General features: G+C 40.6%; 2 protein-coding genes across 2 annotated transcripts; both read right to left on the bottom strand.

Moving 5' to 3' along the window:
* Positions 1-2,935: 2,935 nt before the first annotated feature.
* Positions 2,936-8,673, bottom strand: SLC25A19 (solute carrier family 25 member 19). The gene is made up of 6 exons (XM_065735555.1): positions 8,547-8,673; positions 7,914-8,069; positions 6,944-7,114; positions 5,779-5,962; positions 5,075-5,205; positions 2,936-3,870 (listed from the first exon to the last, which is right to left on the bottom strand). The coding sequence occupies exons 1-6, from the start codon at positions 8,670-8,672 to the stop codon at positions 3,670-3,672; spliced, it is 969 nt and encodes a 322-aa protein (XP_065591627.1). The 5' UTR covers position 8,673; the 3' UTR covers positions 2,936-3,669.
* A 1,491-nt stretch (positions 8,674-10,164) lies between these two features.
* On the bottom strand, positions 10,165-47,995 carry GRB2 (growth factor receptor bound protein 2). The gene is made up of 5 exons (XM_065735566.1): positions 47,859-47,995; positions 19,638-19,735; positions 15,369-15,491; positions 13,029-13,197; positions 10,165-12,394 (listed from the first exon to the last, which is right to left on the bottom strand). Exons 1-5 carry the CDS (start codon positions 47,934-47,936, stop codon positions 12,209-12,211), a joined length of 654 nt encoding a protein of 217 aa, XP_065591638.1. The 5' UTR covers positions 47,937-47,995; the 3' UTR covers positions 10,165-12,208.
* Between the last annotated feature and the right edge of the window lie 5,047 nt (positions 47,996-53,042).

The following is a 53,042-nucleotide window of genomic DNA, read 5'->3' on the forward strand; positions in this document are numbered from 1 at the left end:
TCCCAAGCCCCTGCTACAGCGCTGCTTGCTGCTGAGTACAAAAAAAGTGTAGGAAAATTCATGGAAAAACGACATTAAACCACCTCACGTTTTTCACGGCCATGCTGACGCAGCGTAACGCAGACTGCGTGTTTTTCTCTCAACTTCTAAATGCTGGACAGGGGAAGACCGCTCCGCACTTGAAGCTACTTCAGCTTTTAGCAGACAGCAGTGCAGCCAGAACGCTGAAAGTAGAAAACCCACAGGAAATACAGAATGAGCAGTTTGAACACATTTTCCGCAGCGCTGTGTGAACACAAAGCCTGAAATCGTTCACCATGGATTTGTGTCTGAAGATAAACAGCTGCGGCTGTGACTGTTCTGTGCAGTTCCCAACAACGACACCCAGCGCAGCCCCGCGTTGCAGTGGGGATGGGAAGCTGTACCTGCTGATGGCTCCCAGGAACCAGCTCCTGCTCCCGACCCTGCTGGGCTGCAGCAGCCCTGCAGGGTCCAACTGCATGCACTCACTGGAAGGGAAGGAATGAGAACGCAGCCAGACACGGGCACAACGGATACACAAGTACTGAATGTTCCACCTTTATAAAGCTAGCCACATGCTTTATGCATTTTGTGCTCAGATGCTTTCAGATCACAGCAGCTGCAAAAGATCCACGCAGACAACAGAGAGAATTACTGTTCTGCATCACAGCAACAGCTTAAACACAAATTAAAAACGGTCAAGTCCAGAACCAACTGTAAAACATTCATTTATTTTTGAAGATGATGCTATGCAGCTCCAGATGAGCATCCACACAACTGTCTGGGAACACCAAAGAGCAGGTCACTGCTACAGGAAACAGTGCATTCATCACAGAATTTGTGCGTAAGGGTTCCCCCATCTCAGGCAGGTATGGTGGATCCCCATTACCACAGTGTGATTCATGTAACCTTCTGTCTGCCTACATGCTTTTGGACATTGTCACAATAAAAGGCACTGGAAGAAAACTAGTGCAATTGCTGAGCAGCTTGAGAGGTGAATTTCAGGCAACACAAATCCCTATGACAGGGTTACATCAGTGAATCCCAGCCGTCCCAACAGCTGGGCTCTGGCAGTCTCACAGCAAGTCACTCACTGTGGGATTCACTTGAAACTTTACTGAACCTAGTGCAAAGCTTCTAAGAGAAAATCTGTTCTGGCATACAGAAGAACTCTGCTCTTCTAGTTCTAGGGAATTTTGTTTCAAATGGTGTGTGTGGTTTTTGCTAGGGCAGTGTCAGAAGGAAGACTTGCTGTCATGTTCTTTGTGTTACACCACTCTCACTCCCTAAAGCAGTGTTGCTGTTACAGTGGCTCCCCAGCAGCAACTCTCAGTCTGCCAAGTGCACGCCCCATATTTCTCACTGAAAGATGCTGTTAACCAAAGCAACAGTTAGATGCAACTACCAATATTCTAGGAGTTGAGGTTGTCACCTCTTTCTCCTCCTTTCACTGAATGATCAGCTGCCTTTATGAGCCTGTAATGCTTATGCCTAACAGCCTAAAGTGATCTATAAACCAGGTTGCGTGCCAAAGCTCTGCCTGCGGAGAGCCTCCTGCAGAGCCAGGCTGGAGTGGTGTAACTCTGAAATCTGTTGGAAAAACTCTGAAATCTGTTGGAAGCAAGTTCATGCACTATGGAGAACACTATCCAAGGGAGAAGAGGTTGCTCTATATTCTCCATTGCTGCCCCTTTCACGGAGCAGGCAAGCTGTATGCATCCTGAAGCTGTTTGCCTGCATGGCCTCATGCCCCACTGCACACTCAAGAGACATAACCTCAGCAGAGCCTATAGTTTCATGCTCTTTATTCTTTGCCCCTGTGACAATCATCCTCCATTCCAGAGCTTAAATTTCTCACTACTGAATTCCTACCCAGTTTACCTTCGTTGTGTGTAGTTGAACATCACTCTTTCACAGAAAACAAGAGTCTAATAATGTTTAAACAGGATAGATGGGTCCAGATTTCCTACGGGGCTATGGAGGTCTAGTTCAGCATGGAAAATCTTCTGCTGTAGTCAGCCCTATCCTTGCTAGCCATGACAGCATTCCTTTCTACCAGCAGCCAAAAAACAGTAACAACCCCAACCTGTTAATGCCTGTTTTGAAATGAAGTATTTTTCTGCCTCAGAAGGATGTCATGAGGATCAGTTCATTACTGGTTATGAGGTACTCCAAGTCACTACTGGCTATGACATCTTCCAAGAATAAAGGATAAACAGTAAACAAAAGCAAAGTATTTTTAAGCACATTTTGAGGAGACTTCAGAAGAGTCTGTGTAACACATGAAAATGCCAGTAGGACTGAGGCACTCTGAGAAAACTTGTCAACATTTTCCTGCCCATTTCCTTAGTGTCTGCATTTAAAACTCCCTCTTAGAGGCTCATATCCTACCTGAAAACACTCATTGAATCTAATTTGATACAGTTCTCAAAATCATCCGCAGTAGGACACTTCGCACTCAGAGATCTCAAACCACAGCCAAGACTCAGCTATTGCCTTGTGCTTGCAAGGAATTTCACTGGCTATCTCAGCCACCAGTGGAACAGCAGCTTTTTAAAAAGAGTCTCTCATAATGACTCGGTAAGTAATTGCACTGATAAGCAATCAAAATCGCTCGGAGAAGCTCGCATCAACAGAATGGAATTGGTCATGCTGGGATTTGACCAGACCATTTGGGATTAACATCCTGAGTACTGTAAAAATGCCACAGGAAACTGTTTTTAAAAAAAGACTTCAGTAGTTTCCACAGGACTTTCCTTCATTGTTCCAACATAGTCTAAATTAAATCTACTCAGCATTCGCTGACTCACTGCACTGCAGCAGGGAAACAAAAAACGTGGTAAGAGTTGGGTTTGTGCGCGGAAACCTCACAGAGTAGGATTCTTCACCTGCTCTGATTTTATTTGTAAAAAAGCACAACCAAGGCAATGCAAAATCCTGAGAGATAAGACATGCCAGAAGAGAAGCTGGCTCTTAAGATTCAGTCAAGCTGACCAGAGTTAAAGGAAGAACAAGCTTGAGTTTGCATGATCCAGTAAAAGATGCTGTGTTTATGACTTGCACAGTGAGCGAGCCATAACCAAGAACAACTGGCATCAAAGAAAATGAAAACCGAATGTCTGTGTGTGCTGAATTGGTTTTTGCTGTCTTTTCAACTGTAGTACAGAGCTACCAGTGCAACACAGAGAAAAGAATATGCTGTGAACCACAGGCCATAAGGAAGAAAATAAAGTTGTGCAAACGCAGTGATAAGAAGAGGCATTATGTTGGTGAGGCAGCACTAGCTACCCAGGACCCCTCTCTGTGATCCAGGGCAAGCACAGGCATTCACCCAGTTTACCCAGTGTCTTCTTAGAGCAGTCTCTGCTAGGTAGTTAGCTGTATGCTTGGTTCCTCTCCTCACTAAGCACATATTGATATTAGGGGAGACAGAACAAAGAAGTGCTCACTACAGCTTCCAGTAAAGCAGTTCAGTGCCATTTAGCAGAATTGCAGTCACCTTCATCTCCTGCTTGGACCCAGGGCACATTTCCTATGGGCTATTGGAGTTCTGGGAGCTCTGACATTTCCAATATGACAAAGACAGAGCAAAGCCTTCAGCTTCCCTCCTGCAGGGGAGCAACAGGTAGCTGAAACACGTGCTCCCTTTCAGCCTTTCTTCCTCTTAGGGCTGTCAACATTCTTCAGGGCACACAGCAGGCTGCAGAACAGCTCGTATGTAAAGAAGATGAGACCAGTAGAGACAGCAGCCTTCAGCAAGCTGGGTGAAAGGCCCTTAAAGAATCCACCCAGGCCCTCCTCTTGCATGATCTGCCTTATGCAGTCCAGCAGACCCCTGTATATCCGCACCTGGGAAAGATTGGCAACAAGGTTAAAGAAATCCAAGACACCCTACCTGGAAAAGAACACAGAAAGTCCCAGAATATACCACAGAAACATAATCTAGACATGCAGCCCAGAGATGCTTTTCTTCTTTTATCAGTAACTGAAAGTTTCAGGGAGTCAGTTTGTTAAGAGTGTCAGTAAAGGGAAAGTATATATTTTACATCAACAATGGCAAATTTTGCATCAACAATAGATTGTTCTAACTAAAAGTCCATAAAATCTTTATGCTACAATGGCATGTGTTAACTTCTGTTGTGAGTTTGCGAAGCACTTATTTCAGATCGTGCTGCTATTGGTTTCCATCTCCTTCACTTTCTAAGAAGGGACAACTTCTCAGTTCTCTGATAGAAGGAAAACACAGCTACAGCACTTAGACATTTATAAATTAGCTATCTGCATGCCATCATGTCATACTGTGAAGGAAGGTTCAACATCATAACACATCAATGCTAGGAACAGACACTGTACCTCACTGGAAGAAAAGATGCATCCAGTGTAATAAGTTAAGATTTCAAGAGGTTTTTTTTGTCTTTCAGATTCAGAGAATTTGAAGGAAAAAAGAAAACAGCTACTTTTCAGGCAAAAACAGAGAGAGCTCCTTGAAAGATCTGTATTTGCCTTTAAGTGTATTTCCAGGTACAATGAATGGTGTTTAGGAACACCAGAAGTATTTAATTTGCTTTGAATTTCAGACATTCTGGTACATAAGATGTATGCTGAATATTCTGTTCCCATTCCTTGCAGCAAAACATTAATTTCAGAAAATGATCCTGAGAGACAGGTGATCCCCGCATAGAGCTAGCATAATCCTCTGCCAGCTATTTGGTTCTGAATCATGAAAACAGGCACCAAGGAGAAGAATAAAAGAAACGGAAACCTCTTTGTCTGCCTAACTCATCCTCCAAGACAGCCTAGCTGATGAAGATGGATGACAAGGCAGAGCAGAGGTATACTGGACCATGTCATAAACAATCCAATTTATTCAAGCAGTTATTCCCATTATTAAGTGAGAACAATGCTTAGCTTGCAGAAGCTTCCTAGAAGTTTCCAATTGATATGCAAAGACAACAAGTACTTCTAACGAATGCACTCTAGTGATGACTGGGCTCTGGACTCTCTTGATGTGAATCCAGATCTATGAAAAACAAAGAATTCAAACATTTCCTACCTGCCCAAAGGCTGCTCGGGCACGCTCAAAGCCACCCACTTGCAGTCGTTTTTTGATCAGGTCAAGAGGGTAAGTGAGGGTTTTACTGATGATTCCAGCACAACTGCCACAAACAAGGTTTTTAACATTACCTGAGAAGCACAAAGAGGAAAAGATAGCAGAGAGGTAGAAAAGAAGATTAGCAGTGATTTCAGATTGAAAAGTTTCTAAAAGTAAATCAAAAGCAGTTTTTAAAAGAAGGAAGGCCAGAAAGACTCTATGAAGTTATGCTTTTCTGCACAGTTTGGACTACGGAACCTCAATCTGTATTCTTCCACAATGGGCTCACATTGGAGCTAGAGTATAACAGCTCACCTTGACTGATTACACTAATTTATTATGACTTTGACCTGCCAAGTGGCAATGCACAAAAGAAACGGTCACCAGCTCAAGGAAAAGCACCTTGGGCTGTTGACACTTCACTTTCCCATCTAGCTATACTTCCTTCACAACTAATCCAAAACATGAAATGCTTGAAATCTTCATTCCACTTATGTTTGGAGTATCCCTGCAGGGTTACGAATGAGAGATGGAGAATTTAGATGCTTTTAATAGGTTGCATAGAAAAAGTTGATAGGAATTAAAAATGAGCTTATGTCAGTTTCCCAAAATATTCACCATCACTTTCTTTTAACATCACATATTTAACTGTCCTAAGTGCCTACCTCCTTCTTTTCCTTCATCTGGAATCAACCGTTCTGAAAATTGTTGCAGGATGTTGTAGAAGGAGAACTGGAAACCAGCATATGGGAAGACAGCAATGATTGTAGGGGTCAGACCTCTATAGAAAGTCCGAAGCCCTTCTGTCTGGTACATGGTCACCACAGCATGGTGAAGGTTGTGATAGACCTAGGCAACACAGAAGACAATGACTTGCTAGTGAAAGAGGCTTAGAAACAGCAAAACCAAAGGTCAGGATACTTCTTGGTAAAGAGGATAAGAATTTCCCTCTGCCTAAAATACAACTGACCGATATTCAGCATGGAGCAACGAACAAAGTAATTCTGTACATCTTCATGCAGTATTCTCAGCTAAACCCTTATGACTCTTAAAAGTAAGCTGACAATTTAAACCTATGCCTGATCCACAAGAGACTAATTGAATGAACAGATTGTTAGGTCTGCACTAGAGCCTGGGCTAGCATTGCATCCTACATCCAAGCTGTGCTTCTGAGGGAAACAAATGAGGCACAGAACTGAGCTGTGGATTGAGACCACTTGAAGCATTGATGTAATTATTTAATTTGCTATTTAACAGCACTGCTTGCTCCTGCAACATAATTTAGTTAATACATATCGTGATTCTACTGCAAGCAAAAAGTGAAAACCAGAAATGGTTCTGACACAAACTCACATGTGTCTTGTTGCTACAAACCTAATGAGCACAGAGATCAATTCTTGCATAAGTAAGATTAAGAAACGTAGGTAAAAGGGTTCAAGTATCATCCTCATCGTCATCTAAACTTCACTCCATGTAGGTTGACAGTTTCAAACACGTAATGTACAGCAGACTAAGGGCTATTGTCTCACTTGCCAATTGACAAAATGAAAATGGAGTTAACCTTGTAAGGACAACTTTACCCTTCTGGATCACCTGTCAGAAGTCAAACAAAACCAGGACCAGCAAAATATAATTAAGAAAGCTATGTCAACAGTATGGAGGATACCCAGGCCACAGCGCAAACACTGCCCAGTAACAGCACCTGCTCCTTTATGCTAACCCACTGTTAGCACAGACTGTTACATATTTTTCAAGCTTCCTGTATTCACACAAATGAAATATTGCTACTGTTATGGCTTGTAATTCCAAACATAAAATCCTTAACCATACCTTAGGCTCACCCTGAGCAGCAAAACGGGTACGCAGTGTGTCAACAGGCTGAACTGCAACCGTGGCTGTGCAAGCTGCCAGTCCACCACAGGCGAAGTGCACAAAGGAATTGCGGGCGTTGTATGAGGTGACATTGTGCACCAGTTTGGTCAAGCTTTCAAATGCCATGAACTTACAGAAACAAACATGCACAGGTTAAGGAGTCATTTCTTATCACTGACACAGATTTCCTGCTCTTCTTTCATTTTATTAAGAGCTCCACCCACAGCTTATAACCAACTCTTCTTTCTATCCTCCAAAAGTTAGTCAGTTTGCAACCTGCTGGAGCATGTGCCCAAAGAATGCCTTATAAAAATCACTGAGCAGCCTGAAGAATGCTAGGGGTAGCCTGATCTCTGATATTTCTGGTACATCTTGCATTTAGTACTGCAAAAAACATATCTTTATGCTCTCTGGATATACTGAACATTATTTACGACATTATATACATGCTGTCCGTTACTTTTCCAACTAGCGATCATAAAATATGTTGACAATACTTATAAACTAAACATAGCAATGCTGTACAAAATGTTGCCATCACCCTCGCTGACTTCATTTCCCTTAGAGCTTTCTAGGAAAACATGAATCAAAGAAAAAAAATAGACATGCTTGGCTTATATAAATAGTTAAGACAAGCATCAGGAACAAGTAGGACTTGTCTGTGACACCAGGGATCTGATAGGGAACTGAGTTTGTTTTTGCTATGCTCCATGCTGGCCAAGCAGAATTCAACTGCATTCAGGAAGCTCAGAAATATTAACTTAGCAACAGGACACGAACATTATCTAACTATAATGACTATTTCAGACCAGAGCTACTTTGAATCAGTCCCATGTTAACGTGGACCTTTCTGCATTCGCTTATTCTGTCAGCCTGAAGACAAAAACTGTGTCTACACAAACACTGGTCCTATCTATTGTCATCTTACCTGTACAGCTCCATAGCCAACCGAAAGGAACTGTGCAGGAATGTGACCCTTCCAGAAGGCCAGCGTGCCCTCTTCCTGGAAGATGCGCCGTATAGCTTGCAAGATGCTGTGATATTTAGCCCCTGGAGTTTTGGAAGAGAGCTGCTCAATCTGAAGCTGAAGGAAAACAGAAAATATTTTCAATTCCACATCATGTTTCAATGAGGTTCAAGTATCCCATGCAGAAATTCACAAGTCCAGTGGCCAACCAAAGCTGACTGAAGGCATTCTGCATTCCCTCAGAATCACACGTACAATTGTCTGGGATATTGTTTATAGAGGACTCTGAAGAATAAGGATACGCATGCCATGTCGAAGTAACCAGAAAGGATGATAGAGAAATTCAAGTGTTAGAGATTGTTTAGAAAATGAGGGAAGGAGAATAAACTATGAAAAACAGAAGATGCCATTCAAGCATACAAGTAACACAAACAGAAGCAGTGGCCTCAGGTCACTCCTTCTGCCTTGAACTGTGTCCACATCGGTGAAACCTGCCAGCAGATTTATCATGCACTGGATGCCCAGGTGACCTGTTCACCTGGGACAGAGGGAGCTCTGCTCTGTGACAGTTGTGCCCCCGAGCGAGTCAGGTACCTGAAAGCGGATCTTGATGACATCCAAAGGGCTGATCAGGACCCGAGTGACGAAGCCCGATGCTGATCCTGCTGCAGCTGCTTCCACCGTGGAGACACACTTGGCCTCTGGGTCATAGCCGACCATGCCTGCCTGCTATTACTGCAGCGTCAGTATGAGCTCCGCTTTCCCAAACCGGGGCTCTGTGGCCCCAGGTCCCCTACTCCTACACCAAAACCATACCTCACACCGAGGGCCAAGAGCCCCACATCCTCACCGCCACCACCCCCTCTCCGCCGGCCGGGGGCCGCAGGAGATCTCCCTCGTCCCAAAACAGCCTCTCCACGCCCCACGGGCTCTGTAACACACACCGGAGCAGCGCTCGGGTCCCGGCCGCCTCCAGCCGCGGGCCGCGCTGCCGCCGTACTGCGCCTGCGCGCCGCAGGCCACGCTGGGAGTTGTAGTCCCGCAGCGCCCCCAGCGCCGCCGGAAGGAGCGGCGCCCCCGCACCGCGCTCCGCTCCGGTTCCAGAGCGGCGGGAACGGAGAGCGGGCAACGAGAGCACAGCGGCAGCGCGGGGGCTGAGGATGGAGGCAGCTGGGATTTAGGGTTTCTGCACTCTGACAGCACTTCTGGCATCTGGGACAGCCGAGCTGGAAAATACCTCTTCCGTAGTCTTACACACAATCACAGTGGCAACAAACATTTTTCTTTCCTCATTAAAGCAGAAGAAAGCTTTGCTCAACTTCTCACTGGAGGTCCGGTATGAATAAACACAGTTTTGAACAATGCATCCTGATACAGTGCTGTAAAATAAAAGTGGCAAAGGTACAACCCATGCAGTATATTACTTAAATATCGTCTTCATTGGTTCAAATAGAAAAATATAGACCTAATAATGGAGTACACTGGCATTTCTGAGTCAGTGGTACATCCTGACAGTGTATGCATTTGAGCATTAGTAAGAGGAATTGTTAAAAAAACAATTTTGTGAGTGGACGTTCTCCTTTTGTATTTTAGAATCCAGTGCCTAGATCAGAGGCACTATCTGAGCACAGAGCTGAGAGGAGATGCAGATCCAGAGCAGCAGTTGTTGAAAGGTAACACTGCGCACCTCATTAGAACGATCATTTCCATTCAACAAGAGAAAATTAAAAATGATCTGTAAGGCACTGACCAAGCACAGCTAACCTTCCTGTGGCAGTCTGAGCTGTAGCTGCTATTCTAACAGCTCATCTTTCCCTCTGTCCTTCAGTGAGATGCTCCAGAAATATCTAGTATATCACTCTCCATTACTGCCTCCTTCCTACATTGGTCAGCACCACAGGGACGCTCCTCTGGTTAGGAAAAGAGCTAAAAAAATAAAAAATAAAAAAGAAACATTAAGTGTCAGCCCCCAAATTCTGCTAACAGATGCATTTTTTCCCTATCTGTTTGTGAATCAATGCATTCCCTCCCCTTTCTTTGCTGTTTGCAATAGTGTAAACAGCATGGCTCTTGGCTGACTTAGACTGACAGAGAAATTAATTTAGCTAACCATGCTGAGAACCAATCGTGATGCTACTAAGTCTGAGCAATTACAAATTAGCTTCGTCAGCTGTATTCTGGTCAGATGAAATAACAGACAGATGCTCAAGAGAAGAATTCAATGTATATTTATTATTCACAGTTAATTACTATCTACCAAACGCTGCTGCAGAGTTAAAGGATTAAGTACATAGGCCTTTTTTATTTAAACACTGATTTTTTTTTAATATATATATACACACACAAGACATATGTCTGCAAGGTTGCATGATATACACCAATTCCAAAATAAGGAAACAATCAAATGGTCCAGGTGTAGAATGCCATAGATTCTTTTTCCAATCATTTTACAAAAAGAAGGAAGAAAGTGAGTGACAGCTAGCAAGGAGAGGGGGAGAAAGTAATGCTCTACAGGATAGCTCTCTCTTTCATCTGCTGGAAAATCAAAGTGTAAGGCAGAGTTTGTTTCAGGAATAAAACATTTGTAACATTTAGTACAAAAAAGGCACCCTCCAACAAAAGACTGCCTGTACTTAGGCAGTGCAGGAGGAGCTCTCCACTGCAGTTTTTGGATTTGTTGTTGGAGTGAAAGGATCCAGCCAAATGGCTCTCAAAAGGAAAAATAATGCAACTGAAGATTGGCACAGAGAGCAATACAGTTTGATTTCTTTCTATCCAATTTAATGTCACACTGCTCTGGTGGAAAAGCAATGGCCACAATAAAGGCCATTATGAGAAGGGGTGGGGATTACAGTCATCACACAGCCTGCTGTGAATGGGGAGTCTAACAGTAACACTGACCTGAGGAGGGAGGAGAAACTGGAGAACAGTGATGCCAGCCCCACTTTTCAAGAGCAACACGACTGCAAATACTCCCTATCCAGGCAAAAGAGACAGGCTGATTACATGCATTACATAGAAACATTCACTACAGCATAAAATGTTTTCAAGCACTGTTTCTTGAAGTTTTTCTGCATTATAAATTTTTCCACCAACGGAATGTACATTTTGTAGGACATCTCAGGGCTACTCTTTATCAAATCCCCCCCTTAACCCTCCCTCCCCCAAATATTCTTCCTCATTTTCCCTGGTCATATCTTTCCCCTTTCTCTTAAATCTTTCGAGGCTTCTGGTTTCAGCTTCCCATATCTGAGCAGCCTAAGCTGCCAATGAATGCCTTTTTTTTTTTTTTTCTTTCTCCTGTAACAAGGAAAGTCAAAGAGCAAGTCAAATCTTCAGAACAAAGCTCTCTCTGTAGATTTTTCTCAGATATCCATTGATAAAGCCACCCTCCTTTACACCTTTTAACCAAAAGTATTTATTTACATGTAGGCAGAAAAAAGCCCTCTGAAAAGCTCTGGACTGTCCTTTTAACTTAAAAATAAAAAAGAAACAAGGGAAAGGCACTATGGAAAAAATTACAGAATGTGCTCAACCGTACACATTTAAGAAAAAACAAAAATGCTGTCAGCACAGCAATAACAGACTTCAGTTGTAATTTGGAGTTTCTGAAAGCAGCTCTGTGACTCAAACAAACAAATAGTCACACAATCCTTCTTTCCCTTCCCCAGCTTGTAAGCTGCTGAGCTTCAAAAGTGACAAAGGAGAAGAGACAAAAATTAGAGCAATACCTCATCTTTCCCAGGCAAGAAGAGCTGAATGTTCAAGGCAAGAGCAGAGACTGTTTTTTTTTTTTTTCTTTAAAGGCAGGACTGTGGATTTGGTTCTTCTCTCATGTCCCTTCATGTCAAATGAACCAGTTGTAGAGAGAAAATACCAGCAGAGTTTCTCCCTTTTCCTTTAACTGACTGGCTAGGATTTTAAATGGCATTAAAACTTCATGCCCAGACAGAGGAGGAGGGAGAAAAAAAGTAGTAAATGAAAGGAGGTAAACACAGGAGCAGCTGAGGAAATTTGTTACTTTCATTTTTTCTCACTTTTTTTTTTAATTGATAACTTTTGGTGTGTAAGTTGAATTCTTCCCACCCCCCACCCCCCCAGCCCCTGAAGTTCCACACTGTGAAGGAGGACCACCTCATGGTGAAAGGTGACTCAGGTTTTATCACCGTGTGATTTTAGGTCACTGGCTGCAGTTAGGCTCTGTATGTGTATTTACTGTTTCTCTTGTTTCTTTAAATAATCACTAATATTTATCTCTAGATGTTCCGGTTCACTGGGGTCACATAGTTGCGTGGAAACATGCCCGTCTGTCCGTGGCAGGCTCCCTTCCACCAGTTGGGGTCAGAATTGTCAAGGACTTGGATAAAGTCTCCGCGGCGGAAACCCAGCTCTCCTTCTTCCTGGGGATCAAAATCAAACAAAGCCTGAACGTACGTTGGTTGCTGAAAATAAAGAAAAAAGATGCATGGAATGAGAAAATCTTCAGCACTCAAGACATTTGCTTCCTTAAGCAGGATTTCAACTTATACCAGATCTTAACACTGAACATTTGGGTTGTTTCATTTCCCTGAAAGCCAGCCTTCATCATCTGTAGCACGATGATTTAAAAGGAAAGCATGGTCTACAGAAGGCCTTAGGGAAAGAAAAAAAACAACAAAAAACAAGTGCTACAGTTTAACCCAGCAAGTGGCAAAGCATCACACAGTCATTTGCTTGCTCCTCCACTCCCCAGTGGGATGCAGAAAGAATCAGTAAAAAATGACAAAGTAGAACTCATGGGTTGAGATAAAACTGATTACTAAGATAGAGATAATGAAAAAGAATAACAGTTGATGTCTATATATACACACATATAAATAAATAGTATATATATGTGTGCGTGTGTGTGAATGTATATAAGAAGTGACACACAAGCAATTGCTCATCAGCTGCCACTGACACCTTGAAGCTCCCCAAGCAGAGGAAGAAAGAGATGTTAATTTTTTTCCATCCCCATTCATATACCCTGAGATGCAATCCCAGTTCAAACCACAGTTGCAATAGTTTAAGTATGCTCTGAGGAAACTGCTCTCTTACCTGTGGCACCTGTTCAATATCCCGTAGAAATATTTGCTGGTTCCTGGAGACAGATGTGGATCTGTGATAATCTACCAGCTCGTTCAAAGAATTGAACTTCACCACCCAGAGGAAATACTTGCCAGCCCCATCTCTAAGCACCTTGAAGTGCTGCACATCGTTTCCAAACCTGGGAGGAAGGAGCAAACAATACAGAAAAGAACACACTTAGTCACTGAGCACTCTCCTAGGACTGTCAGACTTTAAAACAAAAAGGTCATTCAGGACGTAGTTGGTGACAATGATAATGCAGGTATCAACTGGTTGCTGTGAAGATGATATCTGGCAATTGCATACTACATAAATCAGTAATCAGAGACAGAATTCAGATACTGAATTCATTTTGAAAAAAATCTGTAAGCTCCACATGGCACTCTTCTTAACATCAGAATTTCAGTTTAAAATCAGTTTTTCAAACCACTCTGAAGCTGCAGAAGCTTGAGGCATTATAGCCAAGGATTTCTGGTGTCACAACACTCCCTCAAGGTTTCATGAAAGATGTCAATTGTTTTAGACTGTATCACTACAATGCTAGCATCAAATACGTGTACATTTTGATTCCTGTATGCAGAGTTGCACCGAATACCTAGACAAAGGCCATGGACCACATGTGCAGCGTGAGGTCACATTACGGTGGTTGCACCATAGCACACACCCATTCCACATGCCCAAATACAAGATTTTGAAGTTGAACACTAGACATGCTTTAGTTTAGCTTTTCAGACACAGGAAACAACTGAAGCCAGTTTAGGTTCGCACTGCTCTTGCTATGGACTTGTACTTTGCATAATCTCCATCCCTCCCTCACACCGTACTACTTCAATACACAAGCACCAGTCCCACGTAGGAAAACTGCTAGGAAAGGAACTATCACAAGTACGGCAGGATTGTCTCTTTTGGCAGCTAGCCTCGACTTTGGAAAAAGGCTGTTCTGCAAAACAGTATTTTTACTTTAGTCTAAAAGAAAAACATTGAAAATAGGCTGGGAGTATATTCCCCGCTTGGCATGAGGAGCTTCTACACCTCATTTTAAAGTGCAGACACTGTCTTGGCTATAAAGATAACATAATCAATGAGTATTCTCCTCTGCTGTCTCCTCTTCAACCTGAGAGATTCTCATCATTTCAAATCCTGCAAATTGCTGTTTAGGGGTGAGAAGAGGAAAGCGTTTTCCAAATTAATCCACCAGAAAAAAGCAAGAGACCTATTACCACCAGGTGGCAATGCTAAGCTAACAAGACAGGCAGAATTACACAGTTAAAACCTTAGGTCTTATGAAGAAATGCAATTTCAGCAATGAAGCTACCATTCATATCTAGTATTCCAGCTCAGATTATTGTACCCAACAGAAATATAAACACCTCTCTAAAACAAGTGGCTTTAATTCAATTTGTTGGCATGACTCAAGGCTGGTGTACAAGATGACAAAATTTGGGTACAGCCTCAAGATGAGCAGAAAATACAGCAGACAACAACTGTGCATGAATAATCAACACAAGATTCTACAGAAAATCCCGTTCATTTCTGGAAGGAAAGGGGAAGATTACAGAAAGTTAAGAAAGACAAAAATCAGCTGCTGAGGACAGAATTCCCTCCTTCATATGTTAACTTACGTCCTATTTTCTTCCAAGTTTCTAATACTTCTACTTATAGTGACTTATATAGAGCTGTGAGATAGACATGGCCCACACGCTAACTACCAAGAATTGCTGCTGATTAAGAGCCAGCACTTTTAGAAAGGTTATACTAGGATGAGAACTGTTCCTACTTCATTGTTACTAGACTGAGTCTCTTTGTGAATGTGGAATACATTTGAGAGATGGAAAAGAACTCTGTTTTCATAGCTCCATGTCCCAGAGCTATGTAACATGAATATCCCCAAAGCAAGCGCCAAGCAGTCATGAAAAATATTTCAAAGAGTACTACCTAAAGACAGAAGACAGAGTAACAATTTGTACTATGGAATAGGAACAAAGGAGGATAGAAGAGGACATGTACACACTGGGCACTTCATAGTTGTAAGGAGGAGGAATGGGATCCACAAACAAATAAACAAATAGTGCCTGAAAACACCTAAATCAGATGGCAACATGCCACCTGGTCAGCCACATGGGGTCATTACAAAAACAGAGCATATTTATACTTCCACTTCAGTAAGGACAAAATCACATATCACTGGAAGAATAGGCATGCTATCTGGACTGTTGCTGCTCCTCAGCACTGAGGATCACTTATCCATGAGTTGAAATGAGCATCAAGTGCGTCCTGATTACCACGCAATTGCTTCTGGGCACTACTTACTTGACTGAGAGAGAGAAGTCCCCAGGAGCACTCTCACTCTCCCTGATAAGGAAGGCACCATCGTGTCTCTGTTTGCCTAACATCTCTTCAGCCTTTGCTCGGGGAATCTTTCCAAAAAACCATCTGTGGAGTAAGCAAGGAAAAGAAAATAACAGAGAAAGTTAAGAAATTGAACTGTCTCATGGAAGAGCCCAATGCAGATATACAGAGGTGAAATGATCCTTAGCAGAAATTTCTGAACAGTACTGACCTCATTGCTAATCTACTACAGGCTACAGAACTATGCAGCTTTTCATTTTTTGTCCTAGCAATGAAGCTACCATGACTTAATGAGCGTAAGCTCACACTAGCCCTATCTCATCTCAGTTAGGGAAGCAGAAATGTGATGAGGGAAATTCTTAAATTAAAGGACATTTTTTCAGAAGGAAAAAAAAGACAGACTGCTCAAAATATAGTGTGTTATTATCAATTTCGCACCATACTCTACCCATATATAATGTTTAACATATGCAACATCACAAAAACCTAACACGCACAGCTGCTTCACAGCAAAGTCCTACTTTGTGTGACTAAGATCACACTGGGAACTAGCTACAGTCTAGGACAAAGTTATAACGTCTGCTACCTGTCTGCATTGGTTACCCAGTAACCAGGCCCAATAGCCTAAGGACAAGCACTAAACACCCAGCTCAGGCTAGAAACTCAACTCCTAACATTACTACCAGGAGATAATGTCTCAGTGTCCATACACAAGCATGCAAAATTGTAATCGACAGAACTGTACGATGCCACTGATTTAGGTATGACAAAGCCCACGCGTTCATCGTTAATCAATACTTCTCTCTAGAATCATAGAATCACCAAGGTTAGAAAAGACCTCCAAGACCACCCAGTCCAACCATCCACAGTCACCAACAGTTCTCTCTAAGCCATGTCCCTCAAGGCATCTAAACATTCCTTGAACATCTTTCCAGGGTTGGTGACTCCACCACCATGCTGGGCAGCCCGTTCCAGCTCCTGACCACTCTCTTCAAAAAGTAGTTTTTATGAACATCCAGTCTTAATCTCTCCTGGTACAACTTGAGGCCATTCCTTCTAGTCCTATCACTAGTTACATGAGAGAAGAGTATGATGCAAAAGCATTTGTTTCACTCTTTTGAGCCAAAAATTATCAGTGGGGAGAAATTACACACACTCCTTTATTACTTAGGCCTCCTAAGGAGAAGTCACTCACATCTTAGTCATTGCAGATGACACCAAGTTGGCAGGAAGTGACAATCTGCCTGGGGATAAGAAAGTCCTGCAGAGTGACTTGGATAGGCTGAGAACTGTGCTGATGCCAATGGGATCGGAAGGCTGATGCCATCCTGGCTTGTATCTGAAGTAGCACAGCCAGCAGGAGTAGAGAAGTGATCGTCCCTTAGTACTCAGCTGTGGTGAGGCTGCACCTTGAGTACTGTGCTCAGTTTTGGACCTCTCACTGCAAGAAAGACAGTGAGGCCCTGGAGTGTGTTCAGAGAAGTGCAACAAAGCTGTGAGGGTGTGGAGCAGAGGGCCTGTGAGGATGAGCTGAGGGAGCTGGGATTGTCTAGTCTGGAGAAGAGGATCAGAGGTGATGTTACCTCCCTCTACAACTATTTGAAGGGAGGCTGTGGTAAAGAGGGGTCACTTCTTTCATGTAACTAGCAATAGGCTGAGAGGGAACTGCCTCAAGTTGCACCAGGGGAGATTCCAACTGGACATTAGAAGATACTCAGAGAGTGGTCAGGTGCTCAAATGGGCTGCCCACAGATGTGGTCAGTGCTATCACACTGAAACCTTAAAAAAATTTGCAGCATTTGCAAATGCAAAGGAAACACTGGGAGTTCACTCACAGGTCTGTTCAGAAACATCACAGACGTAGAGACAAGACTGAGAACAAGTGAGGAAAGTTCCCTCGTGGTCTCTGTTTCATTACAAGATGACTGCTAAGTTGGGCGTGTAAATTAGTTCTAGAAAACATGCTGAAAATACTTGTTTTAGTAGCCTGTTTTCTTGTCTTCTCCTTCACTCAGAACAATCTAATACCTTCCACATAAGCAGTCAGATGAAATGTCTGCAGCATGGAAGTCAAATTAGAACCTGACAGCTGCACAGAAGTCAAAGCCACAGACTGACCACCTCTATGGCACCAAGAGTGAACCTACATCAGGCAACTCAATCATCAGTACCCACTAAGAACCTGTGGTCACAGCATTTTTATCCCAGTTTATGTTTGTGTTTTCCAGACTAATTCAAGATTAAGAGCAAAGAAAAGCTGAGCATTAGGTCGCATGGTGTGGGAAAAGTGGAACCATCTTCACAACCAAACAGCACAGCTTTCAATTCTGAGTAATGGATCACACAGGAGGGATGCACTTACCACAGCGTTTAACCACACAGATGACTGAACTCAGAGGACAGTACTTAATAACAACAGCTCTACTCAAGAAGTCCACTTCCCTCAGTGTAGGTTTTGGTACAGCAAAAGGATGGGCTCCGTTTCAATGACAGTTTTGAAGCTTCTTTCTTAAGAGAGGTTGAAGCTTTCATGAAACCACAGTCTCCCTCTCAAATTAACAATCTCTAAAGCTAAAAAAAAAAAAAAAAGGACTCTGGTACTTTATTATGAGGCTTCAGCTACTTGGTACCAGAGATCATGGTAGAGCCAGCAGAGGAACATTACCTGTCTCTCATTGCACTGCCCCCAAAACCATCCAAGATAAATTATATTATGTGAAGGTCTTTCAGAATTCCAACGTAGTACTTTGTTTCCCAGGATTTTGGTACAGTTGTCAAAGACAAGAAAGCCCTGAATTTTACTTCTGCCAAGTGTTACAGAAAGCAAACATTATCTTAGAATTCTAGATATCCTGCCACAGTTTGTTTACAAAGTGATTTATGTATATTCTCAAATAATTATCACTTGCGTACATACTTCTTGTAAATGAAAGTCTCAGCTTAAGAAAAAACAATACTCATCTCCATATAATAGAAATAAAATCTGGAAGAGCGCAACAGAGCTTCTATTAATCATCTTCTTGAAGCCTCAAAAGTACATGCTGGTTTTCCCCTCAATTTTGCTGAGTCATTATAAAGTAGAAGCCTATAATTTAACTAATGAAAGTAACATATCCAAAATAATAAAATTTTCCGTCAACTGCTTCTAACCCATTTTAGCTTTAGTAGGACTTCATTGCAACTTCAATCACTCACAGAGTAACAGAAAACTGATTTTAAACTCAAAAAAGATGGAGAGAGAGCTTCCCTACTGAATGGCCAAACTTGATAACACTTCCTAACACTCACTCCAGCTAGCTTTGCAATGTTGGTGAAATGTATCCAGTCAGTGCTGCCAAACCAAATGCAGCTATTACTTCTGATGCTGCGCTGCAAGAGGGAGGTGTGTCAACTGGTACAATGCACAGTTCACACCACATTCAGATTCCTTTCCATCAGCAGCTCAACAGTTCTTTCGGCTTCACTTAAAGCAACCGTTTTAGCTTGGCCCGTTTCTTCAATGTAAATTATGATTTTTAAGACTTCAGCAATATCTTTAGAAGCAGTTGATTAAGAATACAGACCTGGATACACCACAAGCCTGATCCAGGCCATTTCATAAACAGCAAGTTCTTGCCCTGTCCCCTTGTAAATAAAAAGGTAGTCCTATCCCCTGAATGGCACAGCTGTGTCTTCACAGGAAGCCTCCCTGCCCAGATTCCTGTAGCTCTTCTCTGAGCATAACACCTATACCTACTTATACATTCCCTCTGTTAATTAATATGAAATCTGGATTAACCCTCTGGAACCCAAGTGACCCAGATGATGACTATGATGTGCCACATTTCCCTTTCAGTCTCACATGCTAGTAGTTAAAAAGAAAACTGGAATATTTATAAAAGGCAAGCACGAACAAACACTGTTTAAGATTAGAAATGAAACTGGAAGATTTTAAGTCTCAGATCCTTGGGCAGGACTAACATTTAAAGGCATTTTCAGCTGCTTTCCTTCTGAATTCTCTTTAAAAGTACTCACACATCTGCTTCCCACAACAGTGATATCAGTCTAAAAAAAGGAACATTCTCTTTCTTATACCTAGTCAGCTGGCTGAAGTTTTCTTTTGTATGCTCTACACGTGGAGCTAGCATCATCCAGATGCCATCAGCAATCTAAATGTCTTCAGAAAAGGTCAAATTATCTACGCTTAAAATCCACCACACTCACAGGCTCTATCACCAAAGCTCTACTTACGGATGTGGTTTCATTTCTATGTAGTTCTTGGGAATGAAGCCATCTTTTCCATTGAGTTCTGCCTTGTACCAATTCTGATCACATTCCTCATTCAAAACCTGAAGGAAACAAAAAATAAGCTTACCACATTTCAAGTTACAGCAAAAATAAGATATACTAGCTTATTCTTTCCACCTGTGTTTTGAAGATTGCTTATGTAAGATGAACCCTTAAAAACATGCTGTCAGCCATCCCGCTCCACTTCATTTTATGAGCTTTCAGAACAAGGCAGATCAGTAATTTAGAACAGCCATGCCTTAGTACACAAATCAGTATTTCAAATCATACTTTCTCTAGAAATTTTGTTGATTTATTTTTCATTACATTTCTGCCAAGTGGTATAGAGCAACAGACAAGGCAGACACACTGACTAAAAATAGCCTCTTGAACAAATGAGTATTAGGTTCTTCAAAGAAAAACATGCTACAGATGAAATTACCTCTCCCCGAAAGGTTTTTATTAGAGTTTGGAAACAAACACATAGATCCTACTCACCTCCCTCCATACTTTCAAAATTAAAACCCACAACAATACTTCCTCAGCATTTTCATGCCTCCTCAGCTTTCTGATGCCATCTTTTTCCTTTCCAACATTAACCAACAAAAAACTAGATCTGAGTTTAAAAAAATCCTTCTAGCCTAAAGTCAAAAAAGCATCACATGATTATCATTGCCTGAAAATGTGGAGATGAAATGTAAAGAGAAAGTCAACACGAAGCAGAGGTGATTGCCGAGCCACTTTCTGCCATCTATCAGCATTCCTGGTTATCTGGAGAGGTCCCACAAGATTGGAGGCTTGCCGATGTGACTCCCATCTTCAAGAAAGGCCGTAAGGAAGACCCGGGGAACTACAGGCCTGTCAGCCTGACCTCGGTATCAGGGAAAGTTATGGAACAGATGATATTGAGGGAGATCACACGACATGTGCAGGGCAATAAAGGGATCAGACCCAGCCAGCACGGGTTCACCAGGGGCAGGTCGTGCTTGTCCAACCTCATCTCCTTCTATGACTGGGTGACCAGACAGGTAGATGAGGGAAAGGCTGTTGATGTAGTCTACCTGGACTTCAGCAAGGCCTTTGACACGGTCTCCCACAGTATTCTCCTAAGGAAACTGGCAGCCCGTGGTGTGGACAGGTTCACTCTTCTCTGGGTGGAGAACTGGCTGGAGGGCCGTGCCCAGAGGGTAGTGGTTAATGGAGTTAAGTCCAGCTGGCGTCCTGTAACGAGTGGTGTCCCCCAAGGGTCAGTTTTGGGGCCCATCTTGTTTAATATCTTTATTGATGACCTAGATGAGGGAATTGAGTGTACCCTCAGTAAGTTTGCAGATGACACAAAGCTGGGAGGATGTGTCAAACTGCCTGAGGGTAGGGAGGCCCTCCAGAGGGATTTGGATAGGCTGAACAGCTGGGCTGAGCAAAATGGGATGAGGTTCAATAAGACCAAGTGCCGGGTCCTGCACTTTGGCCACAATAACCCCATGCAATGCTATAGGCTTGGGGCAGAATGGCTTGAAGAATGCAGAGAGGAAAAGGACCTGGGGGTGTTGGTTGATGCTCGGCTCAACATGAGCCGGCAGTGTGCCCAGGTGGCCAAGAAGGCCAACGGCATCCTGGCCTGTATTAGAAATAGTGTAGCCAGCAGGAGCAGGGAGGTGATCATCCCCCTGTACTCAGCTCTGGTGCGGCCCCACCTCGAGTACTGTGTTCAGTTTTGGGCCCCTCACTACAAGAAGGACATTGAGGCCCTGGAGCGTGTTCAGAGAAGGGCAACAAAACTGGTGAGGGGCCTGGAGCACAAGTCTTATGAGGAGCGGCTGAGGGAGCTGGGATTGTTTAGTCTGGAGAAGAGGAGGCTCAGAGGTGACCTTATTGCACTCTACCACTTCCTGAAGGGGGGTTGTGGTGAGGAGGGGGTAGGCCTCTTCTCCCTGATAAGTAATGACAGGACGAGAGGGAATGGCCACAAGTTGCGCCAGGGAAGATTTAGATTAGACCTCAGGAAGCATTTCTTTTCTGAAAGAGTGGTCAGGCACTGGAATGGCCTGCCTAGGGAGGTGGTTGAGGCACCATCCCTAGCGCTGTTCAAGAAGCGTTTAGATGAGGTGCTAAAGGACTTAATTTAGTAGTTGGGTAGAGATAGTGATAGGAGGATGGTTGGACTAGATGATCTTATAGGTCCTTTCCAACCTTATGAACTTATGAACGAACACAGCTCCAGAGATCAGAGTACACAGACAGTGAAGACATGCAACAAGAATATTTTCATAAGCAATTTCTCCTGTTTCTTTTCTTGAAAGGGTAACAAGAAAAAAAGGAAAGGTAAACAAAAATTTGCCTTAAAATACTTATAGGTGATGCAAGTGTTTCAGAAAATTAAACTCCATATCAATTTCTGCTGTTCCTTAAAAAAACCTGAACAAGAACATGACACTAACACTCTAACCTACCTCATTACTGATTGCTTGATCTAAAACAAACAAACTAATCACCTACTGAAATGAAATCCAGTGAAGCACAAAGAGAACAGAACTTTAAATGCTACAGTGAATTACAGTGGATAGTAGTTATTCATCTGACTGTTTCTTAACTCTCAGCCCAACAGGACGTATGCCCTCAAGTGCCAGCAATTGAATGAGGTGAGGAGGACAGCAGCAGTGTCACATCCACACAACTACAGAAGAGCGAACGATACGCACCTTTATGATCCAGTTCAGAATTTTCAGTTGAAGAAGAGAATTAAAAGATTTTTTTTCTATACTTAACCATGTTTTTGTGCAGTTACTACTTCAAGTTTCCATCTATTTACAAGCATTACAGCTCAGTCATTTAGCAAGAATAATCTGATCACAGGTCACTAGCAGTTCAAGTATGGCTATGTTACAAGCTCTGCCATAAAAGCCTGCAGGTGGAGAACTAATGCTTATCAGCTGATGTTTGCTAACCTGTCTATCAGCAAGAAATCTCTGCACATCTCAACCGCAAGACAGCATTCTCTACAGAAACTGATGCAATTCCAAAATACAAAGTGCATGCAGATGACAGGAGCAGGTAGCTCTGGGATACCAGCAGGGAACATGGAAGTGAAAAGCAGATACGTGAAAAAAAGTGAATTGTACAGAGGCTAAGGAAACAGGCAGATTTTTGAAACCTTGATCCTCAGCTCAGTCATACAGAATGGGCTGTATCAGAAGAGGAGTGGACAGCAGGATGAGGGAGGTGTTCCTCTCTACGCTGCCCCTGAGAGGCTCCATTTAGAGTACTGTGTCCAGATCTGGGACCCCCAACACAGGAAAAATGTAAAGCTTTGGAAAGGGTCCAGAGGAGTGCTGTGAGTTTGATGAGAAGGCTGGAGCACCTCTCCTGCAAACACAGGCTGAGGGAGCTAGGCTTGTTCTCTTGGAGAAAAGAAGGCTCCAGGGAGACCTCTTTATGGCCTTCCAATATCTAAAGGAAGATTATAAACAGGAGGGAAATCAACTTTTTACACGTGTAGATAGTGGTAAGACAAGGGGAAATGGTTTTAAACTAAAGGTAGGTAGGGCACAGATCAAATTTATGATAAGACTGTACTACAAATCCATTTCATTACCATTATTACAGTGCAATAAAGGGATATGGCAGTCTGCTCTTTAAAATAAAAATTAAAACTATGATTCCATATGAAGGATATTACCTCATATCAGTGCTTTTGGAAGCAGACATCAAAAATATCAGAAATTCTAAAGCCAAAATGTACATTATTTTAATGAGTTTTATCTGGCTTTTAAGATACACTAATAGATTTGCCAAATCACACAGGGCTTGGGGTACTCATTAGCACTTGTCCTGAAAGCAAATGCCTCTGCATTGTCTGGCCTATCATACGTTTTGTGATAAAACAAAAAACAGCTGGATGAAAGGCATAGTAAGACAAACTGTCTATAAATATCCACACACAACCTGTCCAGGGGGCTTTCACTGTGGCAATGAATCCTCCACAGCTCCCTTCTCCAGTGGCTTGCTTTGCTCCCAGGACTTTTTGCTGCTGCACATAAGACCGACATATCTTCACAGCTGGTTGTCTGTTCCAGAATAATTTCAACCACACAGAATTTACTATAATCTTTAGAAAGGCACTGTGTTCAAATTCAATTTAGAGAAAAGTCACCTCCACAACAAAAATACCTACAAAATCATTTGTTCTGACGGCATTTTAAATAAGTGGAACTGCTCCCAAAGCTTAGCTGAGCAAAACCGACTTGTGCTGCAGTACCTTAAACTGAGGACAACTGTGCCGTCAGGTGGCAAGCTGCTACAAAGTTTTGTACCTATTGCTATGACCGCTACAAAGCATTCAAAATTTCAGCTTCCAAAAGAATTCCACCACTACCATCCACTACAGAAATACAACTAAGAAGTAAGGCAGCGAGAGTACACAAATCTTTGCACGGGGCATCCAACGTAGATGTTTGCATCTAACAGTGCTCTCATTTTTCCTTCATACTTAAACCCATGGAAATGACAGAACAGATCTTAACTAATTAAACTATTTTGTTGCAAAATATTTTAGTCAACCAGTCAGTCCATCAACTTCAAATCTTCAGCTGGCTTCCAGGAGATTTCCAGGTAATTATCAGGATTGCAATTTCTCATCTGGATACTTAAAAACCAGATTTATACCTCTAAGAAAAATATTCTTAACTTAAACTATCGTAAGATTTTTCTAGACTTCCCAAATCTATAAAATTTATTTTAAGCATCGCATATATATCTGGATTTTGCGTCAAGAATTCCCCCACGTACAAATAAATGCAGATAAATTAAGCAACAAAATGAAACAAAGATTACTCCAAGATAGCCTTTGGAGTCTGTAAAACAACAAAAACAATCTAAAAGGCACAAACACTTTTTTAATCTTATCAACTGTTACAGATTGCTGCTCTTTGTGAAAGCCAAAACATAAAACAGTTCTCTGCAGCCACTTCCTATGCCTGCTATAGATCCAATCAAGCCTGTGACAGAGCGACTCTTCCTGTCCACACTAGGGCATCTGTGTTGGAGAGGAGGAAGAAGGAAGGTTATTTTTACCCATTACATTTGAACACATACTGCCATGTGATGTCCACAGCCCGCAGTCAGCCCTGTTTCACACTAACAGTGGTTCAACTGCTGCCTGCTAGCTTCCCAGTTTGGTAATAGATCTCTTATCAACAAGAGTCCATCTGTTCCCCATGGAAATGGAGAAATGGTACCACAGAAGAGCCACACAAGGCGATCATGAAGCTCCAGTCAAAACTGCTCACACAAAGAACTCCTGGCTTTCTTTGATCCCTTACTCGCCAAGTATTTATATGCATAGTTTTTCCACCCTGATGAACCGTCGCATGCTAGGCTTGACACTCTCAAAACCAAGCAACCTTCAGGAATGCACACATTCTAAATCAGAACACAACAAGCAGCTCTGTGATTCTCACGATCTCAGGCTAACTCCCATTTGCAGACATAAAACTAAACACAAGGCCTCAGATGTATTTACATACTTGCAAAGTTAGCCAAATTCATCAGAATGCTTGAGTTTTGGGGAAACAAAATCCGAGAACCTTGTTCAGGGCGGGTTCTGAGTTTTGGCTCAACTCTCATCCCTTTCCCCTGAACTGTGATGTTTCAGGAATCTTGTGCTAACTGAAACAGAAGGCAACTACAGCTGGTATAATACAACATCCTGCTAGCTGCCAACACGGCTTTCTTCCCGAATGAAGTTCCAATGACACCACAGCAAATAAAACAATGTGGTATACTAAAAACACTCATACAACTCAGGAACCCAAGGAAAGCACTCACAACAATTCTACTACAGCGGGAGTTGACATTTAAAAAGCGATTCAAAGCCAGCAATACTGAAACTGAAATTTTTACACTCCAATTACTCATCTCAGGGTGGAAGAGTGGCTAGGAGATTAGTTAATTGAGTCCTGGTGATACCGAGCAGTACCGGAGGCTCCAGGACTGCCAGTACTCACTCTCCTTCGAAGTGCTCTAACACAGCTTTTAACTCTAGAGAAAAACAGCTCCTTTTCTACTCCAAGAGAAAAGATACAAACCAGCCACATCACAGGCAGGAACCCACTGCTTCTAGGCTGGCTACACCTGAAGTCAATAAAAATGCGTTCAGTGGTCCCTTCCTTTCCCTAACTTGTTGCAACGGCATTGCAAGGTACTAAAATTCACCCTTTATTTAATATAAAAGATGGCACAGGACACTGCCTGGCAAACTGCACCTCCTACAGGATTGCATTACCCCACTGCTGCAGAAACTCCCCAGAAAAAGTGAATGAAAATATCTACATTTTTCAGATCAAAATCTGAAGCACCATGCTTGGATGTGACTGCTTTAGACTCTGAACACTTGCTCTCTGGCACGTAGAAGACACTGTGAAAAGACCCAATACCCAGAACAGGTGTTTCCAGAAACGGGCAGAGATTCTTTCTTAAACAGCAGTCAGCTACCAAGTATTACTATACAGTTACTAAATCAGATGCACAGATCCCAACATAATACAATAATGTGTCAATGCATATAGGTTTTTATTCTCACCTTCACTCCAATTCCCTTGACATCGTTATAGGAACACTTTTCCACCTTTTATCTTTAAAAAGGCACAAAAAGAACATAAAATTCAAATTCCAAAAATTTAATTTCAGCATGCAAAAGCACAGAGATACACAAGTTCAGTGGTCAAAGAAACTGAGTAATACTGGCTGGCAAGTACAATAAAGAGAAAAGTATGCTGTAACAAAGCAAAATCCAAAGTCAGGAATGTTGCTAGTAATTTGCATTTGAGGTTTTGCTTTACAACCATTTTGACTTTTTGTGCACAAGAATACTTGAGGCACAAACAGGTTTAGCCACAAGGACAGAAGTCATCACACAAATTCACCCTGCGTCTCAGGCCTTGCAAGTCCTATATTACCACTACCCCTCTGGCAAAAGCCTTCCATCCTTCCATGGACTGCAAAGATTCCTTAGAACAACCTAGACAACAATTATTTCCCTTGTTAACCCAACTTATTAGGATTACACAGCATGGTAATTGAAGAAAAAACAGTATTTTAAGGCATACCCAGGTGATTTCCAAAATACATAATGAAGGTCCTAGAAAGAGTCTGTAACACTCAGAACTTTGCCACGGTTCTCATCTTCAATGATGCCTCTTTCTGCATAGAGTTTCCACTACCACAACACAATGATAGAACTACAAATTCACAGCTCTGCCTACACTGTTTGCAAAGACTGAGTACAGAGTTTTCTCTTTACATTAGGCTTTCTCACTACTGCCACTAGTATAAAGGTTAAACTACAGATATCACAAATTGTGTATTTTCAGGAAGAAGGTTGATGTAAAACCTCTGTTATACAGTTAGTGATCCTGATGGTGCATATCAAATGTTATACCTCTGTAGACCTCTGTTATACAGTTAGTGATCCTGATGGTGCATATCAAATGGATCAAAAAGGTGATGAAGCACAACCAATCAGAATGTATTCATCATTCCAGCTGTGCTTGCCTTTTCAGAACTTCACAAAGCCCGTGCAGGAGGTCACAGTAAAACTGAATGATACATGGAGGAAGTACATGTGCAAAACCGTCAGTAAGTCAGACTAGATTCCTAGCTTGTCACAGCCAAGCTATTCACTTTGCATAACAAAATTACTGTATACTATGTTACTTGTATACCACATAGTTGCTATTTATATATATGCACATGGCATATTTTGTCCTAATCTTTCTTAGGAAAATGGACCACATGAGAATTTATTCCTTACCGTCACTGAGGAAGCAATAGGGACAATTCCCCTCTGTAGTTACACAACACACATCCCACATGTTGCCTTTACCACATTGTAAGTAACAGAATTAGAACACCCACTGTAGGACAAAAGGCTTGCATTTGACTGAGGAACAGTGTACTGTAACCGTTAAAACCAGCCCTTGATCATCTCATGCTTGGTATCCCCAAATCTCACAGATACAAAATCCCCAAAACTCCTCTATCAAGAATGAAAGAAAGGCAGAGATTGTGCCAAGTTTTACTTCCTATTCCTGACAAAGTATGTGTAGCATTACCTCCAATACAGTCCATAATCCAAGAACGTTGGTTTCCACACCTGTACTAGCATTCTTAATCAACTCTTTCCACCACACAAGCTCAAAACAAATATTACTTTTAATCAGATGGGACCAGTTATTCAGTTCTATTGTTTGTACACAGCAGTTACTATGATACACAGGTAACAACTGTTTAAAGCCTAAAAGGATGCAGAAAGGGTGATTAAGTGCTTGTGAACAGCTAGGCAACACAAACCTCCCCCCAAAAATGTGACTGTAGCCACTGAAATTGGATAATTCTCATCCCACTTCACATCCAGCAAAAAAATACCACAACTCTGCGTCAGCGCTGGAAAAGCTGGGCAGGAGAAAGAACAGGAATAAGCAGAAGAACCTGGGCACTATCAATTTTTGCACAGAAGTTTTTGACATAGGACCAGAAGGCAGCTTTCAGTTGTCCTGACAACAAATTAGACAACAGTGCTCCAGGTCAAGGTCTTATATACACTGAGATGAGAAGTTTGCATGCTTAGCATTACTGCTCTATCAGTACATCTCATAACAAATTTTACTTAAGGGTGTAACATCACCTTGACTTTTATCAAATTTCCATTGTAAACCTTGGGGTATTTTCAGAGGAACTGATACCTAGCTAGTTATTTCCCATTCTGCAGCAGTGTCGTTCATTATTTCTGCCTACAATGCATTAGTCCTTGCAATGCACTTTTTTTTTGTAATATGCTTCTTTGAATTTTAAAACATTCTTGATAGTTTCACCTTATGCATGTGTAAGCCCAACTCAGTATCATTGCCACAAATACTATAAGCATGTTACTTCATCACCCAATTCACGAAGACAATGTTTTTACAAGCAGAGACACCATCTGCTATATTTTAAATAACACCAAAAAAAGATACACTATTCAGATAAATTTAAGAAGTGACCACAACAGAATTACATTTTGTTTTTAGGAAGTAAACATGACTTGGAGCTGCTCTGTTTTTTCTTTTCCAGAAAAACAAACAAACAAACAAAAAACCCAACATGCAATTGTGATCACATACACTAGGAAGGCTAATGAGCTTCTGAAGATAAAGACAAGAATTAGATTCCTGTTAACTAGCAACACTGAGGAAAAATTTGTCCAGTGGAATTTTAATACAGCATATATTTGCAAGATAAAGAAAAAAACCTGAAGATTCTCAAAATGCATGATTTTGTTTAAAATGTTTTATTACATAGTACGTATTCAAATATATAACATTTTACACTTTTGTACATTTGTTCTTTTACAAATTAAAAGAACAACAAAAAAACTTAACTTTTACTGCATCTGTTTTTAAAAGGTAAAGGCTTAGAATCCCACTAGCAAAGAATTTGGCACTGGTTAATATTGTACAACATTGTTAAGTTTATAGAATCAGAAGCAATCTTTCTCTGTTCTTTGTCAGAAAGATATGAGGAACAAGCAATATTTGACAATTATCTATAGAATGAAGTTCCCCACATAAAGTACATCTAACAACCCATATTTAAAAAAGGAAATGAAGCTATGCTTCAGTTATCCTGGTTTTACTGAACATGCTTCGTTTCAAGTCTCTTACTGCTGGTTCTCAAAAAACACAGTTAAATTACATTTCAAAAGGCAGAACTGAACACAGTGCTAAAGCCAAAGTCCAGATGACCTAAATTTGCAATACTGAATGTTCCTCTCAAAACAGTCACCAATAAAATTAATACTAGTACTGCATACATATCTTGACTTGATCTTACGAGTTATATTGTACTTCTGAGAATGAACTCCCACCAACTACGAACTCCAAGGCTACACAAACAGTTTGTAGAGGCTAGATACTTGGCAGCAGCACCATTCAGCTTGGTTTATGTAGACAACGCTGTGCAGCTGCACCTTCCTGCACACACCACGTGCAGGGGTAACAGGCACTTGTATAGCTAAACAGACTGGGGAACTGATCTGACTGCAGAACAGTTTAGGGAGGGAGTACATTCGCAAGCTGGATTAGTCACCCAACTCAGTTAACTGACACTTCCATCAGCGAGTGCAGGACACAACTCAGACTGAAGTAAACAGCTGAGAAGGAACGGGATAGGGTAGAACTGCTTGAGCTGGCACTGCCATAAAGGAAACACTTTGTTACAGTTCAAAAAACAATAACAGGACTGTTCTACAGTTCTTGCAACGAATAACCCAAAAACTTTCATATGAAAGACTTAATAGTCCCACTAAGTTTTATCTAGGCAGAATTATGCAGACGAGACAGGTGCTGAGTGAGGAAGGAACACGTGCGTGGTCCTGCAAAGAGGTAGTGAAAACTAAGACCCAACTGACTACTACCAGAAAGAAGGGAAATGGGGAAGCAGGAGTGAGGGAACCTGCTGAAGCTTACAGCGACATTTAACTTCTGATGATTGGCTTGTTTGGGTAAGTATATAAATTGAAGCTGGGACCTTTAATACATAAGATGGAAAGAAAGGTCACTTTTTTTTAGGTTAGGCTAAGTCTACACTGATCCTGTAAGCACAGTACTGACAGATAAACCAGACTTGATGTATCAAACCGTTACCAAGCTCAGGAACACCTACAAGAAATACTGGTAGCCTGATCTGACAAAACTTCTTTTCCTCGCTCCATTTTTTTCAGTATGGAAAGCTGTTAGTCCTTCTGACAAGTTCAGTTCTTTATGGGTTACATCTCTGAAACACAGTGTCCTCCTTTTTATCCAATGACATGTTACAAAAATGCACACATGGGAAAGAGTAGGGATTTGTGTCTAGACCTTTTAAAAAAAACGCAAGCATTAATACCAGTACACAAAACCTAAACCTGAGATAAGATATTGCAGTTAATGTCTGACATCTCTTCTGCAGCAACCGAACAATCAACATTTATTTATTGTGCATCTAAGACAGACACGTACTTTTCTACCAGTCCCTAGAGCGTATCTGGTAATTAGCATCTGAAAGTACAGAAGGAAAGGCCCAAGTTATACTACCTCAAGACAACTGCCCTAAATGTCACCACTACCCAGTTCAGAACCAGCTGCAAAGGCTGACTGTTTTGGTCAGTGAAATTTGATTATTTCAACACAGAAATTTGAACTGAAGTTTGCAGAACACATCTCAACTACCTATTCACTAAATTTTCTGCAACTGTCAAAGAAAGAGTTAAAATCAGGACCTCAAATCTAGAGACTAAATGCAATGAGACCAGAATAATAAGATCACCGTAAGCTGCCTCACACAAATAGCTAGGATCAACCCTGATCTCTTTACTCCGAGACAGACGGAAAAAGTGTGAAAGCAGAGATAACAGGAGGCCAACTGCCTAGAACTGGGAACTTCTCAAGGTTCACCACAGCATAAGTCAATATTCTGCTACATTTGTACCTATTTAACAATTTTAATGTAACATATCAGAAGGCAGAAACAAGCACCTCAAAATCCACTCTACATCAAAGAAGTAAATTAATTTTAACATGTTGCAGAGCATTAAAGACTATTTGAAGACCAATCTACTGAGATGCTAGCCAATTCCAGTTCTAGATATTTATAATTAAAAAACACAGCTAGTAAAGAGGCGACCATTTGAAAAATCAGATAAAGATTCCAGAACTGCAAATGACAAGAGACTGGTGATTGATTTTTACTGTAAGGTAGATAAACTCTGTTAGGATAGCAATTTACATCAGCAAACACAAAGCAGTTACAGGGAAGGGACAATTTTAATATATTAACAAATATGATTTATTAATTAATACATGTAATTTAAATGTATTAATTGAGGCATCACTCCACGCTGGATCAACGCCTCTCTTTTGTAGGATATGAACAGGGATGAAGAAGCATGGAATACAGTTGGACTGGATCATCTTGTAGGTCTTTCCAACTTTGGTGATTCCATTACTCTATCAAATAGACTCAGATGTACAAGACAGTTGACAGACATTATAGTGGCCACTGTCCAGGTACCTCTGAAACATGGCCAAGAATTGGCAATAGGGAAAAGCGCATGCAGGAAGTGCGTAGTATTTTAGAACTACACAAGGTCAGGAAGATGCCCTGAAATTAAACAACACTAAAGGGAAACAGAAGTAAGTTAAGAAATCACCCAAGGAGGAACATTCAGAGTGGTGGTTATGAAACAGATGGAAATACTCAGCAAACAGCTAACAGGTACCAACTTCTTTTCTAGGAAAAGAGAGCTCTACCGTACAGGTCAGCAAAAGCCTCAGACAGGGCCCTCTCTCTGCTCTAAAGCAAAGCCTGCAACATAAGACCTTTGAGACTCAATGTGAAATTCAGCAGTAGGGTAAGCTATACAAAGTCCTGTGAAAAAAAACTTAAAAAAAAAAAAAGAAAGGCACCACAAGATCCTATCTCTTACCAAGCAGGTTAATCTTCCAGTTTAGACTAATTACTTTCATAACTCCTAGAAGACAAGCGTTTTGCATGTATCTGCTTTCAGCAAATAATTTTACAGTACTCCTTAAGTCAGGCCATGAGAAGCCTGTTCAAACTCTTGCAGCCCTCACAATTTCGTAAAACAGACGCGACCACAACTAATAGCTTGATATTCACACAAAGCTCTTTATATTGCCTAAACTCCACTGGTACTTCTGCATGACTTGCTGCCTCTCCAAAATCTTATGTGTGCAATTTGTATGTTAAATTTAACTCTCCTTTGTGGGGAAGACAGGAAGATCACTTGAAACCCACCTCATTTGGGGATGTTCCCCTGACTAGAAAGACTCAATTCACATCAGTTCCACTGGGCTGCTCAGACAATCCCACAGACATAAAAAGAACAGCAACACTGGCAATAGAGAACTGCAGCCTCCTGGCAAGGGCTGATTTCTTGCTTTCTATCAGAATCTTAATCAAACTGTAGTTAAAAACAAAACAAAAAAACCTCCCTTAAAATGAGATACCTTCAGAAATGGATTATAAATTCAATTATAAATTGACTGAAAAACAGGAAGAAAATAAATTAATGAAGGCTAAAGCTTTCTCCATACAAATCAAGACAATTTCAGTGCACAGAAGCCATATTTTGGCTTAGCAGGACATAAGAACTCAGTTTTTACAACATATAGAAAAACATATTTGAGACATCTAGAAGATAACTAGTTTACCAATAAGGAGCCACAATTACATCCATCAGAGAAGAGATCCATCAGCTGCTGAGTGACAACTTTCATCCAGCATATTTTTTATTTTCACTGCAGAATCTGTTTTTACTGAGTTACGTTTACCAATATCTTTTAACTGGAGAGGAAATGCACAGATACGTGGTCTGGCTGATCTTCAGAGAGCCACAACACGCAAGAGAGAAGAATTTTTCCTGTTGTCCAGTCCCTGCAAACCTGCTCAGATTTCCTCTCTAAGGGGACATGCACATGCAAGAGGAAGATACTTGCAAATAGTTTCGGAGTACAATGCTGAATACCATCTGACTCACTCCTGTTATAATTGTGTAATGTAAGCACACAGATCTTGCAAACCTTCATGAGAGCATAAGCATCACAATGCATCAAGAAGTACAACGTATCAAATTAAGCAAGATAAAGGGAGCTTACATCAGCTCTAGAAATTAAACTCACTTGAAACATTTCACAGAGCACCTCCAATCTCATAAAACAGAAACAAGAAACAAGGTGGTTTTACTGTACAACATTATACTATCACCAGTGATACTGACACCTGCATACAACACTGAATAAAGAGGTAAAAGAGTAGAATAAATACACCCAAGTAATGGAGAAATATTTTTCAGAGGACTGTGTTTAAAAGCCAAAATGTGTAAGCTGTGTGCCTGTATTACAATGAACAGGCATAGTTCTCATCTGTTTTTTGATTGTTTTCATTTTGTTAAAACAAAACAACAACAAAAAATAACAATAGGGTTATGCTGGTGTAGCACTGACAAACTGAAATTTAAAGCCAGCTCAAACAGCCCGCTGTCACTAACAATTCAAGCCTGCAGGTTGTTCTGATAGACTGAAGAGCTTCCATCCAACCTTGGTTATTTCTACCCAGTAAAATTCTGCTAACATAATAATATTTTTAAATAATATGCACTGAAAAATCTCTCACTAACCAAAACCACTGGGTATACTGTTTGAGCTTCTGTGAAAATAAATCTGATCACAATTCTATGTACTAGGTCATTTTGAAATATTTTGGAAAAACTGGTATACCAATTTTAGAAGGCGATAAAAACAAACAGTCCCAACTGATTATTTTTGGTTGTCTTTGTAAATCTACAAAGTGCCTAAACTAACTTGTTTGAGATATAATCCCTTTACTTTCATGTTTTCTTAGCTATTGGATTATGAGGCATACCAGCTGTGCATCAGTTCTTAATAAAGTAAGTCTTTCTAATAAAATGATTGAGAATACACAAACTGATCCACAACCATTCTCAGCATTCACACAGCTGCCAATTCCAGTATTCTTTTCAGCACAAAGCTCCTTCAGTACTTTTACAGCGATTCATGTCCTTCACACACATAAACCTCTATACAGTAAATGCATAATATTCTATAACAATTGAGAGTAAGTTGGGTGTACTAACATCTCATGTTGATCTTTAATTTACAGTAAATTTTCAGATGTATGCTTGCTTTCAGACTGGAATGGAATAAAGAGCTATTACATCCCAGAAATCTTTCAATTACATTTAAATGTATCCTGGATCTTAACTAAAAGTGTTGATTTACTCCAGGACTAATTCACTTTTCTTTCTTCTCCAAACTCATCACTAGATTATAGCTCGATTTCTGGAAAACCAGTTGTACAACTGAATGAAACATTCCCAGTTCTATTCTCACTGAGTTGGAATAACACAATTCAGAATTACAATGGCCTCACAATTTAACCAAAAGAAGTTCAACTACTTCTGGCACAACAAGAAAGTTCAGCATTTCGAAGAAAACAACACATCCCACTCCAAAGCTGTAGAAATGTGCATTTCCTCATTAGACTGAAAAAAGAACATAGATATTAAATGATGGACTGAAGAGTTAGAAAGACATATCTAGACCATTAACAAGGAAATAATGACAAATAATAAGGATTGCTCTCTTAAAGCAATCCTTGTGACTGGCCTACACCTATCCCCATTAATGAAGAAAATGTCAAATGCCAGAAGCCTTGAGTGGCAAAATGCAGAAACACCAGAAACTCCTCCTCTGAAGGAAGCAGCTTGACCAGCCAAGCAGTAAGGATCACACCTATGCCAGAGTTGCTTAACAGTCCACAATATATGCTCATTTCAGCATTAAAACCATGTTTCTACTCTGACTTAATCCAGGAAAGTGGAAGGCCTAAGAACCCCAAGTTTAACTTGGGTTCTACCTTAGAAAAGGGCCAATGCCACAGTTGTGCGTGGTTACTGAAAGCAATGTTCTGAGTTATACACCAGGGAAGGGGCATAAAAAAAACCAAACATGAGCACGTTGAAATGATGCCTTCAAAAATTTCCCCTTATGTTATGAAGTTCCTCTTTCAGTTCAAGGGTAACAAAATAGCATTAATGAATGTATGATTTGCTCCATACAATGCAAATAAAAAAATTAAATATAAGAAAACTTTATATTTCTTAAAGGACTAAGCCCACAGTAGTCATCATATTTCACTACTGCATGGTTTGGGAAAAACACTTGTCCAAAGTCACTTAGGACTAAGAGGTAAAAAAAGTGCAATAATATAGGAACAGGGTTTTTTTGTTTGTTTTTAAGAACTATGAACTGTGATATCTCAGGTAAACAGAGAAACAGAACTGTTAAGTACGGGCACATGCCTTCTCCCCCTCCCATCATTAAAAATATCATACTATTAAATAAACAACAAAACAGAGTTCTACAAGAAAAGTATATTTCTACTTTCCTGGGTTATGAGCAAAAATAAATAAATCAAAAACTGTCCGTGAATAATGCAGATACTACACACCAAAAGTAGCAAGCATCTTGCTCCAGAATCCTAAGACAGCTGATGCACCAAGTTCTTCATGGAAAAGATGAGAGATAAGTAAAACCATCTCCTAATTAGCATCTCAAATCAAGAGAACAGTTCTAGGTCAAGAACAAATTAAAAACAAGAATAGAACTCATTACAGCTCTGTCGCAATAATGTGGAAGGGATATCATAATACAAGTCACTGACACCCTAGGGTATGTTATTTGACCACAGGCTAATTTTAAGCTCCTGAGTTCATTGTGGTATCACAATATCTCCACTGTGCAATCTGGTCTAGGGAGCTGCTTTGGTAGGAGGTGTTGGACTAGATGATCACTAAAGGTCCCCTCCAACCCCTACAATTCTGTGATTCTGTGACTGTTTCTCAGCAAAAGCTAAGGTGCTAGAACTCCCCATTACTGGGAGGATCCTGATCAGCAGATCAATGTGTTTGCCACAAGAAACTCCCCCACATAACAGGAGTCAGTCATTCCTACACAATAAAATGGATTTTAAAACTATTTGTTAATGTGGATGCCTTTAACATCTTCCAGTTCTCCAAAAATGCAGTGCAGACACTTTCACATAAATAAAGGGTTCCCAGGACTCCAATATGTGAAATCTGTCTTGCTGATGTACATAAAAATCGGCATCAGGTCTCACCTAAAGATACTAAATGCATCCATATCTTGCACTGTGATAGATGTCAGTTGGTCTCAGATCGTTTGCAGAGATACTGCTAGTATGCAGTCATAAAACCTTCATGGCCATACAGCTATCCAACTAAGCTGACTTTCACAAGCAGCTGTTTGGAAGTTGGACTCTTCTGGCAAAGCTATAAAAGCAAAAGGCAGTCTTCAGCTCAGAACTCCCATTTAAACAGTGGGAAGTCAGAAAATGCAGCTCCATAAAGAAGGCAGATGAATCACCAATTGAGACAAACCAGAACAGTTGTAAGGCCAACAAGACTCAAGCTTTTCCAAGTTTTGCAGGGATTGTTTTGTTCAAAATAATAAAAAAAAAAAGAATCTCAGGTTTTCTACTACTCATCTCCACAAATGCCCTCATCAACAAATAACGTAAGAAAACTCCTCTGTGGCTTAAGATAAGGTTGAAAGAGAAAACAAAGGGTCAGCATCCTGAATGGAGGGAGTATGTACTGCAGTGATCCCATAAGGGTCTGCATTGTTCAAAAGCTTTTCTACTGATTTGAGAGGGTGACAGGGGCGAAGGAAAACTCTGCCAAGACAAAATGTACTCAAATCTTAAAACTGATGAGTTACGCAGTTAACTTCTAGCACTAAATGACCAACTGATAAACATCAGAGTAAATGCAATATGCAAAGGAACACGCATGAGGTAAAACATAACCAAAGCCCCTCAAACTGTAGCTGTAGGCTTTAAATAATCTACCACTCCTTAGAACATACCCTGGAACAATGATGGTGGTAATCTGAAAATAAAAAAAAAAGATCAGAAACATTATCCAAATGTTCTGTTAAGAAAGAATTAAAACTAAAGCAAGTGTTTTGCTGCTGTAAATCTATACTAAGTCATCCAGTGAATATTCTGAGTACCTATACTCAGTCTTTCTCAATATAGATATGAACTAAAACAAACGAGGAAGTAACAAGGAAAACTTGGAATGACTTTTGCCCTACACAGTCTCCCTTGGGAAAAAAAAAGCAATAAGGACAAGAAACCATTTTTAAGTCCTCTCCCCACCAGAGGTGCAAAACATGTTCTCCTATGAGCTCTCACAATGCGAGGGGAACAAAAGAAAAAATGTAAATAAAGTTACAAGGTAGCAAGTTTCAAATTAACAAAGGGAATAACTTTATCCACACAGTACGTAGTCACACTGTGGGATCTTAATACTCTAATATACAGGTGGTCTCAAAATGGATTTAGAAAGATGCATGGAAGTACCTTAACTGCCTATAACTTACCTTAGCCCATAACTGGTTGCTAAAATATCACCTCCAGTGGAGAAACTCACAAAGACTTGATCATAAGCAGCAAAAATCATATACAAGAGTGCCAGAGCTCTAAACACTTCACCCACTGCAGTGACTCAAGAAGTCCATCTAGCCCAGTCTCTAATAATAAATAATAGATGTTCCTTTATTCTCTGAATGTTATGCATGCAAAGAATTTTCTATTACTTTAAATCATGAAAATTTGACAATTTAATTTAGAAGGCAGCTGCTCCCAGAATTATAATAGTACAGTATTTTAACATTATGAAAGCCAGAATTTTCCTCCACAGGAGAAAGTCTAAAGTGGAATCCTCCATAATTTTCATACTATCTGTGGCAACAAAAAGGAGAAAGCTGACTAATGTAGGTAGCTGGCAACATGACACAGTGATCATATAATGGGTCAGTTCAAACCTGCCTATGCTGGTGCTGAAAAAACTTGCCAAATCCAAGCACACTCCTGAAGAGTTTCTCATTCTCTGTGTTAGGACATGAGCACCATTATTTCAGATGATGGTCTCTCTTTTCCTTCAGCACTCCCAGTCCTCTCTGCTGCCATTATTTAATAAGGAGTTTTGGAGACTGGAACTAAGAGAAAACACAGTTTTGCAAGATAAGGTATAGCCAGAGTTCTCATTTTCACTCCAGTTCCAAGCAAAAACAGCTACACCCAGTTAGATTCAAAGCAAAATTCTAAAAACAGTGTGAATATTTTTGCTTTGTGAGGACTTCAAAGAGTCATGAAGGATCCAGAACTACATCCTTCTGCAGTGTACACTTTTGCAGAATGCTAATCCGCAGTTCTCTTAAGTCTCCCACAGGTAGATTTCAGTAGTTGACCATACTGTACAGTGTCTGCTTTATCAACACACTGCCATATATTTAATCCCTCTAGCCTTTTGGAAAGTCAAAAATAATCTCTCTTCTAAACAAGCAATCTTTACAAGGACTTATTCTTCATAATGCAAGTATCCTCAATAGTCTGTCTAATCTTATGGCACCATTGTGCATGTTTGTAATCCAGATAAGTAGACAGGCAGAATCAAACACAAGGTTGTCAAGGAAAAGAAAACTTGAAGTTTATAGAAACATTAGAAGCTTCTTTTTATGCTGTTCTTTTTCATACTAACTATTTAGACTGCAGGAAATAACTTGCAGTATTTACAAATGAAGCAGGCCGTAAAGGAAAGTACAGAAGTTAGGAAAGCTGAGTCAGCTGTTACCAGTTGGGTTATCTCAGTTGGCTTTTTTGGTGGCCTTGAAGAGCTGCTGGTTTAAATCTGGATATTCCTAGGTAAGTCTCAACAGTCTTCATCCCTCAAGCCTGACAGAGATCAAGTTACGCACCTAATCTAAAATGTAACTTTCAGGAAGAATACAAGGAACGCATCATTTGCTGCTGAAGACTAAGAAAGTGTCAACACAGCCTGATGCAAGAAGAGAGTTAAAGTAGTCGAGTATAATTGGTCAAAGCAGACATGCCCATATGATTAGCTTTCAAAAAACATTTTTTTTTTTTTTTAAAGAAACAAGGACAGATATGAAGGCAAGGACACAGCAGAAGTAGCTTCTGCTTCCTCTATTCCTGAGGTCAAAAGACAGCTTCAACTGTCACAGTCTCCAATCTATTCCTTCCAAAGACAAATCTTGGGAAACAATTCTTGGAAGATATGCAAGGCACAAAATAACCACACTAAATTTACCCGTGAAAGATATACAAAACAGGTTTTCTTGCTACTGTCTCAGTAAGGTATGCTTGCCAAGCTGATATTCATCTGACGAACTTGAAGTACAATTTGATGTCAAGGTCAGGAAAAACATTTTGAATCCTAAATTTCAGCTTTTGAAGTGTTCAATGTATTTGTCTTGAATACATCTTTCTCCTTGAATTTGTTTTATCTCCTTCCCCTGCAACTGCAGATCCAAATTTCATTGCTTGTTTTTTTTACTTTTAATCCAATTTACTTGCAAGTTTCCCTCATTAGTTACACCCTGAAGTGGTATTAAAGATCAGAACACAAGATCTAAACTATACAGGAGTTCAGAAAAAACCCTTAAGACAAACTGGCAGATCTTCCAAAAGAACCAGAGAAAGGTGCATGCTTCTACAGATTGAAATCCTCCCTAAAGTCACTTCAACCTGGAATTTAAGCACAATTTTCTAAGCAGACTATACTATTAGCAGCAGAATCTGAGAACCAGACCAAATAGTAAAGAAGTTTCATAGTTAAGCTGATGTGAAGATAACAGAAGACTACAATACTCCAACTGACTGCACACAAAGGTTTAGAATGGAAAAATCTATTCAAGATCAGCAAGGTTTACTTTTTTTTTTTTAATTTAGTGCCAATTTCTCACTAACTAGAGGGCTGACTAGCTTAGACTACAAGTCTTCTGCACTAGCAGAGCTGCTATACTTAGTGGAACCTCCTGGTTCATACATAACTCATGAAGAATTCCCCCTTTTCCTCCCAAGGGAAGCAATATTACATAAATGCAGCACCATTTTTTTTTTTCCACATGTAAACCTGTAGAGTTTTAATACAAGTCAGAGCAAGAAGTAGGTTGGCTCAATGCAGAATGTATAAATTCCAGAGATTAAGTATTTAAATTAGAGGTTTTGGAGAGTAATAATGTAATTACAGCTTAGGTGAATTGAAAGAAATGCTTTCTGCTCTCTGCACGAGGTCCAGGTGCAGTGGAACCAACACACAGTTCATGACAAAGTGCGCATGCTGATATGAGTGCCTGCAAAGAAGCTAAACTGAGAAGGAACAAACAGAATAAATCTACTCCATTAAACATTTGCTTTCTATGTTTTGTTTCTAACAGTCATCAATGTTTGAACATCACAATTTCAAGTTAATTACTCTACAGAGACTGGCAATCTACAATTTAGACAATAGCTGTGCTATCTTTCACCTAATTACAATCACTACCCTCACGTGCCCCCATGGGATAGGACAACTGTTCTGATGCATCTTCAATAACAGCACTGCCTTTTTGCTTTAACAACCACAAACAATTGGAAACAAGAAGATTCAAGATCAGGTACACAAATACAAACAAGCAATTCCTTTTTTCCTCCTAAGAGGGAAAAAAGCCTCTTAGGTTCTTAAAGACATTTTGAAAACAGGCTTTTATTTAACAGCTAAAGAAAAACACAGTTTTAGTACAAAGAGAATAGAAGCTGAGGGAAATGATGAGCTCAAGAATTCAAAATGCCAATTTCAGATTTATCTAGTAACTAATCAGTTAGTATTGTAGAGTAGCATCTGGGTTTCAGGAATATAATAAATATCCTAAAAATAATTATCATGAACAGTTTTGGAGACTGTCAGTTCACATTTTGTTTTATTACAGCTTAGCTGTACAATCCTATGTGTTTAGCACAAGTACCATGAAAAATTACATTTTTAAGTTTGTTAAAATAATTCACTCAAGTAGTCAGATGGTAGCACCAATGAGGCATATAAGACATGGGAATAAGCTCAGGCTCCAACACATACAGTCTGCTTCATAACCATTTTTCTGTTCCACTTGAATACCTACTCTCGTGAGGTGCCACAAGATGACTTCAAATTTGAAGGGATGTATCACTCAGGATCAGCGTTTAAACATTCAGCGGAGTGTGAGCCTAGAATCTGACCAATAAAATGCAGCTTGACAGACTGAGATGTTTATCTAAAAAGATATGAATATTTGAAAGGAATAACTTTATACAGTGTTCCCCATGCTGTAAGTAATGAAAAAAAGCCACAGGAAGTATTTCCCTATCTATCTTTTCTCCAAAAACCTGAAGGCTCTATAACATGTTTTTATTTCCTTGCCTATACTCTAGTCAGTGATGCTAGCCTGGGAGAGAAAGTCAGTTAACTGCCACTGCAGAGCCAGCAGAGGATAAGAAAGAGTGAGAACTGCTGCAGGATAAAGAGGCAGATAAGATCCTGTACATCAAACTACTGTCGTATCAGTTTGCCAATCAGTGTAGAAATGCAGAATGCACACAACTTAATACTCATTTGCATTTTGAATGTTTAGAGACAACTGGAAATGGCATAGACTGAAGGCAGCTTTCCTAATAAATTGTTAAATAAAGCCAGGAAGAAATAAAGCACTGAAACCTAGTGCTCACTGTCACCAGTGCTCTAGTAAAATGGGTTATTACACAAAAGTTCAATTTCTAGTTCATAAATATTAGTGTTCAGAAGAAGAACCGAAGTATCCCTTTGCTCTCTTTTGTACCTAGATATTAAATCCAGAATTCTCAGCTTCATCTCTTTGGTTAGCATCCTTCCCACCAGTACTGAATGAAGAGCACAGGGAAAAGAGAGGAAAAGGGAAATATCCTTTGCCACACATCTTGTTAATCAACACCTTCAGAGTACCTAGCTTGAACACCAAGGCATCATATCCTTGATATACGGAAATAAGTATAAGCTAAGAATTCATCCAAAGTCTCGTGTAAGTTTTGCAAACAATGCTGAATACCATGAAGTCATTAGTATTTTCTCCTAGAGCCATCTCCAAGCTCACTTTCAGGTAGCTGCACTACTGTTCTCCCTCTAACATTGCAGTGCAGACGTACCCGTAATCCTTTGTGCAGAGGGGTGCAACCCCTGCCCATCAGTTCTGCACTATTCTGCTGTCAAACCTGCAATTCAACACCACAGAACTGAAGAAACAAGAAGCAACGTGCACAGAGGAAAAACTCAAGCAAAATTAATTCTCATGATTAGTCCATGTATGATGACAAATTCTCTGCTGGTACCCTTTATGTGAAGGGCCTTAAATACATTGTTTTGGTTTTTTTTCCCCCTCCCCTCTCAAAGGAGTTTGTTGTTATGATCCTAGATCTACCTTTGATTTTTCAAAGCTTCTAGCATATGTAAATAAAATCATTAACCATTTAGGAAAGATTCAGAGGCAACCAGCAAGTCTCGAAAACTGACAGCATCAGTATAATAACCTTAAAACAATATAAAAGTTCAGTCTCACAGTAATTCTGAAAATATACTGATGTTAGATTTAATAGTTCTTCTAGTTTAGATTAATTACCAAACATCATCAATTTTACAACACACCACTTGCTTTTTGCTCAGTGTGAGATTCTAAGTGTTGTTAGTAGACTAATGCTTAACTTTAATTCCATTTCAAACTAATAGAATTAGTTCTGCCCAGAACATTTTCAGGCTATAGTTACTGATTTCTGGTATATAGTCACCAGCCAGTGATAACTTAGGCACAAGAGGTCTTATGAAAGAGACATATGGTTCACCATTTACGTTAGGCTTAGTTATACTCAGACTGTGTACTTTGCTTCCCCTTGCTTAGTTGGAATCTTGCTGATTCTATAAAGAAATAGGAAAAGCTAAATGTCATGACAGGATCCTATTATATTATATCCCACAATTAACAGGGCTTTGAACATGAACCAGGGAGGCATGAATACTACATTCGTGACACAATCTTTTTTATGTGCCACCAGAAGTCATAACTCCTCTTTTTCTTCTTCTACTGAAATCAAGCTTTTACTATTTTCAATGAATGATTAAAGTCAGGTCATTAATACTCTAGATGCCTGTCAGAATGTTATTGGTCTGAAGTTCTCAGACACTCAATCACAGTGAGAGAAATATTACTGAATTGAACAGGAGGGATATTTTTGTTGCCAATAAATGAAAAATAAACGGAAAAGCACCACACTGCAGCTTGGCATGTATGTGGAACAAGTAAATCAAATAACCTAACAAAGCCAAAGTTTTATTTTCAGGTAAGTGTACACAAACACCTTTCAGCAGACTGTGACATAAGTCACATCAAAACTTGGATCTCATAGACAAACTGTAATAACAGCACTTACACTAAATTGGTAAAAAGCAGCTGGAACTTCAAATGAGCATAATTCCCTCTTATTATAACAGAATGCAATACATATTAAGTCAATATAATTAAATAAATCAAATTGGCCACTAGCTTTAATCAGTGCCTCATCTGACATCAAATGCCAGAAGCTCCAAAAGGCTTCAGGTAGCACACAGCATGCAAGAGTTAAAATACGTCAGGTTGGTAAACAACCATGTGAACAGAACCTTTGGTGACTATCAAGCATACATTCAGAGTAGGAAAAGAAACCTTGGTTTTGCCGAGTGGTACTATCAAATGATTAAAATCAGAATTCTGGGGAACCAGGAAAGCCCATCCGCGTCACACAGAAGTGAAAACCTCAAAATTAAAAGATGATGGAAGTCTCTTCAGTTAAAACGTCACTCAAATAGTTTTATTCAAACACAGTCAGTAAGTACTATTGAATTACGCTGACAACCACTGAAAACCAGAACTTATTCACTTCTTCAAAAGATCACTTCCCAGCTATGCCCCAGCTCTGGGAAAGAAGAAAGAAAAAGAGGAAACTGTAGTGGCCTATTTTATTTTATTGTTTTAAGCAATTCTAACATTCAAGATATTCATTAGTATAATTAGTTATTTCATACTACCATTTCAGAAATAGTTAGCTGAGTGCCATCATAGTAAACTTTACACTTCAGATTAGATATAGGAAGAATAGAGAATAGATGCTTTGGCTGGTTGTAACTGACAATTTTTCCACTCTTCCCATTTTACTCCTGCCAAATCACCAGTAAACATCAGCACACTTTAGGCCTGGATACTTTCCAGTTAGCACAAGGGCCAACAAAACCAGAAGTTGCTAGAAATACAATAAGCTTTGGGGGACTTAGAACTTGAGTAACAAGTATAGACAGAAACTGAAGTCACCTAGTCTCAACATCAATAAACACAGCAAGTGAATGGGGGAAAAGACTGAAAAGGCACCATGACAACTGTTAACTACTCAAAGTGAAAAACAGTAAACAAAATTTCAAATAGGAATTCTTCAAACTTTTGTTGCTGCTAATAACAAGACAGACTACCTTCACACACTTGATAGGATGCCAGACATTAAGTTTTATGAAGCTGCCACTAGTTCATGAAAAGAATGGTGATTTTGAGAGCTGCAGCACTGTACTGTAATCAGAGGACACAGAAGGAAACAGCAACCTTCCTTTCCTCTGGGAAAGGCAAGGTAAGTAGCATTTAGCACATTAAAACAGCTTAAACAGAGCTGTCAGTTTATCTCCTGAATTACAATACCACGCACTGCTGTGGAAGCACAAAACCAGTGCAAGGATCCAGCATACTGCCAGGGTTACAAAAATCACAGGAGCAGCCTTTATGACATACTGCCCACAAAGAAAAGGCCAATCACTTTTCCTCTTCACTCAGCTGTTTTACAATCGCAAGTCAAAGGTCAACTATCTTCACTCACTTTTGGAATCCTGCCACAAGATTACTAACAACCACAGTTCAAATGCTGTTCAGTCAAGCCCAGAATACATTGGTATGCAGCAATAATGGCACCACAACACCACAGCCACATTATCTGCTGAAATCGGATAAAGTCAGACTGGGTGCATCTTTGCCTTCTCTATGCACAAAGAGAAACATGAACTTCACTGGATGTGTGAAGCTACACACACACCTCAGCAAAAGCTACCTAAAGACAGAAGTGTGCAGCAGCAATTCAACATGCTGCGAAGTTTATTTCTCATCCCAGTTCACTCATTGGAGGGCAGCAGAACTGACAATAAATAGAATAGATTATATGAGGCATATGAGTGGTCAGGCACTGGAATGGGCTGCTCAGGGAGGTGGTGGAGTCACCAACCCTGGAGGTATTTAAAGAATGTTTAGACACTGTGTTGAGGGACACAGTTCAGAGAGAACTTTTGGAGATAGGTTGGACTGGATGATCTTGTAGGTCTTTTCTAACCTTGGCAATTCTATGATTGTGATACCCTGAGACTTCTCAGTCACAAGTGTAATACTAAAGAAACAGATCTGGCATACCTGATGAAAATTAATTTCTAAAAACCGAAAGGCATTTAAAGTGACTTTGAAAATGACAGTCTACCACAGAAGCTTGGCAGTCTGAGTAAAATGAATGGTAACAACTCTTATTGTTGGCTTATTTGTTCAAAATTCGCCAGCTTTACGCAGTGAGCTCCACCATGCTATACAACCTCACTACAACTGCATACTAAAAACAGATTCCTAAAACTCTTGGAGTTTTCACTAACTTTAGTGATGATCTTGAGTAAGGCGTAATTTCTAATTTCTATCCACTCATCAATAGAGTAAATATGTAACATTTATCTTGTATTCTGAAAATTCTTAGAAAAGAAAATAATAGGATTGAGAAGTGCTCATCATAGCTCTAAGAGGTGTTCTGCTTAGGTCTTACCTAGATTAAGAAAATTCCTGTGTTTTCAGAAAAATACAATGATTACTGTGATGTAACAATCACCATTCATTCATGCTGGCATATTTCTATTATTGTGATGAAATTTATTTCTGTGAAACTACATCAGGTAGCCAAAACTCAAGTATGTTATACCTTCACAGCAGTTTTAGTACAAACAAAACTTCAAGACGTGTTATAATCTACCTTCCCCCTATTTCCTAGAGAACAATAAATGAAATTTTAAGAAATTTTAAATGAATGCAAACTTCACCCAAGACATTATTTCCATGTCCTTCAATTCTATCAAACTAGATGAAATTAATGAAGAACACAGCTTAAATAGTATAAAATAAAGCCCATTTCACGTTTTCCTTTCTGGTCAGCATTTTCTACAAGTTAACTTCAACTATGTCCTCCTTCAAATGCACCACAAAAACTGAGAGCAGTTAGCAGTGGTGGAAAATAGAAAATAAATGCAAGGTTATCACAGAAGAAATCTAGTGTTATGATAGTTTTGAACATTTCAAAGCATCAAAAGGAAATATAGTAATTACACAAACATGGGAATTGAGGTGTGAAGGTCTAGCAGGTGATTTTAGGCCCATTATGGGCCGGGAATGTGAAAGACATAGGAGATGCAATTATTTTAAGAGTACAGTTTCAAGGCAGGATACATTTTTGCAGCCATTATCTACCAATAGCCACACAGAAATAATACCACATTTCCAACAAAGCCATACTTCATTACTCAAATGCCAACTCTAAAAGAACAATGCAAGTTTTCACGTAGAGGACTTTTTTCCAACTTATCCTAAAACAGTAGCTAAATCAAGCCCTTTCCTGGTAAAAATAACAAGCAGATTGAAGTTCAATGTACACAAAGTCACAGCCATACATCTACAAGACTGGCACCTCTCCAGGCAGTTTTTACTCAAAACATTTTAGAAATTGTCATCTTAAAATAATTCTATAGTAAATGTATCACACTTGGAAATAAATGCCCGTCTTATAAAACCATGGTGTAATGACTCTGAACAAAACTCCACTACAAGATGCAAAAAAGCTCTTACCAATTGGTAGTAATAAAGCTTAAAACTATGCTTCATTGAAGCCAAATCACTACAGATCTTCACGTTTTACTCTCCCCACAACTGCAATTTTGGGCTTGTTCTGCATGTTACTTTATTTAAAGTTTCAGAAATTCCTTTACTTCTCAAAGTCCTTTAAAGTTAGGTTTTAAAAAGCTTTTGATATACTTTAAGAACTATAGATCAAAATTCCCCTAATGCACTCAAACATCCACTTACATCTGCACAGGTTCATTGAACATTCAGCCACAAGCTAATCACTTGCATTCATCAGGCCAGAAGATAAAATTCAGCACCAACATTTGACAGCCTGATGCTAAAATATTATCTTCTGAGAAAAAAATCTAATCACTGTTTTTGACACCAGAATCCTTGGCAGAAGGCAAAGGAAAGTAACACCAAACTGATCTCAATAACTTTAAAGGGTACCCTATCGTGGAAGGGAATCCAGTACAGAGTACACCATACCATACTTCTGCTTATTTGCAGATTAAGTTTTCAAGTTTTCCACAGTCTGAGAAGAGAGGAAGACAGACTTTGGGACACATGCTTAACAGACAAAGGAAAAAGCATCTGTTCTGGCCAGCTTGGGCTTGAGGAAATCCCAGGGTTCCCTATCAAATGGAGGTAACTCTCTGCTGAGTCCCCAGCAAAAGCCAGATCTGATGGACAGGAAGTGCCCGAACAGACAGAAGTCGAAGAGTCCAGGGAAAAAGCAGGAATCCTTAATCCCTTACCCTCCACTTACCTTAAGTATATCTCCCCGTTTGAAGCTCAGCTCATCATCTGCTGTAGCTTTGAAGTCGTATTTGGCGATGGCTTCCATCCTGGGGCTGCCGCGCCAGGCAGTGCGGGCAGTGGGAAGGAAGCACTCCCCGCAGCCTCCGCTCCCGCGCTCAGCCCTCCCGCAGTCCGGCTCCGTTCGAGGCGCCGGGCCCTTCTCTCACATACAGGAGTGGCCGGGGGTCGATCCGCCCTAGAGGAGGGAGAGGAGGAAGAAGAGCCGAGCCATTAGGGGAAGTGGCCCGGATCGATGGCCTGGGCCGCGCCCAGTGCCGCTCCCTCCACCCGGCGCGGCGCGGCCGCTGCTTCCTCCCGCCCGTGCTCGCCTAGGCCCGGCTCCTCCGAGTGACGCGGCCGGTGGCCAATGGGGCCCCGCAGACGGCGACCGAGGGCGGCACCAGGAGGAGCCGGCAGCCCGGGGCTGCAGCAGAGGCCCGCGGAGGCGCCGGGGCCGGGGCCGGTGCCTTCCGGCCAACAGAGGCCCCGTCCGGCACCGCGCTCCGCGTCCCACACAGCGAAGAGAGGCGAGGCCGGCGGCAGAGCCCCGGGGACGGCTTCGCCTGCGGGGGCAGCACCGGAGCGGGGCGCTTCGGGGCGGGCGGGCAGCAAACCAGCTGCAGGGGACGCGCCACAGAGAGCGGCGCACTCCTCTCCCCGAATGGAAAACTCAGCTTACACGGTATTTGTAGCTGTATTTGCTTCCATTCACAGTTTATGTCGATTTGAAGAGTGTCACACAAGACAAGGAATACTTCTATTCCTGTACAGAGTACTCAGAAATCCTGTATTCTTACATAATACTCTAAGAGCACTTAATAGGAATTGAAACGTCTATCAGAGTGTCATAAAGCAATATTATGTATAAGAAACAGTCTGGGCTCAGTTTAACGTAAAAGCAACCTTTCTGAAGCTCTAGTGTCTTCAGCAGACAAAAATGTCAACCAATATTAAACATCTCCAGAAGGAGCACATGAAAGCAGTGCTAAGTCCAGCATCTCTTAAGGCACCAAAGAGGAAATGACACCAAATTTGGTATTGCATACATAGACACCCAAAAACTCATAAAAAGACCTGAATATTGAACCTGATCCAGGTTAGAACAGGGTTTAATCTAAGCCTAGCTTCATTTGATAGCGGATAAGGTAACAGAACTGAAAGAAGAAAGACAGTGAGTTAAAAACCATCACAAATATTCCCTTGCAGAGAGAGCTGATGCTTATCAATGACTTTCCACAACAGAAAAGATCTTACAAACATCAGTTAACCCACACACTTGCCAATTCAGTCTTTTGTGCTCATGGTCCAGGAAGAGCAGTGCTACATGGAAAGGCAACGTTATAACTCTTTTGGCAAAAAACATAAATCTGCCTTACACGTATGCAGTCAAGCAGAAAACTTGCTTGGCCAATCTTCAACTCCACATCCATAAAGAATGATGAAGCTTGAGGCAAAAAACAGAGCTAATTTCTATTGCAGTAAACAGGCAGAACAAGGAGGTATCTGAAAGAATACTCAAAAACAAAACAAACAAAAAAACCCCACAACAACAAAAACATCTTAGCAAAGTCTCCACATTCATAGGGTTTGGGGCTTCCTTTTGTACTTCTATGCAGTGCTACCCAGAACACCACTAAGACTGACAAAGCTGTCAACAACCAGGAATAGCACAACTAAACAATTTGTTTGCGCTACTGGAACTACCAGAAATAAACAGAGGATCCAAACTTGGATCAAGACACATAATTTGAACCAAAAAAAGCATTATCCTCTTCTCATTACTTTGATGATTCTAAAATACTTCAGTTTCAACACTTACATATTAAAAAGTATTCTGTTTTCCCTCATGTCAATCTTCCATTCTATATGCACATACATATCCAAATAGCAATAACTTCATTTTCACCAGAAACACTTCATCTCTGCTGTATTTCATTTCCCATCTCCACTTTCTAACCTAGCCTCTCTTTATAACTAATGGTCTTTACCTCGCTGCACTATTACAATACTGAGGTGCACACAACATGAAATGACTGCATAGGAAGCAACGGAAAACACTTGTTCAAGCATACTGGCAGTGTCCTGTGTGTTTTGCAGTAAACAATGCTGAGTTTAAATTTATTCTTAAAGAATAAATATAGCTAGCAGAAGCACTTCAATGTTTCAAAAAGCTTGCACACTTGAAGCATATCATTATATACATATGCAAACACCATCAGCTAAGGGAACACCGCATGGAAATCCTACAATCAAAATTAAAGAATGTAAAAGTAAGTTGCACAACCTGAACAATACCTTAGGGGCTTAACACACATTTAAAGATAGAAACTACTGCCAACTCTAAGCGTCCCTTTCTTTACACAGACACTGCTATCCAGCACTGTGCCAACATCTAAAATACACTTCCTTTAAACTGAAGGAATTATCCTCTACTTTTTTTTTTTTTTTTTTAAGAGAAACTGATGCAGCATTTTCAAGAACTATACTGGCATTCTCCTGAGCTTAGCAGTATTAAAACAGAAAGAGATTTGTCATGCAATTTTCTTAAAACACGTATTTGTATTACTACCATAATCAAATATATGGTCAGTACATAAAGGAGTCACATTTCTAGGTAACAACACTGCAAACAGCTGCAGTATAGAACAAAAATCAAACCATCATGACTTTGGGCAATAAAATAGCTGAAATTTAGGAAGAAAAGCTACATATAAATTAGAGAGGCCTAAACTGTTAAACCAAGATGTATACACAACAAATGTCAGAAAAGGAAAACTTGGAACATGAATTCCCTTAGAAAACATTTACTGTTTACTAATCTTATTCAGTAAGTGCTTAAAGACAGCCATGTAACTATTAAAAGAAATCCACTGCACGAGGGAAAAAAGGTAAGCTCACTCCAGAAGTGTCCTGTGCTAGGTGTCTGCCCACTGGAAGCACAGCTGTAGGCATTCGCTTTTGGCAGGGTGCCGTCAAACAGGACACACTGTACCTTAGCTCCAAACACTTCAGTAGGATAAGACAGGTAAGAATGTAAGCACAGCCGAAACACAAATACAGTGAATACACATTACAAGAGTTAAAAGATGATCTTCTTAGAGAAGCTGCTAAGATTTCTCAGAATATCACTGTGTTTTTACCTCTTACCTCACTGAGCTTTGCCCTTATAAAAAATTGGGAAGAAAAGGCTGCACATGCAGCTAACAGCACACTCTTATTTGCAATACAATGCTGCAGCTCAGGTAGGAATATAAGTAGTTAAATAGAAAGCTGATCACTACAGCCAACAGGAAACAACTCTCATGGTCTTTTTAAGTTATATTTCCAAAAACACATAAGTAAGGTAGGCTTCTTACACTGCTCCTACAAATCACTTTTTTGTTTGTTTGTTTTAGTAGCAGGTAAGGGCTTTTAGTTTTTCTCATTTTACTATTCAGCTGGAGACTGATACATCCAGGAATAGAAAAGCTAAAGCGAGGGAAGGAAGAAAACACATTCAGTAGAAGATTTTGCCAAGAATCAGAGTCTAAGCTTCATCAGTTGTTTCAGAACAAAACATTACTGAGGGTGCTGGAAAGAAAACTGTGTGGATACACCATCTGGAAGACATGCAGAGAGATTAAGTGTCAGCATTAAACAAAAGAATACATAGAAGAATCAGTGCTCGGCACTTATGATTTCAAATTAAATTTCAATTAACACAACAAAACAAACTAACCAGGTAAAACATAAGTTACCAACATAAAAAAGCCAGAACATCCAGGGTAATAAATGATATTTCACCTTCCGTAAGTATGTATTGTCAAAGAACAAATCCTGATATCGATTATAAAACTACGCTACAGTAAAAAACAGATAATATTTATCAGATCAAATAATTTTATCAAGTAAAAAAAAATTAGCTTAGCAGAAATGATTTATTCTCACTTTATTTTAGACTGGATAAAGAAAAGTTCAAATATTACAAGATTCTGTTATTATGAAATACTTCAAACACTAAGTGACTTGACTGTAAGAGATTAAAATAACTGAATGATCATATTGGGCATAAATTCTCAATATCCAACACTTGTGAAGAAATGGATTACAAACAATGCTGCGCTTGAGGGAGATTAATGATCCTCGAACCTTTCAAATTTTAGCTATTGACAGAAAGCATTTAATAATTTTTAGAACAAAGAACTTCCCTAATGCTATATTTGATCTACAAATTATTCTCCCAGTTATTAAGTAGACTACATACAACTTTATGTTATAAAAGAAATCTCTATCTAAAGCCAGATGCTGTCTGTGTTAGTAATACTGTATCCACGTCCTCCTCCACAGATTATTTGAAACTACATTGTCAAGTTAAGCCTTATTGCACAAAATCAACCCCGAATCTCAAAACAGGAAGTTCAGAAAAGAAAGAAAAAGGTAAGGGAAAAAATCCCTTATCTTAGAAACTCGCGTTTAGAGCTTGAACCAAAAGGTCTTAAAAGAAAGAAAAGCATGGATATTTACCTACCTAGAGGCTACTCGCAACCTTTTCACCTTTAGAAGTGACCTGAAACTACACAACTCTTTCGGGGAACATTTAAAACACGTCCCAAGAACCATCCCCCCTCGCGCGCACACCCCACGGACCCAACTCGCAGGCCAGCTGGGGGACCACAGCACCTGAGCGAGCTCCTCCCAGGAGACAGCCCCGCTGGGGAGCCTAGGATCTCGATCCAACAGGGCCTCACCACGAAGCACTCACCGCCTCAGCAAGCCCGAGGTCCCGGACTCAGGCCTTCAGCCTCGGTACCGCGGAGAGCCCCGCGGAGCACGGGGAGGAGAGGAGGAGCCTCCGTCGAGCGCAGGCCACGATAGAAAGGGCCGCCTTCCGCCGGCGCTCAGCGTCCTCTCAGCGCCCCGGGAAGCAGGGCCTGGACTGGAGGAGCCTTCTCCTCACCGGAGCGGGTTAGAAATCGGCGGCCCGGTACCAGCCCTCCACCCCCTCCCCGACCACTCACCGCGCAGCGCTGGGGGCCGCCGCCCCACCCGAGGCTCCTCGTCGCCTGCTCGCCCCTCCAGCGCCGCCTCGGTTGCCGCCCAAGCTCCAACCCCGTCCCACCGTTCCCCCTCCGCCTGCTCCGCCGCTGCCACCCCTCGGCAACTCTCGCGAGAG

This window comes from Cyrtonyx montezumae, unplaced genomic scaffold, assembly GCF_038088225.1.
Source record: "Cyrtonyx montezumae isolate F1298 unplaced genomic scaffold, pur_monq_1.0 scaffold_19, whole genome shotgun sequence".
Classification (NCBI taxonomy): domain Eukaryota; kingdom Metazoa; phylum Chordata; class Aves; order Galliformes; family Odontophoridae; genus Cyrtonyx; species Cyrtonyx montezumae.

Bases quoted from the DNA above. Each gene is read 5' to 3' on its own strand.
- SLC25A19 (XM_065735555.1), bottom strand. From the start codon at position 8,672: ATGGTCGGCTATGACCCAGAGGCCAAGTGTGTCTCCACGGTGGAAGCA. The intron at 8,070-8,546 runs GTACCTGACTCG...GTTTTCCTTCAG, and splicing joins TCATCAAGATCCGCTTTCAG to CTTCAGATTGAGCAGCTCTC. The intron at 3,871-5,074 runs GTAGGAAATGTT...AATCTTTCCCAG, and splicing joins CCCGAGCAGCCTTTGGGCAG to GTGCGGATATACAGGGGTCT.
- GRB2 (XM_065735566.1), bottom strand. From the start codon at position 47,936: ATGGAAGCCATCGCCAAATACGACTTCAAAGCTACAGCAGATGATGAG. The intron at 13,198-15,368 runs GTAAGTAGTGCC...CCTTCCTCCCAG, and splicing joins GACTTCTCTCTCTCAGTCAA to GTTTGGAAACGATGTGCAGC. The intron at 12,395-13,028 runs GTAAGAGAGCAG...CTTTATTTTCAG, and splicing joins ATATTGAACAGGTGCCACAG to CAACCAACGTACGTTCAGGC.